Below are 72,089 nucleotides of genomic sequence, written 5' to 3' on the forward strand. Positions count from 1 at the left end.
TGAAAATATCTTACCAGTGCAGTGGTTGTCATATTTTTTTTCGAAACGCGTTTTACAAGTCTTTTCGTCCAAGGTAAGGTGTTCGGATGTATGAAATACCTGAATGCGATGAAGCATGAATAGTGCTATCGGCCTTATTTAGGGGTGTGTAGCGATGAGCAGAATAGAAATCGACAACTTATATGACGGTAGTCGGAGAGAAAAGGGAAATATTGCATATTTATAAATTCATGTCAGCTTTAAAAATTCACACATTTGAATTTTTTTTTCAAAGTGCGTTTAACCTGGGAGTAAGTTCATAAACTTGATTCTTTTTATAAAATGACAACTTTATATTATTTTTCTAAGCGCGTAAAAATGATCGATATCAATGCACTTTGAAAAAAAATGTACAGGGCACAGTCAAAGTTCTTGAGACCTTTTAACATGATTGTTTTTACTTAGATCGATGGGACATCAACAAGATAATTTTTGAAAAAATGTTAGCTATTCTGAATTGCAATTGCACAATGAACAACAAAGTTCGGGAGTTCATTCAGATTTGTTGTCAAAATATCACATCAATTGCGCAGAGTAACCATCATGTCTTTTTTTTTTGGTTCTTTTTTGTGTTTTATAATTATTTGTATATTTTATAATCAATATCTTTATTCAATACAGTTTTAATCTGATATATTTTTGAACATCAATGCAAAAAGTGCATTCTAAAATGCCTTTTATAATGTAGTTAATTTAACAGCTGTACATGTAACTACCTTACGTTTTACATCGAAATAATTCGTTTAGATTAAATGTGAAAAGTGGTTTTATGACTAGAAACTCATAAGAACATGGAAAAGGCTTTTGATTGCATTGATCAATTTATTTTTCTATGACTAAACTTTATTTATCGAAGTTCAAGAATATGATATGATGTTTGGGAAGAAAAGATGCGGTTGCATTCTTCAGGTACTCAATTTGATTATTTGATTAATATATTGGTAATTTGACTGTATCATTGGATGTCGTATCTATAGAGCAGATTTAACACGGTTATAAAAAAACTTATTCTGAATAAATGCAACATCAATAAATAGAAAATGAAAAAGATATGAATGTTTACACTCATTATTGTCTTTGAAATAATAAAATTATTATTATATTGAATGAATGTACATTTCAACAGTAAAAAATGAAATAACTGATATGATATTGATAAAATGTGTACATAAAATAATTAAAAATGCATTTCATTTTTATTTTAATGCTGAAACTATCACTTCAGGAATATAAAGTTTGACGAAAGAAGCCAAGTTTTAAACTATTTTTGTAAGTTATGATTATAAAAAAAATGTTGTATGTTCTGTACTTAGTCAAAAATGTTGACATTGTTTTATAAAAGCATGTTTATGTTACAGCAAAGCACATTCAAATAGTGAAAAATCGGTGTAACAAATTTGAATCCGATATGCCTAGCCTTTGTAATAATATAAAAGTGCAAAAGAAAAATAGGTTTTTAGGTGTAGTTCAAATTCAAGTTCAGTTTATTCACCATGGTCATACTAAAGATGGTATCTGAGGCTCAGAAAAAATATACAATGTTCAAATGACGTCAGAGGAAATTGTGTTACAATACAAAAAGAAAATACAAGTAAAGTGACATATATAAATTCTATAATGCTAACTGCATACAGATATACATATATTGTGTGTGAAGATTCTAAGGAGGGCAGACTAAATCATTGATTTTTGTAATAAAAATGCGAAGTGTTTTCCTGTGTGAAGAATTTGGAACGGCCTGTCTTGCCATCATTTTACAAATTACATGAAAAAAAGCATTATTAGAAATGTATGTTAAAGAAATTACGAATAATATACTGTGGTTTCATTAATATTCGTTAAATACAAATTTTCGTGGATTTCGTTGTGAAGCTGATCCACGAAATTAAATGTTCATTGAAATGCAATTTCTATTAACATTTGTATTGATAGGGTCATTGGCCACAAATTTACGTATTTTTGAAACTGTGATTTTCACTTTATCAACGAAATTTTATACCCTTGAATATTAATGACATCACAGTAATACACAAAAGATAAAAAAAGCAATAAGCAAGTTAATAAATATATGAACGAATGTCGGAAACCTTGATGTTACTGCCCAAACGATATTTCAATACAAATATAAAATACATGTATCATTAAATACAGTACATAAGGCTGCCAGAAATTGATTCTTTGCTTAATGAAATTTAAAAGGTATCCAAAATCATTTTGGTCATAATTGGCAATGATTTGAAATTGATCGATTGTTGCAGCAACACAGCTAGGTTGATAGAAAAATCAACATACTGCCAAATAACTGTTTTGACAAATAAAAACTATACAGGAAAGGGATAACAGTAAACAAACAAATGCATTTAAGCATTGAAAAAGTGCCTCTAAATGTTATAACGAAAGCAATATATCCAAGTGTAAAGACTAATTACGAAAACTATATCCGGACTTAGAAACAGAAAATAACACAAACTGTTCTAAGGACGACAATGCAAAATTTATTGAAAGAGAATGATATTCACGTTATGATTAAGGGCAGCTTAAATAATACTAGTCTTTGGATCCTTACCATGGATAAATTTACAACGAATATTTTATAAACAAACTTGAATTGTATTTTCTTAATTTTTAATGGGGTTTTTTTTTTTATGAAAAAAATTGTTTTTATCCTTTTTATCAAATGATATTGAACGAATGCTGCATACTTTCAAAAGACACGATGGCTTAAAATTGATCAAAGGACTAAATCCATGTTTAGCCAAAATCGGCCTAACGTCAAAAGCAATTCAAATTGTATTAATAATATTCTAAAACATTTTTTCATTCGTTATGTAACTTTTTTTTTGTGTTTAAGGATTCAGAAATTATATTTCTGATGTTTATTTGAAGACACTATAATAGCGAAAAACGCGTGCTTTTTATAGCGTCAAGCATGACGTTACGTCTTTAAAAGAGCCTTCAAGTAAATTACATATTAACTATATTGTTATCTATGAAATTGAATGTATTTGTCATTAGATTGAAGTTAAAGATAAGTTCATTATCAGAATTTAATCGAGAAAGAAACGGAATTGAATTTTTTTTACCCGAATGGCACACCTTAGTTTCCGTAAAGTCGGCCATTGTGACACGATTTCGCACGGTGACAAACAGGATTGTACAGCGACAAATGCAAAGGATTTTATCGACGCATTTGTAAAGTAAGTGTTATAAAACATCTCGATATTCTCTCTGTAACGTAAGGAAATATAAAATAAGAAATATTTGAATTGTTTTTATAAAAAGAGTTAGATCAACGATCGAGTCACATGTAATGTACAACACGCTGCATAGCCGCATGGTATGGTGTGTTGGCAGCGTTTCCATTTCATTGCGGGAAAAAGTTCACTTCACTATAGATTGGTTTATTATTGTTTAATTGCTATTTAAAGTATTATTTATTAACACATATCATGCATTTTTTCATCAGCTGATCTGAGACACTCACACATTTACCCAATTCCAAGAATGTACAAGGATATACATTAAATCCAACTTGAATGCAAAACAAAGAAGAGCTACATGTATTAAAAAAAAACAACGACAGCAATAACTATACTCTATTTGTAACATATTTTAAGCTCTAGTGACTACATAGCATATATGTAACTACCATTTTCAACCCAAACAATGACTCATATATTTCAAAAATATATAAAAGAATAATTACATGTAACATATTTAACACAGAAATTAAAATAGCAAATAATGGGTAACAAATATAGTAATCATAAAGTAAATGATTCTTTGTTATGGCACATTGTCAATTAGTTTAAAAATGAGATGACAAAATGATTCAATATTAAACGAACATGATAACAGAACACATCATGCAAAATGCACTGACATTAGTCTATACAGAGGAGATACCCCTATCTAGTGCAAACAATGTTTTCAAGTTATACAAACATATATATATATATATACCAGTAATCAGGGTACAATTTATCTGCAGTGAAGATTTTGTAATTGACAAGAAAGTTGCATAATAAAAACTAGGTAGTGTGCTTCCATCATGATTTAGATAGATTGTATATACTTATCGACAACAATAAACATCTTATTTAAATTAATACACAAAAATATCTTTTGACACTGTATTAGAATTTTCTACTAGTATATATGTAAAAAAAAATTATGATATAATTCTCGCTTAAGTCATAATATGTTACAATTGACAAATTGTTGATTACAAAACATTTGTGTGATAATAATGCAACCAGATCTGTATTGTGTTTAAATGAATCAGATAAATGAATATTTCATATTATAAATCAAAAATGTTCATATTTTCAGGATACCAACAGAGTCTGATTAATCAATAGAAGAAGAAAAATGAACTCAGTTACTCCTCTACCTCACTGTCATCACTGTCCTCAGATTCGTCAATGACAGCTGCATCAGTGACAAACTCGGACCAGTCTTGAATAGACGAAATAGCCTCCCTGTTGTGTCTCCCAACAGCGAGAAACCAGATAACGGCGGCGACATGGGAACATACTCCCACAACACGGGCACCCGCTCGACATCTGCAATACCATGCAGTGATATCAGACTCGGAAAACTGGATCCAGAGCAGATACTGTCGGGAAGAAACATGACGACTCTGTAGCTTGACCCTGATAAGCCCATGGAACTCACTGTGAACCAAGATATCCACATCCCCCTCCAAATACTCCTGAATATAACTTGGACACAACTTCAGTTGATAAACTCCACAGGTCAGATTTCGTATGTCATCTTCGCTGATGTTGGGGAATTCCAAAGAATCAGTAGCCACTTCCCACTTTACAGACTTCTTATGCAGACAGTTTTCTTCAACAAATGAGTTAACTTTTGTTGACAAATACCTCATTTTGCATGCAAGGGCCATGTCTTCATCTTCACTTCCTGTCGACAGAGGCTTGCAGTAACGGTTGGAGAGGGCACACACGATGCGCACATAGTCACCGATAAATGGCACTTGATTGGTTGGAAGAACATGAGCAAGGTACTTCCATCGCTTTATCCTTGCATTGGCTGCCTCAACAACCCAACGAATCTGAAAAGTTAAGAACAAGCACCACTCATAAAAAAGGTAAAAGTGCCTTATTTAAAATTAACAGTGGGTATATTTCTTTACTAAAAGAAAAAAAATTTAAATGATGAAAATCATAAAATCAATGATTTGGAACAGCATTTGTTTATATTTCAGATGAAGACAGATGTAGAATAATTGTATATTAATGTAATTGTATTGAAGTTTTTCTGACATCATGATTGATGATTGAATTTATGTTGTAGGTCTGGTAATCAAAATATGAAAACAACTAACCTTGGTGACCAGACGAGAGGCATTGGCATCTAAGGTTGTCATCTGCTTCTGCCCTCTGCTCATCAGGCGAGGCATTTCGGCCCTTATTCCCAGCTCCTCGAGCATATCGACTGAATCTCGGAAGCCTCTGTCTACAACAAAAACATCATCTTCATGGAACCAGCCCTTCAGATCTTCTACATTGGTATGAAGCATATGGTTGAGGATAGTGGCATCATTATTCCTAGCTAGGTAGGGTCCAAGGACTGTTAGAAAGTATCCGTCTGTGGATGTGACAACCATGGGTTTAACAAGGGGCCTGCCTTTATGTAAACTATATGATTTCCGTTGAAACTGGAAGTTGTTACTTTTCTGAATATATATATAAGTTCCATCCAAAACAGCAATAGCTTTCTTATTTGTAAAATCACCAAAAAGTTCCTGTGCCAGAGGTCTTGTATGATTTTCTATAATTTCTTCTCTTGTTGTATGTTGTAGTCCAAGATGATGTGGTACAAATGACTTCATGAGTGCTGTACGGACTGATTTTACTGCTCTACAGAGGGAAGACTTTGAAATTCCAAAAATCGTGGCCAGAAGTTGATTTGACATTCCTGATCTCAGTTTCAGAAGAAAGATTCCAAGTGACATCCTTGTGCCCCGGTTTTGTGTGTTTCGAATATCACTGGAAATAAAGGAATGGAGGTCTTCAAAGTTTTCTTTAGAGATACCAGTCAGTGCCATATAATCACTGTTGCTCATGGTAGACAGTTCAAAAGAAAATCTGCTTGTTGAGGTCTGGAGGGCATAATTTCGTATTTTTTGGATCAGTTCCAGCACTGTCGACTTGTTTACAAATGAAGACTCGAATGTCTGTATTTTGGTCAAAACACCAGGTCTAAACTCTCCTTCATCAATGTGGGATGGACAACATCTGCTTCCAGGTGGGATGATGATTTCATGGTGAAGAAAGGCTGAAAATCTAGCTGCTGAAGACACGACAACAAGTTTAGGACCCGGTCGCTTGCAGATTAAGCAGTAAGCATGTGAAGAAGGTGTTCTCTGGAGAGGCAAAGATATAGATGGTGGACTGCACATTCCTGGTTGTAGAGGCTGACACACAGGAAGGGAACTAGACTTCTGCTGGCATGTTTTCTGGTTTCCATGGTAGCGATGTCTGCACTTGTTGCACAAAATGTCATTTGAGTTTGCCTCACCAAGAAAGTTCTTTCTGAGGAAGCGACGGATTGCTGTTGACTCACATTTTTTTCTGTCATTTGGCCTTGTTCTTTTTTTGCAAAGGATGCATGGGAAAATCTTTTTACTCTCTGTTTTCATTTGATCTTCATTCATTTTTATGTTCTGAAAATACAACCAAAAATGTAGTGATACACAACTTTAATGTTCACTAAAAAATAAAGATATCATTTTATATGTATTGTGAATATTTATGTTTACAACTACTAAGCAAATACTTGCAATGTATCAAGTATAAATTAACTTTATAGAAAAACTCAAATTGACAAACTGTAGAATTACAGTACCCCCCCCCCCCCCCAATGTATTTAATGGAACTGTCAGTCTAATATTTTTTGGAGCTGCAGACCTTCAGTTGTGTTACAAGTGTTGTTTTTGACATGTGATCAATATATTATCATTTACACATATTTTTCTAGATTAACTTTAATTAATTGCTATAATATGATGATAAACTATAATTGCCAAATTATGATGAAAATGGGTTTTTTAGGGGGGGGGGGGTATAGAAAAAAAGTGTATATTGAAAAAAGGTGTACTCAATAATTTTTCTATCCAATATTTAAAGAAAAAAATAAAGCGCGCCGAGCGGTGATCGATCCCGGATCGTCGGATTTGCAGTCGAGAACGCTACCTTTACACCAATCAGACTACGGTAGATGTGGGAATGATATGCTGTACAGTACACTAAAAAAAACTTTAAAACAAAACACTTGGCCGTTTTTCCTTCTATTAAGAAAATAATTATGGTTTATACAGGTTGATTTATTTACTAAATATATATTTTCCATTAGCCTATATTGCGTCCTTTATTTTTTATTTCTAAATATAGACGACTAACGTTCACTCTTTGCCTACATGATATCTGCTATACTGGCTCGCCAGTATGCATTTTAGTATCGGCTATCGAATATTGATTGTTTTTAGACCAAATCTTCAGATTAATAATCATTCTTGTATGTTTTTAATTACATGCCTATATAAAAACAGTCTTTAAGGCTGAGTAACGTATACACGGATTGAACAATCTTCTCATCTGTCAAATAGTATCATGCAGACGAACGTTGCGAACAATATTATTTATTCAAGAAAAAATCAACAGAAATCTACGTATTCAATCAAATTCTTATACATACCTTCAGAGTTCTTCTTTCTTCATTTTCTATAGGTTTTGTTGATCTTTCGTTCGTGTATTTTCAAGATTAATCACGCAAAGTAAAAGTCGCTGTTTGTTTACGTATGCAAATAAGCATGTATGGAATGTCGTGCATGCGCAAAATTTGGTGTTAAAATTGAACACATATACGTTTCATTAACAACACACTGTACCTTTTTATTTTTCAGATTAGATGACAATTACACAATGTGTTTGATTCTTGTGGTTTTTATATTTTTAAAACAAAAAGGTGTGAAAAAACGTGCAATACTGTCAAAAAATAAGTAAATCCGGATTGCTCCTCTTCTTGTTTACATTTTAATTTTCATCAACAGCACACCCTCTGATCCAAAAACTTTCTCTTTGAATATCTTTTTTTATTGATACAATTTCATAATTTAAAAACAGTTTTTAGATCAGAGGGTGTGCTGTTGTTGAAAAACACCACCAAAGAACGAAAATGCTGTGATTTTACCCCAAAACCGATCCGGAACCGGTTTTGTCATTTACATATTTTTGCAAGCAGACGTTTTGGCGGGGAAATTCTGGCATGTCAAAATAGTATCAGGTCTAGACTAACACATAACACCAATTTTATTTCATTTTGACCTAGTTTAATTTTTGAACTATCACAGGGCCATTTATAGCTAAACATGGATTTTGTCCTTTGATAACAGTTTGAATACTTCTCACTTTTATTTTTTTGGATTCAGGTAAATTTGCTTGATGGAATAAGTTTACAATCACCATCACCATATTATGGTTCGGAGAAAATAGTTCTTCATTCGAATAAGATAAAAAAATATTTAACTAATATTTCAGGCAGGTACATGTAGTATCGGGGGGGGGGGGTGCATTTTTGCGCAGCAAAGATTTTTTTTCAAAGGCAAGAACAAGTATTATTCTATTTAGATATCCCAAGTTCCTCATACAGAGAGAAGTTTTCATATTGATTGTGCGAACACTCGGGAATAGGCATTGAGTGCTCCAACTCTTTGTTCCTTTCACTTTCACTTTTCAGGTTCTTTTTATGTTTGCGCATTGTCTTTCTTCGTTCTCTGAGAAATCTTAATAGAATTTCAAAATTACTTATAAACCTGCTTTGATATTAAAAAATCAGAAAAAAATCATAATGTATTCATATTTAAACGTACCAGACAACCAAATTGACATTTAGTAATCCACTTAAGATAAGCAATGCCGTATAGACATAGAGTGAGGTGGATAATTGGCTCTTAGATACAGGATGAATTAAACCTGACTCCAAGTTTAAAAAAAATATGATTAAAGCAAATTCTAATTTTTCAGATTTATTTTTTACGAAATACAAATCGTAAGTCTCGAAATTTTTTAAGTTAAAGCTATATTCATTTATTGTTACTTCTTTAAACAACATTACTATTCCAACATATTCGATTACTGTCCTTTACATGAAAGGGACATTACCTTCAAAACCCTGGTCACAGCGATCGCCATGGTAGCCAATCTCACATCCTCGTGGACATTGACCAGTCACGTGATGACATTGTTCTCCGTACAGATACAAACAGTTCCCACATTTAAGCAAGCATCCATCTCCATGTGTATTATTACTGCAAACTATACAACACGATCAAACATTTTTTTTGAATTTATTTTTTTTGGCTTTTTTTTCTATACAATTTGAATAATTTTTCTTATTACTGGATTAATTCAAGTTTATCTTCAGAATGGATTAACAACTGAAATATAAATACAAAACAAAACAAACAAACAATTTTTTTAATTAAATACTTAAATTTGTCCGACAGTTAACAACTCACAAATTTCTTTTCTATTCGTTCCTCGAAAACATCTATCATAGATTTTTAGGAGCTATAACATTACCATTACCCTGTGTACATTGACTTCCTTGATAACCAATATCACATCCATTGGGACATGTACCATTGATGTAATTACATTGTTCATTGTCAAGACAATGTCCACACGAATGGTTGCAATTTTGACCAAACTTTCCTTCATTACATTCTGGAAAATCCAGCAAAAAATAGAAATTCATCGTTTGAATAGAGCATAGCCAACACAAAATTTGCAATAAATTTTATAGATATATGAATTAATTTTTTTATTCATTGGTTAAGATTGTTTCATTGTACTTCTTTATTGTTAAATAGTTATGTTGATAAACGTAAACAAATGACTATGTACGTGTATCGCACGTGGCCCCCTCCCAACCCACTTGGCATCCTCCCTCACACTGCCCTGTCACCCTGTCACATCTGTATGGAACTCCACAGTTGATGTTACACTGTTCCTGGCAGTTGAAACCATATCGACCTTCAGGGCAGGCTGTAATTGCGATATAAGACATTTTTTTAGATAAAACTAATACAAATTGCTTATTCTATTTTAGAATTTTTATCTGTTTAGAATAAGACGATATCATGGTAAAAGGGGTAATACACGATCATATACTTAAAACAAATTTAACATGTACGTACTTAGGTCACATTTCGTGCCATAAAATCCACTGGCACAACCGTTTATACAACTTCCGTTCACGTGATGACACTGTTCATTGTTTATACAGTTTCCACAATTCTGCTGACATTCCTGACCGTACGATTTGCCGTTGCATTCTGTAATGTAAAAATTATATCATTCAGCAAAAAGATTCAAATTTTAGTCCGAATGAAAAAGAAGTTCAACGGTTGATAGAAATGTGGTCATGGTTGTTTAAGTAGAGTTTTATTGAAACATTTTTATGGTTGGCAGACAAAATGAAGTTTAGATGATTGTCAAAAGTTTGACCATTTGCAGGACAAACAGACATTTACAATAGTGCTTACATCATATAAATGAAACGCGACTAATTGAAAAAAATTCATGGAAGTGTTTGATAAATGAATTTTTTAAATTGGGATTTTTCGTGTTGTTTTTTTTAACATTTATCTATTTGTCCTTCAATACACAACTTAAAAAAAATAGTTGGTGCAACGCGGGTATGATAAGGCAACTCTCAGCGATCAAATTCCTCTGATCGATATGACGTCACAATAAGCAGCATGATGTCATATTTTACTCAGAAACATGTCGATTTTAACTTTATCTCTGGTTTAAATCATAAAAACTACAGGTATAAAATATCACTAGAAACTTTTCTAACTGAATATAGCTTTGATTTCTCTCTACTATGTATAATTATCATTGATGACGTCACAAGCATGTTTAAAAGAGAAGATCATGTCGGGAGACAAATCATCGGAATGCAGTGTAAACAATGCCGAAATAAGACTTATTTAATACAGATACCTAAGATTTAGATGAGTGTCGGTTAGGATATAATCAGGATAATATAGGCATGGATATTTTGTTTTATCAGCGAATGTTTTAAGGTAAGCAGATCGACATTTATATGGCTTGACCATCCTTTCCTCTGTCAGTGTGTACAAAGAAAGGCAAAAGTGTAACACTACCCCGGATATTATGAAAGATGACTTTAGTGAATATCAACGGTATATGACCCAAACTACTTGAAAAGTGCTGCTAGAATCCTGTGCTTCGTTGTTTTAAATGAAAAATACGTAGTATTTTCAATGAAATTATAGAAGTTGAGAGGGTTTACGATAAATATTTACAATATCTTTTTTATGCGATTAACAATAGGATTCTAGCAGCAATACCAATAAACATGAACTAATTGCCGATCGAATTATAGTAGCAAACATACAAATAAACTTCGGGGTAGTGTTACACTTTTTCATTTTTTGTTAAGGTAAAAAAGTGATCTATTTTTAACTGTCACGTGATACCATGGCTCGGTAGCTTCAAGGATCGAGTCGATTCCGAAGTAGAAAAATGATATCTTTGGGAACACATTCACTTGGTATTCATATTCAGCACTGTTTTCATAAAAATGAACAGTTTTTAAATTGATCATAGTTTTGACGGTCATTAAACTCGCAGTTGCCTTAACCTACCCGCGAAGGTACTTCTTCAAATATCAGTCAGTTTAGACAAAAAGAAATGTTAGACTTTCTTTTAGATAATATGTTGTTAAATTATATTTTTTGACATTTGTTAGACATGGGCCCGTCTAAGTATATATATTGATTGGCTTCAACACTGTAATTGATCATTTATAAAAATATTCAAATAAAACCAAAAAACAACATCATCTATATTTATTTTAAACCAGCCTGGATACACAATTTTAAAATTGCTCGATTAAAAACTACTACCATAATTATATATGTTGCATATACTCACGTTCATTACAAGTTGGACCTTTGTATCCATCAGTACACCCCAGGCAGCTTCCATCCACGATGTGACAGTGACCCTCCTGACAGTTCTGTGGACACTGCAAGGAACAGTCCTCTCCGTAATATCCTGGTGTGGGACAACCTTAAATTATATGATGATTTCTGTTTGTTTGAAATAATAATTTAATGATAAGACAGTGTATATAAAATTCAATCTAAGAGCAGCACGTAAGGTATTTTTCATTTTTATAGGATAGAATGTTCTTATTTTGTTGATAAAAAAGGGATAAAACAATTATTATGTGCTTTTGTTTAAACAAGGATATTTACAGCATGTAGAAAAATTTTATCAATGACAATTAAAACAATTTTTATGCTGAAATAGTCGCCGCTAGATCCTACCATAAACCTCAAATTCGCAGATTTCGTTGTATGCTCCATCTGTAGAATAACCAGAAGGAAACGGGGGCTGTGTCCGATTGTTATAGTAGATAGCGTAACGTCCATGAATAGGACAACTTATCGTTAAAGGATTCTATATTGTTGCTCTAGTAAAGTTCCTGTCTCTGAAGCACAGAATCCCGTCCTCTTTGTTCGTTGTGTTTGATATGTAGACAGAGAACCCTAAAAATCGCCCCGAATATTTACTTGGATTTCCTATTAAAAAGATAACCAAACATAATCCAATTTTGTTTGTTTAAACTGTATGAATTGTTCAACAAATCAACATTTATAAATATATTGCTTTTGAATTTATTCAATGGATTATTGTGAACACAAACAGTAATTCTGTAAGGAAGAACCCAGCATATTACATTTCGGGATTTGGGATTAAACGTAAAAATATCAAGACCAAGTATTTTATAGGGTTCAATTTGCTTCCTTCATTATCTGACAACAATGACAATGAGATGTTACATCTACCTGGGCTGCGTTTTACAAAAGAACTAACGACCTTTGACCAAATTAATGAATGGTAATTAATAACATATTAATCAATAGTTTATTCTAATAGGTGTAAAATATGATTATGGAAATCAAAGTTGTTGTAAATAAATGGTTTTCTTTAAATTTTGTTCATTAAAGATGAATCCATGAAACTGAAAATATTTACGACTTTGTCACAAGTTATTTTGTAAAACGCATTCCAGGTATGTATATTTAAAATGAAAATATAAAATTGAAGTACCCCAAGGTTCATTGTCAGTCCTGTAGTGTATCACAATGTGATGCATGCAAAGAACTTCCCCTAGATCCACCCTCCATTCCGCCACCGGGTGATTGTTCCCGGATATTGTACACTGGTCGTCATACCGAGAGAGATTTGACTTCCGTCCGTCCACAGCACGATCCGCTTCCCAAGAAGGTCGACCACTATACGGAAAACGCTGCCATGCTGGTTTCCCCAGAGCAATATTTTCTTAACATTATTAAAGTAGGATCAGAATTCGTTGCAATATCATTGAGGACCATCATTTCAAAGAAATCAAAATAATCAACAATTAATTTTTAAAGGTTATCTTTGGTTTTTTATGTTATAATTTCTGTATGCACGCCTGCTTTAATAAAAGCACTTTAAAAAAAAAACCTTGCTTTAATTAAGCATTGCTTATTGGTGAGTCAAAACCATTTTATACCCCCCCCCCCCCAATAAAAAAAAAACAAAAAAACCAAAAAAAAACAAAAACGAAAAACAGAAAAAAACCAAAACAAAACCAAATCCACATTTAATTCATTGAAACATTATTTATCCGCATCCTTGTTTTCCTAGCGTCAAAATTTGCTTTCATTTCGGATAATACTAGTCAATTTGTTTAATGTTTATATAAGGACTCTCATTATCAAAACAAATATCGAGGTTTTCTTTTTCATATCTATTAATTGTATTTTGACCAAAATAACAATTGGGCGTAAGAGGTATGTAGTGTTTACTTCCTGTCTGTGTTTTAAAGATATAATAGTGTAAAAAAAAAATGACAAAGCTTATTACGAGGGTTGTTCGTAAACAAATGAGACACTTTCTCTTACTTTTTCTTGGAAAAAAGATAAACCCTTGAAATTTCACCAAAAAGTAAATCAGGGTATAGTTGATAAATGTTAAACGTTTCTAGTCTATGGCATGAATAGATCATGCCTGGTGAGTGGATCAACGTGCTTTCGTTCAGTGACCCGGAGCAATTGCAATTAAAGGTTTTCTTTTAAGATTTCTAACAGTTTGATGGATATTCGCTGCGCCGCCTTGACGTCAAAACTAAACGTAAAGTCGTTGTCAGGTTTTCATTGCTTGGTAGATATATGTGTACCATGTTCGTATTTCAACGCCAACATTAGTGAATCTTGATAAAAAGTAAGCCTCAAAAAATAGCAAAATGAAAATATTGAATTTGATTCCTTTTATTATTAACTGTAAGTTTATGGACACTTAAAAAGTAGATGTTTAAGTTTTTTAATCTTTGAGTTCATGCCTGCTCCGGGTACCCCGACCATCGATTTGTTTATCTATTGTTGTAAACAAAATATTAAATATTCTTTAAATAATACTTTGTTTTATTATTTGTTATTATCATATGTCAACTTTCATAAAATTTATCAATTATAAAGGGAAATAATCGTGTTGTCGTAATAAATTCCGAACAACTCTCGTATTTGGCACGTATTTAATGAGGATTTAAGATGTATAGTGTTGAAAATGCGTTTGAGATTTATGAGTTTGTTACTGTAGAATTGTGGAAATATTGACTCCAACTGCCAGGAGTAAAATGATTCTAATGGAATTATGTCCTTATAAATCTCAAAACAAAACATAAACTGAACACATTTTTAATTCAAACTATCTCTAGCTAGAAAAAAAAAGAAACCAAAAAAAGGAAAGATAAAAAGTTAATATCTTACCGTATGCGTTGATTAAGATGAATAAATTAATACATAAATGCAACCAGAGCAAATGCATGTCTAAAATGGAAGGAAGTAATGACAATATTAACGTGTTTTCTTTTTTTCTAAAATTACACGTGATTTATTTAAACATGTTCCGGGAACAAGTGTTGTTAACATTTTTTACTTTAATGATCATGAGACTTATCTAGGCTATATTGTTTGATTTGGTTTGCACAGTTAAGTATCTGCGGTATGCAATTGTACATCAAAAATGTACAATAACGTAAAGAAATTCTAAGAAAATGAATTCACCGACAAGCACAAAAAACTATTGCCCCTGGTTGTAGTGTTATACATGTAGTTTATTTTGAAATATGTTATAATTAAAAGCGTTATGAACCAATTTCCAAGTTAATACATTTTTTTAATCACTCAGAGGAACACACCATATACTAATGCAAGAGCAGATTTTCCTGACTGTTAAAACGTTGAAATCGATTGATAATCGTTTGAGCACAAAATGCAACAACAATGAAAAAAGATGCTAATTATGATATAATCAAGTATAGCAATTATGCAGAAATGAAATAATTTCACTGTTTCAGCTTTGCGCGGCTGAAGCAACCATGCAACAGCCATTTTGTCGCTTGATCTTTGGTTCTTGATTTAACGATCAGTGTTTTATTGATAGGAACTGCAATTGAATAAATAGTATGCTGTTCCGAGATGTCTTCACTCTGGTATATTTCATTTATTGATAGCAAAAACGAAAAAGCAAGTGGTTTGTTTCCTATACATAGATGAAATACATGTGCATTTTTTAAAACATGCTAAAAAAACAAAAAAATGAAACAAAAACACACACAAGAAAGAAAACCAGATGAACTATTGCTACATGAGACAAAAGGACCTGTGTATATCAGGTGAAAGTAGTTTTTAAAGTTCACCTGAGGTTAAACGCACAGCGATTTGACCAATGGTTAATCAATTAACACTCCCAATTCAAAAAGACCCGTTTAGGTATTAGTGATATTCAATGGGCAAAAAAGTTATATTTTGCGGTCATTAGAGTGGAAATATTGTTAATGCGTTAGTGTGAAGTAGATGTTTATTGTTATTTAATGTCATGTACTTCTTTAAAAAAAACACAGTCAGTTCAATTTTTCACCTTTGACACCTTTGACCCTTCCAAATCAAAAATATTCGTATACTCATGAACAATATACTGAGGGGTTTTAAGTAAAATGAAAAGGGATAGTTACAAATGCAATAGCGTTTTTAAAACTTGTTCTTAAACCATAAGTCAGCAAAGTATTAATGAACTATAAGATGAATATCGAACTTAGAGATTGGAAATTGAGATTCCAATACTATATAGATGTACATGTATATATATAAAGGATCTTAAGCTGTTTGATGGCATTTTTGCTTTTTATAATGAATGTACTTAGCAAGGAAGTTATTTAAAAATGTACCACGAACAAAATACACATAGAACTACTTTTTTGTTACCTGTCGTGGTTGTTCACAGTTTTACAATTCTAAAAGGCACTGCCAAAAGAATTTAAAATGCATTAGAATTAGAAATTGTTTTCAATAATACTGGTAAAATAAAATCTAATTTAACACTGTTGTTGCCTGTTATTGCGAATTTCGCAGGTTATGTAACGAACGATGTGTATGTCTGTAATAACATGGCAAAGATCTTAAATACGATACCACTAGTTTGGAAAACTGGGCTTGACAACCACAGGATGAAGCTCTACCACACAGTCAACTGAAAGGTGGCTGAATGGCATAGCTATACCATTCAGTCACATCCACAGACCATTCAGTTAACATTTAGTCAACTGAGTGAACCCTGTAAACCAATTACATCAAATGCATCGATAATATCAATGATGATGATAATGTATATATTTGCTTATATTAGCTTGCAAACTACCATAATCTTTGAAGGATATCTCCTAATTACCGATAGCCGGTATTGTTGTCCGCCACTTCATATTCAGTATTTGTAAATATAAATAGTTAGGTATGATTTCTGTGTCCAAGGTTTAGTGTTCTGTTTGTTCATCCAGAGTTTGAACATTATGAAACACATTTCAAAATGCATAAATAGTGTGTCACTTGTCTAATTATACATGTATCAAGAGTCAGACAAATAAAATAAAGTATCTGACAAGTATTATCTCCCCCTAAATATTTTTTCCCTATTTGTTATAAAAGTTGTATCCCAGTCTTTAATATCCGTTTCATGTCTATATTGTATAAAAATAATGACAATGCACTCAAAACGGCGTCTTAATCAATATACTATTGTTAAATAGCACGAAAGTTTACCGTTTGTGCCCATGAAACATTTTGACGGAGAATAAATTATATATTAAAATATTAATAATTATGTCTGTTAGATGTTAATCGTATACATGTATAATGATCGATAAGAATCGTGGTTTAAAAAGACAATTCTTCCCTTAGCGTATTTTGAAATCGAATTCAAAACTCATTTATATTCCATACACTTTTATTTCTTTTTTCCAAGTGGTTTTCAAGAAGTAGAATAAAATATGAAAAGAACAAAACCACATTCATTTAAGAAAGATCGCTACAACAGTGCATATGCGAGCTAGAGTTAAGTTCATCTAGGTGATCGCACATTTGTTCAAACAAGGCAGCTCTCAAAGTATGATTTTGTTGAACTTAATTTATCATATACACAGTTTAAAATTACTTAATTAGCTAAACGAGGAAGATATCTTTTTCTACGTGACAATTATTTTGATCGCGGAAAGAGATATTCAATTTATAAGATAACAAGTGTTGTTGTTTTATACTCTGACACTCAAACTTATTTTGCTCTCTATAATACCATCTTCTCATGTTGCACTATCATATGATCTTACAATGCATCATCTTTTTGTATGATTAAGAAAAAAATAATTCAATCAAATTCTATGCAATAAAAGGTATCAGTATTTACGAAAGCATATTTTAAATTCAAAACTGAATATTCATTTATTTTTCATAATTACAAATGCTATGTTTAATCCGGAAATTTTTGCATAAATATTTCCTAATCCATAATATAAAAAGATAATTGCGCTACCCGAGTCTAACTGATCGTAATTACTTACTTGCACTTAACACCCCCCCCCCCGGTCAAGAAACAGAATCATGGACTGCTCTAAGCACCCGCGTTTCCAACTTTAATTCAATTTAGATTTAAATTTAAATACATTTAATATATCTTAATTAACTATATATATATATTATAAATTATCCACTCAGATAAGCCAACATTGCGTTTAGTTTTTACCGAATTTCTTTCAAACAATATTATGCTTTCTGAGGTGAGTAATCCCTGTTTGAAGGTAGTAAAAAAAGACATCAATGAACAATGCAAACATTTTTTATTAAAGCTATATCAACTAGAGTTGATTTATCATAATCAAGTTAATGCATTGGAAATTACTCTTTAGAGGTTCAGGAATGCGTATATTGATACGAACACAAGTTGAATAAACTGGATCATGTAATTTTAAAAATAAGTTTTGTTTTGTTTCTGAATGAATTTCAATCGATAATCTTATTAACAGCAGACAAAATACTAAGCTGCACTGCATGGAATATTCAAAAATAATTTCAAACCTAATGATATAACTGCTGATTTCTAAAATAAATGTTCTGGCCTCCCTGTTTGCTTTAAGCATGTTTTATAAGGATTTATCCTATTCATTTCCTAAACAAACTTTGCGCCTTAATAGAAGCCCTTTTATCCCAAAGGGTTAATATTTGAGCAACTTAAAATTGCTCAAATAGGTAGGCTTATGTAATTAGTATGCATGTTTATTGAATATGATTCTAAAAAAATAATATATTTTGTACGACATCCCTGTTTTATCTTTTGTGTACTCTCATGAAAAGGCCAAAAAGACAATATGAATAACAACTGACACACCGAATTTCATCAAAAAGCTAATTTAAACGTTTCTCATATGTGTGTTAAAAAGAAAAAAAACCCAGCAAACTATACAAAATCTTACATATAATGAAAAAGAATACACACGAATATATACTAAAAACGAAAATGTTGTTCCGTAAAAGAAAAGAAACAATCATGTTTAGAAACAAATAAAAATAGCGTTTATACTCCAGAAATATATGCTATACATGTATATGTATTATCTTTAAACGCAATTGTAACATTTGTATGTACAGTACCATTCTTAATTTAATGACACTTGATCTGCATAAATATACTCAGGTCAATATTACATTAATACAATGTATACTAAATAATATGCTTTCTATATGACTATAAAATACATTTCATACTAGACGATTACAAGAAGCCCATTGGCCACATCACTCACCTGAGCAACAATTGCCATAATGTAATCAGACTTATGTGGTCATATACGAAATATCTGGAAGATGAAGTTGATAAGATCGTGTATAAAAATATTTCAAACTGGTTTCCATATATCCTTATGTTGAACATTGAGCTCCTTTTTTAAAAGGATTTTTTTCTTAGTCATATAACAAACTGAGTATTGCAGTTCTCAAGAAGAACTTAAAGTATTGTTCAGATATCTATAAACCTACACCATAGGACCCAACATTATCCAGGGACCACAATCTAAGCAATCAAGAATCAACAATATGTCAAGATGAAGGTAATACGTATGTATTACAGCATTTGAATGTTGGAGCATATTATGAATTCTTTTCCTGTGTAAAACTTGAACCCCTCTAACGTGGTCCCATCCTACCCACGAATATTGCGATAAACTTAAATATACACAATGTGGATACTTTCACAAATAACAGCTCTTCTATGCGATTAGTTTTTATAAAAAAAAATTTAAAAGATTAGTTTTTTAAAATATTTTTTCTAAAAATTCGATGCAACCCTCCCTACACATTGTGTCCCAAACCTACCCCTGGGGATTAAAACAAACCTGACCCTGAAAGTCTCACCCTGCCCACATTTTTGCGAATCTACCATACCTAAGGGAACACCCTTAGAATATTTTTCTTTTTTGGCCAGTAATTTGATAAGAAGCATTTTTTTTTTTACATTTTTTTTTGTAAAAAGTAAAACTCAATTTTGGTTCCACCCTACCACCGGGGATAAATATTTGAACAAACGTGAATCTACCCTACCTCAGGATGCTTCCCTACAAGTTACGAGTATCATCACTAGAACAAATTTAAACCTACACTCCCTAAGGATGCTTCTGAAAGAGTTTCATATTTTTTGGGCAAACACTTTTTTAGAAGTAGATTTTTGAAAAATGCCTACAGATTTTGATTATTCTTTATTATCTCCCCTTGAAAGAGAGCGTGGTCCTTGATTTCACAAACTTGAATCCCCTTTACCTAATAATATTTTGTGCCTAGTTTGGTTAATAATTGGCCTAATGGTTCTCGTCGAAAACGTAACAAAATATACGGCCGGATGGACAGACAAATAGACAGACAGTCAGACGGACGGACTGACTGACGCCGGACAAAAATTCGTCAGAAAAGCATTCAAGCTTTCAGTTAAGGTGAGCTATAAATGAAGTTAAGCAATAAACTTTGACATTCGATCGTAAAAATACATTTAAATCATCCGTATTAGATACAACACAAATTAATATCAAACATCCGAGTAAAAAAAAAAGTAAAATATGATTTTACATTTACAATTACATGTAACTGAATGTTAAAACAGTTTTTACCCACAGGTCTGCAACAGTTCTCTTTTTATTCCAAAAATTAGAAGTTTAATCAGAATTTGTTTCGTTTCTCTGTTAATAAAAAAAAGAAACAAAATATTGCAAATTCCGTTTAATTAAAAAAATAATCTGAACGTTTTGAGTACCACCATATTATCAATTTATCATATATATAAATATTTTTGCAAGATTCTGAACTGGAATGTTGACGTTAAAGGCTTACTTTTTCACAAGATACACTTTGTGGACAATCTGTAGACATTGTTTTTTCTAACATTAATGATTCAGATTCCTTCGCTTTGGTATGCCAAAATCTTTTCATCATACTCTTTTTCTAAAACAAAAAAGAAAAAAAATAGTTAACTATATCTTGTAATAACAGTATTACTGGTCTTCTAAATAATCGAAGATTGAAAAAAAGATCGATTTTTTTTTTTAGATTTGCAAAGCTCACTTTTAATTTTTTTTAGCATGTAACCGTCGATTTGAAATTTAAAAAATGAAGTAGAAATTCTTTAAAATGTTGCTTTTTTAAATATAACAACCAAAGGAAATAACAAAAGAATATCAATATTTCATAGAAGGTTTAATAAAGAATGATATAACATTCTCCCCTCACCTTGGGTTTCATTGATGGTGCATTCGATTTAGATGTGGAAGGACTTTGCGAACCTAGAGAAGTTTCCTTTGTCCCTCGCTCAGCGAAACTGAATATTGTACTGAAACTCGGGTATTTATTCCTTATGCCCTGTCTCACCTGACAAGACATTGCAATTGTGATATCGACTGTTTTCTTTTTTTTTCGCTAAAGGAATCTCTATTAATGTGTTAATTGTTAATAACTTTAATAGGGTTATATTTAAATCAAAATTAAGAAAATTTATTAGAATAATAATGTATTTATATACATGTATAGGTACATGATATAATTTATTATCGATTTTAAAAGCTGACCTTTTTGTCGAACAGAACGTGTGAAACAAAAATTAAAACCCCCTGAAAAATAACGATTTATTATGAATATGGCGATATGTAAGTTAAACAACAGAAACAAAAAAACAAACCCCAAACAAACATGTGTATCTAACCTGCAGTGAATTTACAATGACAAACAAATACTGAAACACAACTGCGTTATCGTTAACTGCCAGGATTCCGAACAGCCAAGTCACTCCTAGAACTGGCAGAAGTGTTCCGAGTGACCGCAGACCGGATCTAGTAATAATTGAAAATATTTGTTTTATCAGAACGTTTTACAGACATTCCATGTTCGATTTAATGATACATGTCTGTTAGTGGAAAACATGTACAAGTATTTTGTATGTCTTGTGGATACATGTGACATGTATTTGAAAACTAGTGACTATTATTTTATTATGTTAAACTTTTTGTTTGATATTAGATTGTCGGATTCGGTTGAGACATATGTACGAATAAGAGAAGTTTTTGGGAGTTGATTTTAATCAACTCTCCTATGCAGTTACTCAGACAAACCGAAAGTGAAACAGTGTTTGGACCTCGGCACAAATCATTGCTGCTGACAAGACTTAGTTCTTGAACAAATTTGATGAATTCGATGTAATGTATGCTAAAGCATTGTTTTTCAAGGAAACTTATTTATAAATACCTTGAAAATAGTGAGATTTTAAATGGTAAAAACATTTTAGATATTTTTTGTAGTCGTATGTATTCCTACGCCAGAGGTCAATATAGTCTCGTTCAACTCGACGCTTGGCTGTCTCCGGAAATCCTTGTCGGAGATGAACGGTGTCAGCTGAGCATTTGGTTGAACGAGACTAGAGTTCAATATTGCTTGGATCCATACAATTTTCGAGAAATATTTCTATTACTGATACATAGTTTGATTGAATTGATTTTAACTTTAAATATTATTTAACATATTTCATATGGAGGTTTCTCGACATTCTTGTTGAAAAAGCCCAAAAATTCATATGATAAGAATGTGCGTAACTCAAATGAAAAACTACATGTACTTGTGTCTTGTCATGCAAAATAACATATCATTGGTAAATTTTTTAAATCAACTCCCGTCAGTTCTTCAGTACTTTGATTTTCTATACTGCTCGTAAACCAAATTATATGAATATCAAGGCTCTTTTTGGTTTGACTCACGACGCTTTCCTCTGCAGTGAAGACCTTGCCACTATGCTTGAAGCAAACAACACCCTCAAAAGTGAAACAATTATAAGAATGTTGATCTGGAAGAAACAAAATGAATTATTTTAGAGAGAAAACATTAAATTTCAACTCTATGACAAACATTTAAATTCGGTGCACTCGAAAAATCACCAATTTTCTTTACGCTTTTGAAGAATCTGATGTGGAAGGAAAAACTGAATAGTAGAATTTGTTGCACAAGCACTTACCAAACTAATCAGACAGACAGGAATGATAAACAAATAAAGAGAGCCACTTTCTATGGACAACCAGCAGCTAAAAAGTTCCAAAAAGAATTATTCCTTCAACGTCTGTAGTCAGTGGTAAACAAGTGTATGGGAATAAATACTTTATTTAAGTGTATATGTAAAAGTAGATCCATTCTTTAGTTATTGCAAAAACAATACTATGTAAAATACACATACTACAACTTTAGGTGGTATTCTTTACCCCAAAACGCTCCAAGATTTGTTGCAGTAATAATGACCGGAATACCTGCAAAATAACCACAATGAGGGTAAAAAAACCTCCCTTATCTTTTCATACTTACATCTCATTCCATATTTGTATTTCAGGCAACAGAACAACGCTATTTGAGCCAATGCATAAAGTGTAAAAGGGCAATTTGCATCAGTTATACCCCAAAACTCCTTAAAATTACAGAGAGAACGTCATATCCACTTTGAACAATTTCAATGATTTTATCTGTAAGGTAAAGGAAAATCATTTCTCCAAGGTGCATTAAAATACATTAACAAAATTCAATGGATAATGAATCCATAGAAATTGGATTCAAATTATTAAACTGTTTATGCAATTTTGGTTTTGGGAATTGGATCCAAGGAATACGATGACTAGTTCGAATACCTAGATTAACAGATATTAGCGAATAGAAAAAATGGACTCTTTGTACCCTGGAAGAAATAATTCAGATACATTTTTGTTTTTATGATGATTTTTAAACATACCCATCCCTGAAAAATAATGACATACCAATGCATTATAATGCATTTATTATTAGGGAAAATATGTACATGTCACTTAAACAAATGCTTGTAAAGATTACATGATTTTTTTCTAATCTCGATTACTTGACTAAAACAAAAGCAAATATCAAACGACAAAAAATTATTTCAAAGGTAAAAGTCAACTTGTGAAAATTCCATTCAAATACTTACCCCAGATTCCGCCCAAAAACAAATGAAGCCTTGATTTCGACTTGAAGTTGTTAGCAATATGTAGGGCATAGTAAGTCACTGTAATACTCATGAAGTAATATACACCTAATCCAAGCATACTGAAGAAGGTCACTAAGAAAAGGTAGTGGATAATGGCCGTTATCGCGACGCAAGCAACCTGAAATATAAAATAATTAAATGCCGGTAAATATGTTAATACGTTGTGACGTTATGCCGTTGATTGATCAAATATGAATCTAGGGATTTTGAGTCATTTTTAGTCACAATGTTTCATCATTGTTTTTATGCTTTCCGTTTTATGAAATGTTTTTGATTTTTTTTAATAAGATCCTAATATACATCTTAGATATAAAATTTTTACGCAAAAACCAATAGTCCAACCACCACTTTGCCAAAGTTGTGCTCCTTTTCAAGGTCAACCTAAAGGTCAAAAGGGACAAACCCAAGTTTACTCCCTCTTTTTGCAGCCAAATATTTGGGCGTCATGTGATGAAATCTCTGAGAATTTAATTAATTTCGTTAATCTGTGGGTTGCCCAATCCATAGTCATAATACTCAACGAAAAGGGTTTTTTAGTTACAAATCTTTGAAAAAACAAAGGCTTCTTTGAGATATATGGGTTTTTCCCCAAGATGGCAGTTAAGAGACATGAATGTGGTTAAGTTTTAAATGGGCTATTAGTTATCAGAAAAGAAACCTCATTCGCTGTCTGTTCCACCGATGATAAAAACATTGCATATGACAGTACTAAAGATCCACAAATATTCAACATCATGAAGTTTTTGTCACTTTTGATAAATCTGAAATTAACATACAATGAAATGAATTTGAATTTTTGTAATATATTAGCTGTAATTATATTTTTACATGAATGATGAAAATCAGTTTTACATACTTCCATGTCAGGATGTAAATTAACGAAGTGAGAAACGTAAAAGCTATGGAGAGAGCTACTCCAACAAGAGACATCGTTTCTAAGAATGAGCTATCTTCTGTTACCTAAAATGTAGTCAAATAGTTTGAAACTATCAACAGCAGATTTTTTCATTGATTTGTTTGACCTGTTTTTGCATAACAAGGAAGTTTACCGGAATGTATGGTCTCATTAAAATAGCAAAGTTTGTGAGATGGTTGCAATGGCAAACAGTTCTTCGACGATCTGTTTTGTTCACAGTGCATCTTTCGTCTGACCATTTTCTATGTGTATTTAAAAAATATTGAATAAAAAAACATTCTGTTGATGTGACGTTTAAATTTTGAAATAGCTTTTAATATATAGACTATAGACTATAGAAAAAAAAATGTTTAAAATCACTTACTTTAGATTGAAATCCCAGGAGACACATACAGCGTATGCTTCTGTTGACTCATTCTGACATTAACAAATACAAATGAAAAAACAAAAGGGATTAAATCAGTTAAATTGCAATTTTATACACGTCAGGAATAATAGGAAACTTAATTGTACATAATAGCTTTATGTCAATTGTAAACCAAAAACATACATATCTGAATTCTTACTTTCACAGTGTGTCCAAACATAAGATTGAGAGGTGGATCCAACACTCCTAGGTCTCTCTGTGTCGTGAGGGACAATATAGGGGAATTGACAAAGGATCTTTGCTTAAATTTGTCCACTTGTTCACCTTTCAACTCTCTTCTGATTGTTTTTATTATTTTCCCAAAAGATGTGAATAAGATATACCAAGTTGGGTATCAAAACAATTAATAAATAATAATTATGTAATATATCAAATCAGACGTTTGAGTATTTGCCATATTTTACATGTGTATGTGTGTTAATTTAAAAAAAAAAATAACGCAAATATAAAGAAATATTTAAACAAAAACTGAAAACTTGTAATAAACACTTTACCTTTTAGGATCAGATCCCAATATGGCTGACATTGTTTTATACAGAATGGCAATATAGCCGATTTCTTGAAGCAAATAAAAAATCAGATACGTTAGTATACTTGTGTTTATCATCAATAGTCGTCTTTACCTTAAGTTAGAATCAAGTTTGTGTTTAATTTATCAGTTACAAAATATACCTCTAACAATTAAAATGTGTATACCTTTTGTAGCAGTAAAGGCTTGCTTTGGCAACTGTAGAAAGGTAAGGATGTCTTCTGAGTTTTGAGAAACGTTGTTCAATTCTTCGTCCGGAAAACGTATTCCCGTTTTATCGATTTTTGTACGGTTGATAACCAGCTCTTCAAAAAAACCCCCAAAACATATCAAGTGTTTATAGAATACATTAAAAATATCTTAGCAATTTTAAGCGATAAGGATATACTTGTTTACCAAGATTGGATCCGACAAATTCAGTTGCTGTTATGTTGTCGTTTTGGAGTGTTATCTCGCTGAAACGGTCCATGTTGTTTAAAAGAAAACTCGGGTCTTTTTCTGTCTAAAATATAATAAATGCAATTTGGAAACCTCCTTCGACACTAGGAGCAAATAAATAGTACGGTAACGTTATACCTTTTCTTTAGATACATGCAGTGGTCAGATCTGATGTTTTTCAACCCTTTCCTAAATGATTCATAGAGCTTTTATTACACTGTGTTGGAAAAAACGATGGTTTCGACAAATTGAACACCCGTCATCTTTTCTAAACTGAATTATGTGATTGTTTAGTTTTAAATCTGCAAAAAGAATAATTTTTTTTACTTGAAAATAGAATTCTAACGCACTCTTGTAAATTATGTACTTGTATACCTTTTAAAAAGGCTGTGCATTTAAAATTGATATTGTTTTAACTTAAAAACAGATTAGAAATGAAGATTTATTGACTCTGTAACAAATGAACAGTGCCAGTTACATGTCACGAAATATATTAAATACAATAATTGTGGTTTTTTTTTCGTTCAAATGAAAGAGCGTACGAGCGAATACACCTGAAAGAAAAAGATATGGTGCTGGATAGAGGATGTACGATTTACAAAACAGATACAATATAGAATAAAGCCATATATATCCTATACTTCATATCCTGCATTCATCAACCAATCAAAATCAACATTGAGTTTAATAAAATTCTAGAATTCCTTTTTTACATAGCAAAATTTAAATGATAAACGTGTTTTGAAATGTCAATAACAATTCTATTACAAACTTTTGTAAATATGTGTTTTTTTTAAACAAGGCTGAAATAAATTACTGTACTCAAAAATTCCTCATACAAAATTACAAATAGATTTTGCAAAACTGTTTTTAAATGTCTTGTAAATTTCAGTCCTAAGTTATGATTTGAAAATGTAGACTAGATAGAATGGGTAGATATGATTATGATTATAGAATACACGATATAGGTGGCTGAATACAGGATGGGATAGAGTGTGCGTTGTGAATTCTTTGATAGTGGCAATGCAGTGTCATTGCTAAGAAAAAATGCTGTATTTAGATCATAGAAATAAAACTCAATGGATATTTTATAAAGATATATTGTGTTTACCGAAAAAAAAAATTCATAACCAAAATTGATCAAATTTTACCTTTTCGGTAACAGCTGTCCAAGAGTTTATATTGTTGGGTGACAAAATATTATCAATAACAGCGTAAAACACCTGAAATTAATATATTAATTAATATATACTTTAACCAATTTCTGTAAAATTTGTTATGATAGCAAGATTAAGATATGCGTTGATGAAAAGAAAATATGCATCAATTTTGAGGTAATCAACGGAAAGTTAGTATAAATCGCCGTTTACATGAAATAGCCTTTCTATTAAACTCAAAGCACTGAAATGAGAGAGGCATATCCATATATTCGTCATAACTAGTCCGGGTTTGTTTTCGACATGTGTCATTTTTTTCTTTTAGGGAAACAATAGTTGGTGAAACACTTTACGAGCAAACGCCGGTCATGAAACATTTTACATGTAATCAGTTTAGTAATGCATTAATTCACACACATGTATTGTCTGGAGTATATTCTATTAAATAAATCAAAATCAGTACACACAATTTATCGAAACTTACCAGTTCTTATTCTAATCATTCAAATATTTCTCAGAGTAATAAATAATAATGGTAAAATGACGGTGTAATGTGAATCACTGCTTCTAGGAAACAATTTGATCACAAACGAACTTTACTGAGAACGTATGAGTGCGAGTGACACATGTTATTCTACTGTCTGCATGCTTAGAAAACAGATAAACGTACATTGTACAATCATTAACTCTTTCACAGAGAGCAATTGCACTAAATCGTTTAAACATAGCTGATAACGCGGAAATCCTTTTTGCTGGCTTTTTAAAAATATTTTTTCAGTCTAACACTTATTAATAATGTTTGAAGGTTTGAAGGGAAGGTAGGGATATAATTAGGATAATTATAATAATTGACCTCTTTTTCGATAACTGATCCCGTAGCGTTTGTTACTGTAACAATCTTCTCCAAAACGTCCAGAGAGGAGCTCAGATCCCCAGCACTGATTCCACTGGTCGTTGATGTAAGAGTTTTCATCAGTTGTAGAGTATTGTTAACTGTCTCTTGGATTCTGAATTTATCCTGTGTTTCATTTGCGATGATAGCATCCAACTATTTAAATGCATGAAAATATACTTTAGTTGAAAGATTATTCCAGTCAATAAGGTGACATACTCCGAAAAACAGTATTCCAGTCAATAAGGTGACATACTCCGAAACGATTATCCCAGTCCTCAGTCAATAAGGTGACATATACTCATTATTTACTAGTAATTAACAATTGTTTAGACATTGTGTAAGGTAACTTACAAGTAATGATGCGTTCGCCAGAGCTTCGTTGGTGCAGTTGATAAAGTTAGGAAGTTCCCATTCTCCATTTTCATCACATAATCTTGTGGCCACTCCTGAAGTGTATGTATATATTTTCAAATGAATTCTAACATATATACCTCTTATGTAAGAAGAAACTACACAAACATATCTCTCATCATTGTTAACTACATTCCATGGACTTTTCCCAACAATAACCTCCATTATCTCTCAAATACTTTTACCCTCGCCAATAACCCAAAGTTTTAAAATATTCATTTCAAATTGTCCCACCCTTGGATAAATGCACAGTTGTTTGATTTTAATGCAAATACATGTATCATCATTCCTTACTTTTAACTAGTACGTCAGGCAATAATGCTTGGACAAGATTTGATCGATAAAATCAGTAAACAATAAATTACTTGTCTGTTATTTATCTTTTTGTTCTTTGATGATATCTCAGTTGAATTATTTTTCTCTTTTGCTACATATATTTGGATTTTTAATATATTTTTGTACGCTAAATATGCGTTGTTGACATTTGCCTTTTTTCTGGCGATATCCCATTTTCATTTAGAGGTTTGACCATATATAACTTACAAATAGCACAGAACTTGCATGCGTATTACCCCATTAGCTAAGCCAAAAATATAAAACTGAAACTATCAGCGAAAGAGGCGTGGCTAATAAATAAAGAGTTCTTTACTACACGTAACAAGCAGTACGAATGTTTGGTCCAATTAGCTCTAAATTTATCGCGGGAAATATAGCACGAGATCACTGTGACATCATACTTAAAGCTGACATGAATCCATAAAAGCATTTGGTCGCCATATCAGTTTCGATCGCTCCTCTACTGCCACTGGAGGTATCTATACCGGTCGAGAAAGTTTCGGTAAGTTGCTTTCCGATCGAGGCATTCTGGTTGTACGGACTTCTAAATGCATAAACTACACATTGCAGTAAAATATTTGTGATAAAGAATAAATGAAACAGCAAATGCGACAGCTTGTTTGTTGATCAATGTAAAAAGAAGTATATTATCTTATATGCATACTTATATACCATTCGTGTTTGCTGGGATTTGCGAATGTACGTAGGAAAAGTCAATGGCAATTACAGAGAGGCATGGCAGCAAGTTTGTCTGCAATCTTAATTTTAAAAGAGTTGTAAAAAATTATTCTAATGCCTTCAGAGCACTCCTCAGGAATTAATAGCAATTTACATTTTTTATAAATATTTTTTTTCTGAATATGTTAATCCACTACCAGAATGGCGACCGCGCTTTCATGTCGACGCTTTGCTTACTGACAGGATACGTTTGTGACATCCCGTGATAATTCAAAAAATAGGTCAATGACATAATTTTTGAGTTAATGGCCATTGAATATTTTTTGAAAATTTAAGGAAAAACTTAAAAATTTACAATGTGATTGAGATTTTCTTAATTGTGAAATAACTATATGAAAGTTCTTTTAATAACTGTTTTTTATGTAAACGAATGAATCGTTATTTTACCCATTTTCTGTTTTTCCCCGCATGTTACCTCATGTAGTGTGTAACCCTTGGTGAGCCCCTATGCATTCGATGTTTCTCTGATTTCTGATTGGTTGATAGTATTTAGGTATCTTATTACATTGTTAGCGTCCCGCATGTAAACACTGCAAAAATTCGGCGTAGTTTTTAAATACTCGATCTTATACTCTTTGCTTATAGTCTAAGGATACTCGATACCCGTGCAGAAATCGTTTTCGGGCATGGATTGATCCGGGAAGGTAATGATTTGGCATGCAATTAATAGATAACTGTCTGAGTAAAATATTCTTAGGGGATAGACGCCATGGACTAGGCTACTCTTCGTTTTTCTATTCAACTAACGTTATTTGATTACATACATGAGGAATTGATGTTGGAAGGAAGACGCGACTATGTGATAATACTGTTTGTAACATTCGATACATAATAACTGTTTATTCTGCTTATGTTCTAAGTTTCACCAGCCTTATTTTATAATCAACATTCGAGGTGCAGCTAGTGTGCGCGGGACCCCCTGCGAGGAGATGGAAAAACGCGGCAAGGTTCTTGTTATAGGACATAGTTTTATTTCACGACTGAAGAGGCTCCTGGGATAAAGTGAATTATTTCCAGCGGATTTTAACCTTGCCCAGTGCGAAATCCGATGTTACGGAATAAGCGGAGGACGAGCAGATAGTTTGCTTCGAGATCAAGACCTACAGAATTACATAACTTCTTTAAAACCGGTAGTGATTTTACTACAGTTAGGAGGAAATGACATTTGTTATTCATCTGCAAGACCAGAAAAAGTAGCATGTAGCATTGCAGAGCTCATGGAAATGCTTGGAAAGATTAAAAGTGTACAGGTCGGTGTGGTCTGTGAACTTTTTAAAAGACTTAGGCCTAGAAATATTCCACCACAGTTGTATGAGGAAAGGCGGAAGATAATCAACAACATGCTGCCCGTGTTACTTGGAGATTTAACCCATAAGAAAATGTTGTTTTGGCGACATCTCCGCCTAATGAACAGCCCTTACATGTGTTGGGTAGCGATGGGGTACATCTATCTGCAGTCGGTCATAAGAAATTTTACAGAAGCATCAGACTGGCTATCATGCATGCTCTAGATTTCATAGTTTGAATTGCATGTCATTAGGTTAGTGATGAAGTAACATTACAAGTTAATCGAGAGAGTTAACATTATTGTTGACTAATATCTCATGAGTAATCTTTTTCTGCTTTATTAAAGTTAATCGAGGGAGTTTCTTAATATTGATATGGAGAAATGATGTGTCACATGATAAGACTCTGTAACCATTATGAACAAATTTCTATTTTTTCGCATACAATATACAGGTAATTGAATAATAACAAGCTGGTTGTTTTTTCTAGGGTTTTATACTCCAGTTCATTTTGTGTGCATACATGACCTCATTTACCTGACAAAGGAATTGTTGCATGTTGCCATATCAACATCAAGGTAATATATTTTTGTAGAGTTCATTTGTGAATCGTTCAGGACTGTTTTATAATAGAATACCAAAGAATGTGTCATGCATGAGACTGATTGTGACACTCGGTAATTAAATTTCTAAATCAGTCGTGTTCGATTCCTGTCTCAACCTATTTTGTCAGGTCATGTATCTGACCACTTAGTTTTCTCATTAAATTATCAGTCAAGTATTTGATTGTTAACAACATATAACTTGATCGATGAAAGTTTTTCTTCATCTTCTCTAGTCATGTATGTTTTTTCTACCCCAGTCATCAGGCATGTATTTGCCGGTTTTTATATTTGACTGTGATCCTATTATTTCTTAAACAACAATCATGTATTTGATTGCTTTGATTTCAGTCATATATTTGACTGTATTGACATTTATATACAGTATAAAGTTACTAGTCATGTATTTGACTCGATCAATGTCACACTAGTCATGTATTTGACTACTTGGATTTTAATTCATGTATTTGACTGAATTGACATCTTATACACAATATCTAGCTAATACTCATGTATTTGACTCAACAGTCATGTATTTGGCTGCTGTAATTTTACTGACAGAAACGAATTTGTTTCTTCATACTCCTGTGTATCCATTTTCAGTCATGTATTTGACTGCATTGAATATGGATCAGTCATGTATTTGACTATTTTTTCATTCATTTGATCCTAATATAAGTCATGTATTTGACTGTTTTCAATTGATCATGATATAAGTTATGTATTTGACTTTAATTTAAAAAAAAATGTGATTTATACAGCAAGAGTTATTATTATAGATGTCCACTAGACGGCCATCTAAACGGAAAAGGCTGGCATTAACGAGCTAGACTGAGACCATTCAGCCTCCTACTATATCAGTACAAGCGGAGACATTTCAACCAGAGGCAATGGACCAATCAAAGACCAATGAAACTGTTCAGTCAATCTCTGCAGCAGTGACCGCTCTGGTATCAGAAAACTTGAAGGCGTCAGGTCTGTTACCAAAACCAACAGATGCGAGCAACAAAGCGGCCACAGCATCCGCAGCAGTTGGTCCAACCTCCCAAAATGAGGGTATGCATGATCAAAATAACGACTCAAGTTCAATTCCTTACAAGGCCACGGTTAATTTGTATGTTTGTATTATGGAGATTGTGTATTTGTTACCTGTGAATGGTTTTTTTGCATGTTTTTAGTAATAGTTCATTATGTAATCATGCATTAGTATTTTGTTTACATGTATGTTTTACATTTTTGTTACCTTTGTCATTATGTAATCATACATTAGTATTTTTATTTACATGTATGTTTTACATGTTTTTTACCTTTAAAAATTTTTACCAAGTTTTGAGTAAAAAAATTTCGCACTATAAATTGGTTTTTTGTTTTCATTTACCATTTATGACTTGGGTAAATATCTAGATGCAGGTTAAATTTCTGTTATGTTTTATGATGAAAGAGGAAGGCATAAAAAATGACTTAATCCTTTTATAATGAAATACAGTTTTTTTTAATAGCAGTGGCACTAAATAAATACAAAGCATAAATTTTCATTGTCAATTTTAATAAATATTCTAGTCCGAATTTCCTCTATCTGTTTACAAATCTTTACTCATTTTTTATTCAATTCAAATCAAATAACCCAAATAGATAAAAAAAAATGAGTTTTGTGTATCTAAACAATCAAAGTTCATTACATTCTATATGAATGAGAATTTTCATTATAAAACCTAACATATCCCGTAGTATAACGATAAACACAACAGTTAATGTGAGTAGAATATTAATTAAACTTTTATGAAAATTACATAATCACAGCTGTTTTCGATGTGTTTGCTTACCTTTTTGATTTCCAGGGCACGGTTCTTCTAACGTTTGTCCCGAAATGGTAGTACTCCAAAATATTCCATCCATTTGTTCATATTTGCAGCTCGTTTTATCTTCAAAATCTAGAAATCACATGAATCAATTTTAATACAATGTATCAAGTTAAATTATCAAGTGAAAAAAGAAACCTTTTAACAAACTAGCGTGTGTGAATTTCAACAAAATTATATGTTATAGGTGTAGATTCATGAAATTTTGACACATTCAAACGGATCATATATCCAAATGATTCTATCAGTTTATTAAAATTTGACTTTTTTGTTTTCACATAAAGGTCAGGTCAAGGTCACTACCTTTTTCCTCAACGTAAATGATGACGAAAATAAGTGTACATGAAGCTCTTTGTAGTTCTGTAGACATTTGTTTAAAATTTGAAGATTCTATTCTTCATTGATATGATAGAATATCAGAATGTTTATCAGCTTATACTACTAAATTAGAATAAATATTAATACTAAAATTGATATTGCTTAGCCCGCATTTCCTCTAATTTTCTGAAATTTTGAAGAAATTTTGATTTTTTTTTATGCTTCCAATAATAAAATATTTCTGATTTTTATGTATTATGAAGACTTTATTTACAGATAGAAATTGACAAAAAAAAGCGAATATATTGACCATTAGATAAGAGAGGAAAACTGATTTTAGTGATTTTTTCACCAAAATCATTGTATTGAATGTACACTTTAAAAAGCTTATAAAAATGTAATTTGATAGGCAAATCGTATTTTAAAAACATACTTTGAAACCAATGTATCATATCATTAGTTTACATTAGTAAAAAAAAAAATTAATGTTATTGTTTTTAAAATGCTAAAACAGACTCATTAATCTGCAGCAATTTTGAGTTGCAAAACATGTGATATTTTCCTACGCCAATATTACGCCAAATATATAGTCCTCGTTTGATTCTAAACATTGATTACTTTTTCTATGCCAAGTTGTATGATAGTAAAGAAGAAAGAAAAATAAAACAAAAGAATAAAGTGTTAACGCTAATAAAGTATCTATTAATATTTCATTTTAAAAATGTATTTATTTCATTAAAAAGGAACTACCGAAACATCCCTGACATGTGCCCGTCTCGACATGACTTTTACGGCAATCGGCGTCATAACAAGAAATGTTGCAATCAGCACCGTTATAACCAGGTACAGGACACCCTGTATAAATTAAAAACAAAAACAAAAAAAGAAAAAAAAAACAAACAAAAAAAACAAATAGAAAAAAAAACAACAAAAAACACCCACCAAAAAAAACAACAAAAAAACGTATCCTGATTAAAAATTCCTTGTAGATTGTTGATAATATTTTTGGAAAATAATTATTGTAGGAGTATGAAAAACTATTAGTCAAGTCCATGGGCAGTAAAGGCACTAACTTTAAAAAAAAATGGCAGCCCTTGCCAATTAAAATTAGCACGGAGACCGGTTAAAAAAGTTAAATTCGGTTTGATCGGGTTTGAGTTTAGACAAATTCAAATAATAATTCACATTGAGGTAATTATCATCAATGATAAGTTAAACATCGTTAAAACTAACATATGCATCTATGAATTAATGTACTTTAAAAAAAACATACGCACTTGAATCTTTTTATCAACATTTTCTTTTGTCAAAATTAAGACCAAATCAACACAAAAAGTTCAAAGTGCATTAGATTGTTGACCAAGTAAAAACATTTTTTTTTAAATTGCGTTATGAAGGGTCATAAACAATTTATTTATCACGAGATACTTAACACACATCAAACAAAATAGGCATAAATCACAAATTCCGGTTTTCGATTTTTAATTACTTAATAGTAACGGGGAGGGTGACATCCAGTTCACTTAATTAAAAGAACATTCATTACTGGAGAAAGGTCGCCACCCTCAATATCCTGCCCAGGCATACATTTAGCCAGCTAGAGGAACCGTATGAAAGATCGAAAAGCTGAATAGGTTAACTGTTAAAAAAGTACATAATAGTACTTATCCATTGTTTTACTAATTTATAATACAACACTTTAGTTTTGCTCGGCTAATATATTGTAGAACATTACAATTTGATAAAGGAATGACGTGGATTAACTTTTTCTGTATTCATTCTGTTACATGTTTACTGTCATACACATGCACTATTTACCATACACCTCAACCTCGCAAAGACTGTTGGTTACTATAAAATAATAGTCATCAGGGTAGGTAACGTTGGATAGTCTCTCGTTGTGATAAATGACGTATTGTCCAGACGAATCGCACGGGGTATCAAGGACTTCTGGAAAGGTGACCACAGTAAAATTGCTGTCCTTGTAGCATAATACACCATCTGACTTGTTGGGTGTGTTTGAGACGTATATAGAAAATCCCAAGTAGCTTCCTATAGTGCTATTTAATTCTCCTGTAACTGTTTTAAATAAATTGTTCACTATCACAGGAAAATACAAAGAAAACGATCAAAATTATTAGTCACAATTTCTAGTTTTCTACACAAAAAATACTTCCTTGCAACTTAGCTCGTTCATTTTAGTATTATTTTAACTCATTTCTAAAGGAGAATTTTTAAAAATGTAAATCGTAATTTTTTAACAAAAATGTATATATCATGAACTATATTTTCCTTACAAGTAGCTGTAAAGGTTAATAAAACAAAAATAAACACAGAAAACCTGCCATCAAATCTTACTATGAATAAATATCCGAATTGGAAAATACTTTTATTACCTTAAAAACTATTTTAATATGCCAATATATACTGCAATATGCTATTTTTATTTATTGATTTTTTTGGTGTGGGACGGGGTGTTTTTAATATTATCCTTGGACTAAACAAAGAATTTAACATTTTTTTTTCATTTCAAAATTTGGTGACTTTCTACAAAAGTTTTGATTATATATTTAAAAGAAAAAGAAATCCTTCTTGCATAAAATACCAACTTTATGGAGGAAATGTGAAAATAACATATGAACAGTAACACAAAACGCTTTACGGTTCACACGAACGTTGATCATGATCAGTAACACGAAACGCTTAACGGTTTACACAAACAAGGATCATGAACAGTTTATATGAAACGTTTCTCGCACGCATTGTATGCTTTTTTGGTGTATTGCATGTAGTAAGATTCATGCGTTTTAAAATAAAGATTCAAAAAATGTATGACCTCACCCGGCATTTAAGCTAGACCCTCGCTAAACCATGATAAAGAAGACCGGTCGCATAGTAGTAATGTTTCAAAAAGTGATTTTCCAACAATATATACATAAACATACCATTTGCCATATATACCCGGATATTATTGATGCTGTAAACAGTGGTTAAATTCACCCACCAGGTGGCACTTCTTTTGGACCTTGATAGTGAGCATTCTCCACCATTATAGACTAGATTAGACTTTAGTCCATCCACAGCATTGCTTGTTTTAATGCTGGTAGCGGTACGTGGATTTAGCTCAAATGTTGGTTTTTTAAGCGCTAAATTAACTAATAAAAAAAAAACAAATAAATAGACAACTTGTTTTTGGTTAATGTAAGTCTTTAAATAGTCTGGTTATTATAGTATGATATATTATTCTCAATTCTCTCATCTTAACATGATGCTTAAGTTATCGTGGAAAAGGGTACAAAAACTTCTCTGTTTGTGTGTTTGTTTGTTCTTCTGTTTTTGTTTTGTTTTGTTTTTGTTTTTGTTTTTTTTATTTTTATTTTGTTATTTCATCGTTACTTTGATGTGAACAAATACAAGATTTGAGCTTTGTCAACTTCTCCAAAATTGAAATTGGGATTAAAAGTAGAGAAATAATATCTGTTTACAATTTAATTAAATATGTCTTCATCTCACTTAAAACGACGAATAGTTAATGAAATATGTATCTGTGAACAATTTACTGCTAGATCGACGCAAAACTAAACTGCACGCCAAAATATACAGTAAAAAATATAGAAAAGAAACTGTTAATTTTTTCAGTAAATAAAATTTTTACATCCGTTCAACCGTGTTTATTACAGAAACTACACATGTAATGATTTAAACAAAAAGCCAATAGGCCTTAATGGTCACCTGAGTACCATACCCCATACACAAACTTGTCGAGGAGTCTCGTATATGCATTTAATCAATTTTCATTCTGGAAATGAAATATTGTAATATTGAAATGATAACCTCCTTCCTGCCTGAAATCTTCGAAAAAGACTATGAAACCCATAGTGTTAGTAAAAAACTTAAAGATCATAATAGAGCGCTTGACTTATTATAGAAAAAGTGCTAGACTCTAATAGAAAATATTTTCCCCATATGTACGAAAGCCGAGAAGGATCATTCGAGATACGAGATTCAAAATACGAGATTCGAAATACGAGATTCAAGATTCGAAATTCGAGATTCAATATCTTATTAACAATCAAATCAAGGATCTGAAAACACGTATCCTAGCGACATTAAACTGATCTAAATAAAGATCATTAGTCCAATCTCTTATATACAAATAAATGCTATGTTCACTTCTCCCTAGCTAACTAAATATTTGTTTGTATTTATTTTTACACAGAATATTCAAGTAGACTAGTAATAATGCAGTGTGTTTTGCAGATCTAAGTGATTTTGTTTGCCCTGGTGCATTTCCACCTGATGCGTTTGAACCCTGGGGTATTTCATCACCAATAGTTTAAACCCCGGCTTTATTCACCCTTTTTGTGTAAAAATGCGGTTATAGGAGAGAGCTTCATAAGCGCGGCCAATTTTTTCGGTAGGGGGGTCCTAGGCCAATTTTCAATAATTTTACTATGTAAATTACATGTAAATAAGCTTCAATTTTCCCGAGAAAAGTCCAGACCCCCTGACCCCCTCCTTTATAGACCCCCTCCGCGCATGAAGATTATAGTAAATAAAATATGTTTTAATCTAAATATAAATAATCAGTCCAGGTTTCACCAATAAATATAAGCATTACTTATCGTTTTTTATGTATACAGGCATACACTAGTACTATGATTATAAACTAATCATTGAAATATTATCACATCATAGGGAATTATTAATTAATACAATTGTTCCCCCTTTTCTTGAGTAAACAACTTATTATGAGTCTTACTTTTGGTATTAGAAGGATACATATTATGTACAATTAAAGGTAGGGTTAATAGGTGCCAATTTGTTCACATTGCCGATATCTTGTGCAGAGAACAGTAAAATTTTAAAAATTTGATTGTGCATGAATTTTTCAAAATCTATTGTTGTAGTTTGCTATAATTCATTCATTGATATATCAACAAGAAAGAATAGAAGGTATAGTCAGGCATATGTATCACACCCAAGTTGAGTTTCTCTGTAGTTTCCTATCCCCCCCCCCGCACCAAAATTGACAATAATTGCATATAAATCATACAAAAGTTTACTTTGTATGTAAGTAACTCTCTAAAGATGTAAATAAGCACTGCAAAGATGTGTGTACTTTTAAATATACTACTACATTACACTTAGCCAGATAAAATGTAATAAGGGTGAAGCTAAAAGGGGAGAGATTTGTCGCCATACACACAGAACACCAAATAAAGAAACTGTGTGTGGTGTGGGGAATGCATTGAAGATGGCGGCAAATTATCTCAAATAACCAGTGCGGAAACCAACAAATAGGCTGTTATTTGTTACCAATCCTGCAAATACATTGATAAAAAATGCTATCCTCACATAACATAGCCGAATACGTTAATGTTTACATATAGTCAACGTACATGTAATTCTAATATTAAATGTACATGGAGGCGGACGTATCAGGCGGGGACAGGTGGCACTTCTTTTGGACCTTGATAGTGAGCATTCTCCACCATTATAGACTAGATTAGACTTTAGTCCATCCACAGCATTGCTTGTTTTAATGCTGGTAGCGGTACGTGGATTTAGCTCAAATGTTGGTTTTTTAAGCGCTAAATTAACTAATAAAAAAAAACAAATAAATAGACAACTTGTTTTTGGTTAATGTAAGTCTTTAAATAGTCTGGTTATTATAGTATGATATATTATTCTCAATTCTCTCATCTTAACATGATGCTTAAGTTATCGTGGAAAAGGGTACAAAAACTTCTCTGTTTGTGTGTTTGTTTGTTCTTCTGTTTTTGTTTTGTTTTGTTTTTGTTTTTGTTTTTTTTTATTTTTATTTTGTTATTTCATCGTTACTTTGATGCGAACAAATACAAGATTTGAGCTTTGTCAACTTCTCCAAAATTGAAATTGGGATTAAAAGTAGAGAAATAATATCTGTTTACAATTTAATTAAATATGTCTTCATCTCACTTAAAACGACGAATAGTTAATGAAATATGTATCTGTGAACAATTTACTGCTAGATCGACGCAAAACTAAACTGCACGCCAAAATATACAGTAAAAAATATAGAAAAGAAACTGTTAATTTTTTCAGTAAATAAAATTTTTACATCCGTTCAACCGTGTTTATTACAGAAACTACACATGTAATGATTTAAACAAAAAGCCAATAGGCCTTAATGGTCACCTGAGTACCATACCCCATACACAAACTTGTCGAGGAGTCTCGTATATGCATTTAATCAATTTTCATTCTGGAAATGAAATATTGTAATATTGAAATGATAACCTCCTTCCTGCCTGAAATCTTCGAAAAAGACTATGAAACCCATAGTGTTAGTAAAAAACTTAAAGATCATAATAGAGCGCTTGACTTATTATAGAAAAAGTGCTAGACTCTAATAGAAAATATTTTCCCCATATGTACGAAAGCCGAGAAGGATCATTCGAGATACGAGATTCAAAATACGAGATTCGAAATACGAGATTCAAGATTCGAAATTCGAGATTCAATATCTTATTAACAATCAAATCAAGGATCTGAAAACACGTATCCTAGCGACATTAAACTGATCTAAATAAAGATCATTAGTCCAATCTCTTATATACAAATAAATGCTATGTTCACTTCTCCCTAGCTAACTAAATATTTGTTTGTATTTATTTTTACACAGAATATTCAAGTAGACTAGTAATAATGCAGTGTGTTTCGCAGATCTAAGTGATTTTGTTTGCCCTGGTGCATTTCCACCTGATGCGTTTGAACCCTGGGGTATTTCATCACCAATAGTTTAAACCCCGGCTTTATTTACCCTTTTTGTGTAAAAATGCGGTTATAGGAGAGAGCTTCATAAGCGCGGCCAATTTTTTCGGTAGGGGGGTCCTAGGCCAATTTTCAATAATTTTACTATGTAAATTACATGTAAATAAGCTTCAATTTTCCCGAGAAAAGTCCAGACCCCCTGACCCCCTCCTTTATAGACCCCCTCCGCGCATGAAGATTATAGTAAATAAAATATGTTTTAATCTAAATATAAATAATCAGTCCAGGTTTCACCAATAAATATAAGCATTACTTATCGTTTTTTATGTATACAGGCATACACTAGTACTATGATTATAAACTAATCATTGAAATATTATCACATCATAGGGAATTATTAATTAATACAATTTTTCCCCCTTTTCTTGAGTAAACAACTTATTATGAGTCTTACTTTTGGTATTAGAAGGATACATATTATGTACAATTAAAGGTAGGGTTAATAGGTGCCAATTTGTTCACATTGCCGATATCTTGTGCAGAGAACAGTAAAATTTTAAAAATTTGATTGTGCATGAATTTTTCAAAATCTATTGTTGTAGTTTGCTATAATTCATTCATTGATATATCAACAAGAAAGAATAAAAGGTATAGTCAGGCATATGTATCACACCCAAGTTGAGTTTCTCTGTAGTTTCCTACCCCCCCCCCCCCCCGCACCAAAATTGACAATAATTGCATATAAATCATACAAAAGTTTACTTTGTATGTAAGTAACTCTCTAAAGATGTAAATAAGCACTGCAAAGATGTGTGTACTTTTAAATATACTACTACATTACACTTAGCCAGATAAAATGTAATAAGGGTGAAGCTAAAAGGGGAGAGATTTGTCGCCATACACACAGAACACCAAATAAAGAAACTGTGTGTGGTGTGGGGAATGCATTGAAGATGGCGGCAAATTATCTCAAATAACCAGTGCGGAAACCAACAAATAGGCTGTTATTTGTTACCAATCCTGCAAATACATTGATAAAAAATGCTATCCTCACATAACATAGCCGAATACGTTAATGTTTACATATAGTCAACGTACATGTAATTCTAATATTAAATGTACATGGAGGCGGACGTATCAGGCGGGGATCCAGAAATATTATTTCCAAAAATGATCGGTTTAATTACATTAAATGCTTTGAAAACTGTTTTAAACTATCGCGCGGGTCAAAATGCATGATAGAAGCTATGTACAGTGTAATTGGAAACTTTCATTTTATATCAATATGTAGTATTACCTAATATAACAAATGAGAGTATAGCCCAACTGCCACAAACAATACATGTCTTTTACCGGCACCACCCCCTCCCCATAAAAAATGAAACAATAGTCGTTTTATTTGCTAAACGTGTGTGGTTCAAGATTTTTCTAAAGGACAAACCCGATAAGAAATGAAAAATGAGTCGTTTAAAAAAAAAATTGTCAATTTTTTTAGATTCATTCGGGTATATTTCGGTCCATTTGGGTAAATAGATGCACCAACGCAGCTCTAATCTATATATAATCAGGCCACAAATTCTGAATATTTTCAAAAATTAATAGCTTTAAAACCAGTGGATAAAAAAAATTTAAAGTCGAACTCGATGAGTGCTAATACCTGTGTTGAATGAATGGTACAGTAGGTTATGCGCAAAAAAGTCCCGTCTACTCTTTCCTACCCTATATTTATTGGAACATTAAATCCGATTATAAGAGTCAAATTTAATCAAGTACGGATATATATATATATACCTGTTTATCAAAAGTAAAACTACTCATAATTTATCTATAGTGCATCGTTATGGAGCTACACAGAAAGTTTGAAATTAATTTGCCGATCAAAAAAAGCCTGGAAACGAAGAGAGAACGAAGTGTGGACAGAATAACTGACAAATTAAATTAGGACTATATATCCCCCCCCCCCCCCCCGAAATTTATATACTGAAAACAGATTATTGAGTACAACATCCGCACACAATTTAAAGAAAAGTTCATGGTTTTTTTGTTTTTTTTTTATCATTTTCGCTAGCTAATGTAAGACATCACAATTACCCCAAACCTCTCCACGGAAAAGGAAATGCTAGGTGATGAGAGAGAGAGAAAGAGAGAGAGAAAGAGAGAGAGAGAGTGTCGATGTATACCGCACGTGCGCTAACACCGTTCAAATTAAAGCTTGCTAGTTGATCTGCCCTACCCTAGCTATCTCTTTTCTCCTTTGAGAGGCTTAATTGTCTATATATGCTTGTATCAAATCAAATCAATTTCAAATTCTAAATCAAAATTGAATATGACACTACAAAACTCTCTCTCTCTCTCTCTAAAACTCTCTCTCTCTCTCTCTCTCATATCGACAATGACGTTGATACCCTACAATACACTGTTCCTATCTGGATTGTTGTCGTTGAGGTTGTAAATCATTATATCTTCTATAGTTTAAAACTTTATCATAACCTATATTTTGACATGTCGATTATTTCATTGAATTTCGTTTCATAGCTAAAACCACACTTAGTTTTAATTATTTAGATTAAATAGATCTTTTTTCGCGAGCCGATTTTTACACAGTTGGGGCGAATACACTACGGGTTAAAATATTTCGGAGGGAAAATACATACAGGACAAACAAAATCACGAAGATTCGCAAAGCCAACAGTGTTATCACTAATTTAATTGTTTATATTGTGTGGGGTTAATTCATCAATGTTAATTTAAACCATTGTATAACCATTACACAAGACCTATTAAGACAGAGCATGTACGAATGATCTTTATTTAGAAAAGTTTGATGTTGCTAGGATACAGGTTTCAGATCCATGATTTGATTGGTTAATTTAGATATTGAATCTCGAATTTCGAATCTTGAATCTCGTATTTCGAATCTCGTATTTTGAATCTCGAATCTCGAAAGATCCTTCTCGGCTTTCGTACATATGTGCTTTATTTCAAGACAGGTTTTATGTGTAAATGTTTTCATTGATAAACTAAAAGAAGGTGGCTACTATACATGTTTTATGTAAAAACAACCTTTCATCCCCCATCCCAAGAAGCAGACAGAAATTCTTCCTGTGAGCATTTAAACACAAACAAAACAGCTTTAAAACCTACAAAATGTTTCTCACTTCTTCCGTTTCAGCTTTTGAATATTCAATCTTTATGAACATTTGATCACCATTTGGCATTTATACAAAAATCATTTTACATGTACTGCTTACGTGAATCATTAATTTTGGTTAGCTCACTTTAACTTTACTATTAAAAAGTATATTTGTTTACTTAGAAAATTCAAAAACTATAAGTATTTGTTTGAAAAAGCAAGAGAAGATAACTCAAGTAACTGTCTGAACTCTTTCCCAATGCTTTCATGATATCTTAAATTTGACTTTTTTGTCTTTCTGAAGTAACTTTCTCTTTTCTAAATTTATCTTTTATTGAAATTCCTGAGCAAATTTGATAATACGACAAATATATACCCCCTCTTCACAGTCATAGCCCCTGCATTAAAGTGACATGGAATATTATTAAAGATGGCAGCTTAATATGTTTTTATAATTTTTAAGTAAGTGGTTTTTAAACATTATATACATTAACACTAAATGACATTTTGACCACACTCGCATAAAGAACCCCTATCCAATACATTATACGAGTGTTTTGGGCAGGGCCCTACATCAAATCCCTACATTTTTGGAGACATGACATTTAAAATGTTGATATCAGCAATATTAAAAGAAAACTATTTTTAAACATAAAATGAATTTACACAATAGTGTATATGACTGGTTTGAAGCCGCCTTAGAGTCAGAACCCTTACTTCGGGGACGTGAAATTAATAGTTCTGGTAGAGGGCTTCTTAGTTTACAAAATCATGAATTTAGTTTTTCTTTCAGGTGTGTGAGAGTACAGAAGAAACATTAAACATTATATTCATTTATACTATACATTCATTTTGCCCAGCCCTAGAGTCAAACACCGTTATCCAGGAGAGTATTTACAATTTCAGTAGAAGACTTCCTGGTTTACATAATTATATGGTCAGTTTTTCTTACAGTTGTGCGAGAGTAAAAAAAGAGGATTTGTAAACATTATATGCATTATCACTATATAGCCATATTGCCCACCCCCTACAGCCTGAACCTATGACCCAGGGGCCATGAATGTAGATAGAGGAGTTCGTGGAGATCATAACGATATATTCAGTTTTTTCCACGTGTATTGGAGTAAAGACAAAGATTTTCTAAGATTAAACACATTTTCACTATATGGCTATATTGGCCCCTTCCTAGGGCCTAAACCCCTGTCCCAGGGGTCACGAATTTCACAATCTAGGAGGGAGAATTCATGGACACCAAATGCGTAACCAATATATGGGAGTAAAGAAGAGGATTTATTAAGATCTATTGATTTTTACTATATAGTCATATTGGCCCCACCCTAGAGCCTATATCCCTCACCCAGGGGCAATGGATTTCACAATTTTGCTAGAGGATTCAATGCTTATTACATTCATGCCAACAGTTTGACAGCTTCATGCCCAGGAGTAAGGAAGAAGATTTTTAAGATTAATTTTTATGATTTTAGCACCATCCCTCATACCTTAGGGGGATATGGGCCATGAATTTCACAATTTTTAGTCTCATCCAACCATAGATGCCGAAATTGGTTAAAAATTGTTCAGAGGTTCCATAGTAAAAGCTTAAAATGTTGACGCACGGACGAAGCACAACGCATGACGCACGACGACGGACGAGACCAGATAGAGTTAATTCAGGTGACCTAAAAATCTGACTTATATTTACTTATATATATTTAGTTATATTTTTGCATAGTCTACGTTGTTCTTTTCTAAAAGCGGTAAAATTCAATCCATAAATTTGATGTTGAATTTGAATTTAAAAAATTGATTTTAAACGTTTCGTTGTAGCTGGTGTGTAAATCGTTATCGTATTTTAAAAACTTGTAAAAAAATAAAGCATTTAAAATTCTGCTTAAGATAATGATACATTTCTCCAAAGGGTCTTACTAGGGGAGCTCAAGAAAAAAAAAATAATAAAAATCCTGCGGACTCATTGAATTGAAGAGGCTACACTACATGTACTGTTTCTCACTATATGTAGAATGTACTTAATTTATTATGTCATTTTATTGTCAAACAAAGTCTTGTTAATTTCATATCACCCAGTACCCTGTCAAAAATGTATGCCGAAGATGTGTAACTAGTATTTAGTAGACGGCTTTAAATGGCATACTCCTTGACAGCTGTATATATCTGGTACATAGAAACACACGCCACGAAACACATCAAAAGATAAAACACACACATGTGCATGTTTTTCTATTTTCAAGTTAATGCATCAGAATTAAGTATGCGACACCCTAAACCCCACTTCAACCGACAACCCCCCCCCCCCAATAAGATTTTTCATCATGACTATCAGAAATTCAGGAACGTAAAATTCAAATGTATTACAATAACTGTAAACGTAATATATTAAGCGTGTACGATATTTAGCGGAATATGATTTTTGGGAGTTGATTTTAATCAACTCTCCTATGCAGTCACTCTGGCAAACCGAAAGTGAAACAGTGTTTGGACCTAAGCACAAATCATCACCGCTGACAAGACGTATATCTTGTAAATAATATATAAATTCGGTGTACTGTATGTTGTGCTATTGTTTTTCAAAAGAAAAGTATATATAAATACCTTGATAATAGTTAGAATTTATATAGTACGAACAATTCAATTGTTTTTTTTTTTGTAGTTGCATGTATTCCTACGCTAGAGTTCAATATAGTCTCGTTCAGCCAGACGCTCGGCTGTCTCCGTAAATCTCCGACAAGCAGAGAGTCTCTCTTGGTAGTTGGAGATTAACGGAGACAGCCGAGCATCTGGTTGAAGGAGACTAGAGTTCAATATTGCTTGGATCTAGACGTGTACAATTTTTAGAAACATTTCTAAACAGCTTGATGGAAATATTTCTATCTTTAAATATTACACAACATGATTCATATGGGGTTTTCTCGAAATTCTTGTCGGAAAAGTTCGAGAATTCATATTATAAAAATTTAAATAACATATCGTTGAATTTAAAATTGATAATAATCAATAAAATCAACTCCCGACAGTACTTAAGTACTTTGATTTAACAAGTTAGCATGGATTTGATTTAGCGCATTTCTGATTGTACCTTTATATCTACTTATATATTTTACATTTGGCGGTGCACTTGATTTAGCGGACGGCGTTTTCTGCCAAAAACGCTAAATAGAATACACAGCCAAATGTAATACGTTTACAGTATTTCTTCCTAAACATTCATACAAGGGGTTTAACAAGAACAAATGTTACAAATCAAATCCGCTAAATTTTACCATGGTGCCTACTTCCTTTTTTGAGATTATAACCAAGAGTGATTATATGATATGTGAGGCACACATTTAGTTGGATCGAAAGAAATGTTACTTTTCATTACTCAGATCATGAAGTGTTACAAACTTCCGAGTACAAATTTCCTGTATTCGTGCAGTTTTACCTAAATGATGTTAACGTTAAATAAATGCATTGTGATAACCTTACACACAAATAGAAAGTTTGCTGAATTTTTTATCGCATCGATGCATCCTATTAGAATTTATTTTTGTTTATATGAATTTCTAGATTATTAAAATTCTTTTCTCTTCAAAACTGTTTAATGTGTTTAAGAGTTATAATGTTTTTTTATTATTAATCTTCTAAAGCACGATATTTTTACGCTGTGAGTAAGCTTTTCTAAAACAAGCAAGAATTCAAATTTTTTAATAATATTACCATAGACTATTTAGTTGATGATCGCAATACTATCTAATGAAAATATTATGCAATTAAACGTATAATCTCACCGTATGCGTTTACACAAATCAATGTGCTAAGTAGTAATATCCAAATCATCTTTAGTTGTAGTGTGCTTTGCTGATACATGTACAATGTAGGCATAGTTTGTTTAATCAGCCTGTTAACAGTATTAATATCCGCCTTTATTTCCGCGGTTTTACCGTTTTTGCTGCTATGTGATTTTGTCAATACACTAACATCTTTGTTACATGTTTTTGATTGAATGAAAAATAAAGTTACTGTTATTACTGATTGATGCTTGAGATCTATTTATTTTAAGATTTACATCATTTGGTTTTAAAATATCTCTGTCAGAGTGGTGCTTGTATAGACGGTGCCCAGCATCAAAATTATTAACCTCTAGTTTATTACTAAATTTAAATTTCTGTACTTGTTATACTTAGTTTCATATGCGTTTAAATGCAGTCATTAGTGGGTCTTTAGAAAAAAAAAACTTCACATTTTTTTAATAGGCACAGAAAAATATCACCTCCCCCATTAATTTCTTCCCATTTTTCTTACAAAAGTAATGTTCCTGTCTTGCTTAACCGTTTCATGACAATATGGTCATTAAAGCGGGCCAATGTAGACCAATGGAGTGACGACGGCAATGCCCTGCAGACTACGGTTGAATCTTGGTATGATATTGATCCGTAGCATAAGAGTTTGTCATTTGTACTCGTTATGCATTCTTAATCAACCTTCAGGCAATAGTGACGTCATCATCTTGGGATTTTCTTATCGGAAGAGTCTGGTCTGGAAGGTCAGGAGAAGATATTGAATTCCTTTGGTGAAATGCTTTTGTCTTTGAAAATTATTGCATTTCCTTCACGTTTGAACTGATCAGAAATACTTTACATTATTAAAGTGGCTTGATACCTATATATGTTGCCAAATTTCACGTGCTTATATATTTATTTTCGCTATATGAACTTTCTGAGGTTATCTCAATAGCTAGAAAATTTTGTACAACGATAGCTTCAAGAATTTCAGAAGAAAGTTAGGACAGGTGTTACAAGTCTGATTTTCTCAAAACTGGAGTAACTGTGTGGCTGATATTACACTCTCCAATAACAATACCAAGATAACTAGAAAGAGGATGTATTTTTTGTGAACTTTTCCCATGGTGCATAGGTTTTCTAAATGAAACCTTTTTATACTAGTGAGAATCAAAGTATTGAAGAACTGACGGGAGTTGATTTTGTCGATGTTTATTTATTTTAATTCAATGATATGTTATTTTGCATGACAAGTACATGTAGTTTCTAATTTGAATTACGCACATTTTTATAGTATGAATTTTTGGACTTTTTCGACAGGAATGTCGAGAAACCCCAATATGAATCATGTTAAATAATCTTTAAAGATAAAATTAATTTAAGCAAACTATGTATCAGTAATAGAAATATTTCTCGAACATTGTATGGATCCAAGCAATATTGAACTCTAGTCTCGTTCAACCAAACGCTCGGCTGACACCGTAAATCTCCGACAATGATATACGGAGACAGCCGACCGTCGAGTTGAACTAGACTATATTGAACTCTGGCGTAGGATTACATACGACTACAAAAAGTATTGAAATTATTTGTACCATATAAAATCTGACTATTTTCAAGGTATTTAGAAATAAGTTTACTTGAAAAAAAGTGCTTTAGCATACATTACATCGAATTAATCAATTATTTTCAAGAACTAAGTCTTGTCAGCCGCAATGATTTGTGCTGAGGTCCAAACACTGTTTCACTTTCGTTTTGTCTGAGTAACTGCATAGGAGAGTTGATTGAAATCAATTCCCAATAAAAACATTGTTATATTCAGAAGTATACTCTCACTATATAACTCTATATAGACGATTAGTCAATAATTGTAATATTAGCTCGTGCGAAAAATATTGACCGGTCAATATTATTTTGATATTGACCGGCTCAGAATAATATTTAGAGAATATTCCCTTTATTTCAATTAAATGCTTCTGATTTGTTGATTCGTAAACGATGACGTAAATAATTATTTGCAATACCAAAAGAAGGTGACGTCATTATAGACAGTCAGTCAAGGCAAGTAAACAACGGACGCGCAATGCAACGGTTTGCAATCATAACGGATATGAGGATTTGTGAATTACTGTGAAGTAAAATCAGGTAGAACATCAGTTTGTTTATTCTTACGGTCGGCGGAATATCACCAGTGATCGTTTGATGCCAAGGATATTTTGAAAATGAACTTTGCACAATATTGAATTCCTGAATTCCTTGTTGAGCTGAAAAAATTACGGTGATCTGTTTTCAATTACTTTTTTGAATTTTGGTGTGTTTCTTCATATAACAAAAAAAAATGTTGACTATGTTTTCGGGCAACATTGATTATATTAGCCCCCCTTGGGACGAAAATATTGCCCTCCGCTTCGCGTCGGGCCATATTTCGTCCCTCGGGGGCTAATATAATCAATATTGCCCTCAACCCCAGTGAATATTTGTATAAAATTACCTATGAATTTTTAAAACGTTGGATATGAACAACAGTAATATGCAGCTGGTAATTGACTGATTAGAACATCTTTATTGATGTCTATTTTTAAGCCGCCAATCTGTTGACTTTGATAAAATCGAGGAATATTATACTTTTATATTTGGTTTGAAATGATTGACTTACTGAAATATTTCTTTCGAATGCAATCATTATTCAAATAAACTTCTGCATGTTTGATTGTGATCTCTTTATTTAAAGACACTTACCCCTTACCGTATTAATATTGTAAGAGTAATTTGTTTTCTGTCTTCGTTTTGATTATTTATCGATGATTGTTTTTTTCATAATAAGTATACAAAATTCAATCATTTGCCAATATTCAAGCTTCAGTAAATAATCTATTTAAACGTGCAGTTAGCTTATGGTTTGTGATTTCATTTTTAAGCTATTTGGTCAAATGATCAAATTTATCACCATGTAAAATTTAACCCATTAATAAATCAAAATGACGGTGATTATTGAAAAGGAGGAACACATATCGTATCTAATCATTTTTTTTTAATTTTACATTTTTATATCATGGATATGAATAGAATGATATTTAACGTTTTATATCGGACCATGTGCATGTACCTATTGGCCTTTTGTTGACTTAAATAAATGCATTGTCAATTTTAGGCATTTGATTAATCTTTTAAGCAACTGATTTAAATAATTTGATGGGTTCTTTGAATTATCAAAACCTTTCAGGTTTCTGTCTTTAAATGAATTTAAAGTTGTATCAACATAGCTTCTCCTCTAAAATGGAATATTAGTCAGTTTAGAAAAATTATGAAAATGATTATAAAAGTCATTGACACGAGTTGTTTCATTAATTTTACCTTAATGGTGAGAAAGACTTTTTGAGTTAGTGCATGAGAGGCTGTGTGACGGAATAGGTACCGCACAACTTGTCTCATAAAGGGGCGTAGGGTCGTTTCATGATCATTAAGGGGCGACGTCATTTCGGGTTAAAATAGGTAGAATACACACAAGGCGAGCAAAAGTCACATAGTTTTGCCATGCACACGGTATTATCATTGCTTAATTATTTATTGTGTGTGGAAAAAAATATAAAAGTTAATTTGACTATTATATATAGTGATTATATAAGAGCTAAATGGCGTTTGTTTTAAGTCAGATATTGAAGGGTGATCTTTATCTAAAAACGGTTTGGTTTCGCTAGGATATATGATTTATATGTATGATTTGAATAATCAATTAAGTTATTGAATTTCGGAAATCTAATTTCAAATCTCGATTTTTCATTTTCGAATCTCGAATGAGCCTTCCGGACCTTCGTATAATTGTGATTGACTTTACAGCATTTTTTTTTACTGTTATGAACGATGAGTTTTCTTTTTTCTGTCTTTATTGCCTCATTTCTTCATAAACATGATTTAAACATGTTCACTGACTTAAACAGATTTTTTTACACCACAGCATCATAAAGACTAAATTAAATTAGGAACTCTTGCAGTGTTCACTAGAGCATTTTCAAATGTCCGTTATTTTACTTATATACGAATGTGTTCTCCATGAGAATGACGATCGTTGTTGAGGCACTTGTAAAGGGTGAAAGAATAAAAAACATAGCAAACATATCAATTTTTTACCTTAAACTTAAATACATTGCAGGTGCTAGCGGCACGAAAAATGTGAGGAAGGTGAATATAATCTTATTTTTGTTATTTCGAAGTATTTTTCCTACATTTTTTATTAATAGAAATATATTTTGGATATAAATATTGACGCTGATTAAGATTAAATCGTTCACGATTTGATAAAGAAATAAATATCGAAAGGAGCTGTTTTTAAGAAACGTAAAGTTTGAAATATTATTTTTAAGGGAAAAGCCTGCATTAAAAATAAATCTCGATCAGTTATGAACAACGAGCTTGCCTGGCTTTAAATGTTATTAGAACAAAACCTGACGCTTTTTTTAATTATTTAAATGTATTTTAATTACTAATTTGATTTCGAGTTATGTTTGGGTATTCTTCTATCAAGAAAATTTAATCCTCAAAATTGTATTACGGTCAAAATTATTTACATATATTTCATCTAAACACGTTTATCATACATGTTGTTTATAAAACGTTTGGATCTTGTGATATCAACAACAAAAAATTATATAAAATCAAAGGCCAAATATGACGTTGCTAAATTGTTTGCCATATAAAATTATTTAAATATTTATGCCAATAGCTGTGTTACAATATTTCAGTATCTTTGTTGTAATCACTGAAATGATAAAGAATAAATAAGCGACCCACAAACACTTAACAAATTGAAATAATATTGATAACAACAATAATTTTTTTTTTAGACTTTCCTGTCTTACGGAACAAAAATCATTTAACGGTGTTAAAAAACCTACACATAAATTGGACTGATAATGCTAAATTAGACGATCAGGTAAAAATGATAAATTCCTCATTAGAAATAGATGTTTCTTATCAATGGATTCCATTTGTTTGTTCTTTTCTTTGTGATTTCCTAGTTTGTTTTTTTTTACATCCTACGGTAAGACAGTTGTCATGGTCTGTTAAATGTTCTTTGATTTGAAGAAAACACATCATTTTAACCATTTTTTATTAACCTAAAGAATATGTTCAATGAAATGAGTTTAATGTTGGCAGTACTTGTATGTTTTTCGAAAACAATTGTTAACTTGTTGAATGAAAAATATAAAAAGAATATTTAAGAAACTAACATTTGAAAAGGTATATTTTCAAAATGATTAAAAAATATAATCAACGTTCCTTTATTTTATGAGGTACTGTGTATTATATAGCATTATGTAGGACTACAATGTTGAGTTTGAGCGAAATCCTTAATAAGGTAATTTCTATTCACAGTGTTTTCATTTCCATAAGTAAATATTTACTCCTATATACTCTTAATGTCATGCAATAATGAATGTTTCAAATATCGGTGTATATGCATATATATTTTTAAAACTAAAAAAAGATTATTGGTTTGTATGGAAAATTATTTGATACTGTTATAACGAAAAAAAAATCGGACCATGTAGCTCTAAAGTAATGAACATCATATAATACTATATGTTATTCAACAAACAAAAGGTAACTATAAGTTTATTCTTGACTTGAAGTTCGTTGATTTACAATTTATTCATGTAATTGAATTGAAAATAATTAATGCTGCGAAATGTTGGTTTTTAATGCTGCTTAATCAAACATGTATATTTCTCTATATTAAGTTAATTTAATGATTATCTTTAAATTAACTTTAAACTGCATTTTATCTACATCTTTAAACACCCCGTGATACGTTTCTATATGTTTATCATCGTGATTTATGTAAAGAAATACATGTACCACTAAATTAAAATAGTTTTAGAAATTATTTCAAAAGGAAATTTACAATTATGTATGAAAAAATTCAACTGAGGTTTAAAATGAGAGGACAAGCACCCACAACGAAGTTTTATATTATATACAATATATTAGTTTTTTCTTCTTTTTATTGAAATTCACAAAGTCACACACTTGAATAAATAGATAGCGCATAAACATAGATATATACAGTTGAAATATATACATATACATTTATAATATTTGTTCGAATGATACATAATACATATACATATTAGTTCTTAGAAGAGTGACAATGTAATTTGAAGAAGTGGCGGTACATTATTTATATATGTGAAAATGGTTTATGTTTTAGAAAAAAAGGTACCAAAAAAAAAAAAATAAGAGACAGGGACAATGAAGAGATATTATAGATGATGATTAATGTTCCAAACGTTAAAATGTATGATGTTTTTCAATAATAATTAAACAGATGGTAATTACAGTTTTTCGGAAGCAAACGTTTTTTCTATAAACAGTCTTCTGATATTGATTAAATTGAGATTTCAATTTGGCAGTAAGCTAATTAACATGATAAACAAGTCTGTACATGTAATGTATCATTTAATCATGAATATAAGCAACAATGATCATATGATTGTAATGGCTACTCTAGCTTCAGTGCACAAGGATGTCTATCTAGTTTGTAATGCACTGCACTATTACAGGTACATATATATATTTTTAAAACCAGCAATATTTATCCCCAAAGATAGCATAAATTTATTTTAAATGTTAGATTTATTGATAAAACACACTGTTTAACTGCTCAATAATTTATATGATATTTTTATGCCTTGCAGACAATTTATACATTAGTCAAATATTCAAGGGCGCCTTGAACATGCAGCTAGTCTTTTGCATTTCAAAGTATTCAAAGTATACGATATCGAAAAACGATGATGTAATGATCGCTAATTTCGCATTTACTTTAGTATGCAAAGTGATATCTTACAATAATACTTTTTGCAAAATTAACAAAACATTAATAACATTAACAATTATATTAATTAACATTAATATAAGCTTTTATTGATACAATGGCTGCTTATACAAAACACCATTCACAGAAAATGTATAATTTCGCAACAATTTGCACAGCCATTGTCACTCGAAATGATTCTGGCTTCGATAAATCCTAACTTTATGTAGAACTCGTACTAGCTATAGTATTCACCATTTTTATATGTTGTACAAAACAATATTATGGCAGTCTTGCTGATATACTTCATTTGAATATAAAGCGAGCAATTGCTAGAGTTTATTTAATGCTCAGCTACAAAGAATGTTTAATGTTTTACATTATAATACATCACAGTTTCCTATAAGTAACCAGTATACTATACACTATATTTAATCGAAAACGCATTCTGGTCAACTAAATGTTGTTTTACAATTATACTTATTAAGGAAGGAGTCTTTTCTGATTCTCGACTTGTCAAACGTTAATTTGTTTAATTACTCATTAAATCAAGATGAAAGGAAATTATTTTTCACTATCATACAACTTGGCATAGAAATAGTAATCAATGTTAAGAATTTTAATAAGGACTATATTTTTGGCGAAATATTGGCGTAGGAAAATAAAACATGTTTCGCAATTCAGAATTGCTGTAGATTAATGAGTCTGTCTTAGCATTTTTAAAACAATAACATTAATGTAGGATTTGTAACTAATGTGAACTAATGATATGATACTTGGGTTTCAGAATATGTTTTTCAAATATGATTTACCTATCAAATTACATTTTATAAGCTTTTTAAAGCGCCAATTCAATACAGTGATTTGTGTGAAAAAATAACTAAAATCACTAAATGGTCAATATTAGCTTTTCTGTTAATTTATTTCTTTATAAAGTCTTCATAATACGTAAAAATTAGAAATATCTTAAAATTGGAAGCATAAAAAATAATCAAAATATCTTTAAAATTTAAAGACATTAGAGGACACACGGGCTAAGCAATCTCAATTTTAGTTTCAATATTCATTCCAATTTAGTTGTATAAACTGATAGACATTCTGATAGTCTATCATTTCACTGAAGAATAGAATCTTCATATCTAAACGGATGTCCACAAAACTGCAAAGAACTTTATTTGTTTTAATAATCCTTCAAGTTAAGGAAAAAGGTAGTTACATTGAACTGACCTTTATACAAAAACAAAGAGGTCAAATTTGATTTAAGTGATAGAATCATTTAGTTATTTAACTGCTTGACTGTGTCAAAATTTCCTGATTTTTTTATTAAAAGATGGATGTATGATAACGAGAAGACTCCTTCCTGAAGAGTTCACGCAAAATAATCTAACACCAAACAATTCCGTCAAGAAAGTTTATCATACTGGGATTCTTTTGATAATTCTCCAAGCTCTTGATACGCAGCGTTGTGATATTCTTGGTCATACACTGGGTTTGTCTTTTCTGAATTGATGATGCTTTCGTCAAAATGTTTATCGACGTTCTCTTTGGTCTTTTGTTGCAAACATGTACACATGCTCTTTCTCAGTTGTCTAAGAAAATGATAAATGATTCGACTTTAATTAAATTAAAACACAGCCTGTTATAACTGAGTCAACCAATAGATACATATTTGAATTATGTGCCTACCTGATAACCAAAACCACATTTAATAATACGCTAAGCACTATAATGGTCACAAAAACATAGAGTGTAGTAGATGATTGGAATGTCGATGCATGGTCACCTGAAGCTGATTTGAACTCTAACAAAGAATACATTCAGGTTTCAGATTAAAAGGTATTTGTTAAAACACGTTTTAAGATAATATTTGAACATGAGAAAGATCGTCTAATTCTAGACAACTCTTGTTTGCCTTTTGTTTCTAACAAATTAAAAGTCAAATTAGATAAATAAGAGATAATAATAAGAGACCACCTGTCTTCAGCAGTCAGTTTAATTTTTCATTGTCCTACAAGTGGCCTTTAAAACACGTGCGACTGTATATCAGAGTTTCTTTGCATGTAACTAGCTCACTTAAAATACCTTGTGTACAATCACTTCCTTGATAGCCGTCATCACATCCGTGGAAACAGGTACCATTGATGTAGTGACATTGTTCCTTGTCATGACAGTGGCCACAGAGTGAGCTGCAATTCTGTCCAAACTTACCATCGCCACATTCTATTTAATATATACCATTGGACATTGCATAAAGCGATGAAACATGATTTTAAAAAAACATGAAACGTTCAATATGATATCAATGTAACTAAACAAAACTTTTGTTAAGAGATAGGGTAACATTTGGAATATATTTGAATGTAGTTCATGACTTTAAGACTATGGCGAATTTAACAATTTTGATTGATCTATACTACATCAAATACGTAATTTAAAGCTATAATGAGGCTGACATACACCAAACTCTGGTGTATGTATGCAGTCAATTAAATGAACTTATTGCATTGAAATCTTCTTTAAAGATTTTATATGTATGGTAAACTATGAATTATTTTAGCATGTTCGAAGAAAGGGAAAGCTATTGCAACGTCTTGCCAAGAGAAATTTTAGAATATTAAAAAAATGTGCTTAAAAATGTTTTTTCCCATAAACTTCAATGTTATCTTCAATATATAATAAATTTATTAATATTATTTTTTTAAAGATTTCTAAAGGGAATCTTTATCATTTAATTCTTAACTTCTTAAAATCACAATAAAAGTTAAGCAATCAAACTTGCAAACTATTAGATCTGAAAAACGATATTTATGGATTGACTACCTTAGTCAAATTGTATAGTTTGCAAACTTGAATTCCAAACATAATTATACACCGGTCTTTATTGTAAAGCATGGTACATGAATACTGAATACATATTAACATAACTTGCTTGGATTCCAAAAACAAGAGGCCAAAAGGCCTGAACGGTCACCTGAGTCCCATAGTTCATACACATACCTTTTGAAGATTCTCATATACATGTATGCATGCATTAAGCTTTATTCTTGGGTAAAATAATTCTTAAAAATGATAATGACCATCACCTTCCTACTTTAAATCGTACAACAATGACATTGATAGAAATAATGTCCCAGCAGTTACCCTGAATAAAAATACTTGTGCAATCCATGGTCATATTTACCCAGATACTTGACTCAGGTAACCTGAACAAGTAAATTCCATGTCTTTATAAAAACATGGTATAATAAAAAACATGTAAGTGATGAATGAGCTCAATACGTGAATCGCATTTGATCCCTTTCCATCCCACTTGGCATCCTCCCTCACACTGCCCAGTCACTCTGTCACATCTGTATGGAACTCCACAGTTGATGCTACATTCGCCTCGACAGCTGGAACCATACCATCCTTCAGGGCAAACTTTGGTAAAAAAAAATCAAAGTACTGATAGTACTGAAAAGCGCTAACCCAGCTTCTGTTTGTAAAAGATATATGTATATAACATTTTAGTTTCTGTATACGCTATATATTCCTCATCACTGCGTGGCAGCCCCTGCAATGATGTATGTAAGCCCTGTACATCAAATTCACAGTAGCCCGTACTAGCCCGTGCAGCTCCTGAAACTGGTTCCCTAACCAGTTTAAATGATGTAAACTTCTGCTCATAGGGGGCGGTTATTCCTTGCACCGGAAGTAGAAGTCTAACGACAATAAAGCGCTGAGCTATGCTTGGCGCTTTAAAAAGGCACCACAAATGTCTTAGCAGTTCAATTTCAGGTTCTTTTTTATAAATAAGAAATCACTCAGGTGACCTATTGCCATCGGCTGCCGTCCGTCGTTATGAAGTGTCCGTCATGCCGTCAACAATTTTACTTTTTTTAAACTTCTTGTAAACTACAAAGCCAATTGTGTTTGGCTTGAAGCATTTCTATGATATGTGACAAATGACAAATACATTATTTATGAATAAAAACCGTTTAAAAAATGTGTAACATTCATAGCCCCTGAGTCAGGGGTTAAAACCATTAGGCTTTTTTTTTTAAGTGTGGGTTGAGTGTGGGGGGGGGGGGGGACAAATATCTTTAACTTACGTTTTTTTACGGTCAGTTTAATCACCAGGGGAACTTTTTTGCGTTCATCGTTTGTAAACAATTTTACATTCTTTAATTTATTTTGAAACACAAGGTAAATTGTTACTTGGTTATAATAAATCAAACTTGTATTCTGTTCAGGAAATTATTCTTGTTGCATATGCGTTGTAGAAATAAACTGTATGCATTTTACATGTATGTGCATTATAATTTAAACTGTATATCATATCGGATTTACCATTTAAGTCCTGCAAATCATTTTTACAATTACTGAAAATATACTTTTAGGCAATTACATTTTTTTTGGGAAAGAAGAAGGCACAGTTTCTTTCAATGTTTGTCCTAAAATTTAAAAGTTGTGTAAATTTCATAAAAGCACACATATACCATCCTGAACATGTGTGTATATAAAGTACCAGGTTAAAAACTTCTATCTTGTTTCAAGAAATAATGATGACTTAGACATTTTGGCATATTTCTAAGATATAGTCAAAAATGATGAAAAATGGCATATTTTCTCATAGTTTTTTGAAGAGGAAAATGTGTCCGCAGCCGTCGCCTACAACAAAATTGATATTTTTTATGTGATATTACATAATAAAGTTATAATATGAGTTTCATCGTGGGCCACAGCTGCGGTCATTTTTTCTATTAAAAAAAACAAAAGTCTTCTGTTCAGTTTTATGAAAATAATGGGAAAATGTGCTGTTTATGACGTCACTTTTAAGCTAGTGAGTGTCTAATCACGTATCTATTTATAGATTCTTTATTTATGGGTATTTTTGTGTAAATAAACGTTACATTTCAATTGTTTGTGATATTTTTAAAATTCATCCTAAAACAGGGCAAAATATGTCTGAAATTGTACTTATTTCTTTACAAAACAAAACAGTAGCAAAGGAAATAAAGGCATATTTTTAAATTACCCAAATTGCACTTTTCGCCGTACCATCCTCTGTCACAGCCGTTTAGACAACTTCCGTTCACGGGATTACAAGGTTCTTCATTATTACAGTTTCCACACATTTGCTGACACTCAGTACCGTACGTTTGATTAAGACATTCTGGGGCAAAAAAAGTCATTGGTTTTGTTGATATGATCCAAATATACTTTGATAAATAGTCAATTGAGTTTATTCATCAAAAGTAACTGCTGAATATATAAAATAACCAATATCATAGACAGAAAAACTCACGTTCATTACATGTTGTTCCCCTGTATCCATCAACACAACCAAGACATGTTCCATTCACGATGTGACAGTGACCTTTCTGACAATTCTGTGGGCACGGTAAAGAACAGTCCTCTCCGTAATATCCTGGTGTAGGACATCCTTATTAAATAAAACATAAAAAATAATAGTTTTTACAGACATAACATTAATTTGTAGCGCTGCCATTTATGGTGCATTCTTTAGTGTCTTAATTAAGAGGATAACATGCTAGATATATAAGGAGTATACAACTATATAACACTGTTTTTTTTTCGAACTCGTAGACGCATCGTTTCTGGGGTATTTTTTTTTTGTTAAGATTTTTATTCTATTTATTAGTATTATTATTTTATTTACTCATACAAAATTAATTTATCAGTACAAAAAAATGGACATTGATATATAAACTGCTAATTAGTCTAACCATGTATCATTTTTATTACTTTATGCAAATTGTTCACAAAAATTATTTAATGGCATCTGTGACATTGCTTTTAGATAAATTCTCGTATATGGAAGTTTCATTTGAATAAACGTACCATATACTTCTACTTCGCAGAGATCATTGTTGGCAGAAATGGAATAAAGATCAGGATATGGAGGATTTGTCCTGTTGTTATAGTAGATGACGTATCTTCCTTGGGTGATACACGTGATGTTTGTAGGATTTGGCATTATGAATCTGTTATAATTGGTATCCTCAAAGCACAAGACTCCATTATCTTTGTTTGTTGAGTTTGATACATAGACAGAATATCCCAAGAAGTCCCCACTAAATGGATTGGTTGCATCTAAAATAATGACAACATTTATGCAGTTTTGTTACATTCTTTAAAGTGATACATGTATAATGTGATTTGTCTTCAAAAAATAATGTTCGGATATGTTGTATCCCCCTCTTTATGGGAGATTACGCTGTACATTTATTGGTGGAAAAATTAAATCTTTAATCAATGAAGTAAAATTCTGTATGGAGATCTGTGTATATGCAATTAAGAGCCTCTCCCTGTTAGAAAGCATTTACCTAGAATCAACTTCATGTACATTCGGATCACGCTTGCCCTTTTCCGTAACCGATAAAAAGAGTCGTATAACGATAGAGCGTAGTGATTGCATCAAATCGATGCAATTATTCGCTGGAAGCGCGCATTTGCCAGGGTTGAAGCAACTAAAGTTGAATCTGTTAAAATGCATTGAATTAATTATTTAATGCATCAAATGAATGAAAAGCTGTTTTTAATGTAATATATAGTACAATTTTAAGTACTCTTAAGTGTGTATGCGGTCGTAAAAAAATAATTCAAATATATTTGTTTACATACAGAGAAATTTCGAGTTACTGCTTACTTACGCACAGAAACAGTGTCACGACAGAGAACATGACATCTTTTGAAGATTGTGTTGTATTTGCTTCCCAATCGTTGGGCTTGGACTTTTTTTGAAAGACAAGCAACTTGAAACACTTCGTGCATTAAATAATGGACATGATTGTGTCTCAGTTATACCAACTTGATATGGCAAAACTGTTATTTTCTAGTGTCTTCCATGGCTGTTTCAGTGCAAACGAGGTCTACAATACCCATTAATTACCCTTGTTGTGAGACCTTTGACGTCATTAATGCAAGACCAGGTGATTTCTCTACGTGAAAAAGAAATTAACGCCTGTTTTTTGAATTGTGAAGGTATGTGATATTAATTGACATTTGTACAGGGTATAAACATTTATTCTGCTAAAAAACAATGTACAGTTGAAAAAGTGTTGATTTGTATTTCCTTTCTATGCAATACAAAGTTAAAACCAGCCAACCCACTGTAGGCTTTCGTATCTTAATAAGCAAATGTTGTACCCAAATTGCCCATGGAAGCACTTACAAATTGAGAGGCGAAGAAGAAAACGAGGATTCAGATGATGACCAAGAAAAGACGAATGTCCATGTTCCATGTTCTACACCCCTAATAGATTTGCAGAGAGGAGAGTACAACATAATCTACGCTCACCCCCGAAACTCTGCTTAACAACAGGAAGATCTCATCAAAGCTGAGATCCAAATTATACAAGCTGAGAGTCTGTGCTGTTGTGATTGATGAAATTCATATGGTGTCAGAATGGTGTGCTTTTACTCATTTAAAAATATAACCTAGAATTAAGTGCTTGTCTATTGAAATTAATTAAAAAAATTTAGACTATATATAAATATTTAAATTAATTGTCCATTACATCCTCGCCGGATAAAGAGAAAGTAGATTACATATGTGACATTAATAAATAATAATCTCTGTGTAAGTCTAAAAACAACGTTATCTTTGTCTATGTATCATGCTTGGAATTTAACTTGAATCCATTCAATGGAGAGAGACGACGTTTCATATCCCCACACGATACGCACTGATGTGAGGACGCCATTTTGTTTACACTTGACTACTGAAAGTAGTTCGAACATGGCGTCGATACACATACGAGGTTATTTGCGGTGACTGAAATGTTCGAGTAGTTACGATTGCTTCATGTATTGTGGTAGTGTTCAGTGTAAACTATTTCACTTTGGTCAACAAAAAATTCCAAACATTTTCTTTACAGAAATTGCGTAAAAACTAATCACAAAAGTTCTAGACACCAGAAACCTGTTGCATACAATATTGACATTCCTTCGAAAATATGCATGTACTCACTTTCAACTGCAAAATCGTCTAATTACGTTCTATGGAGCAGAGAATGTTATCTCTACCTTCAACTTTTGCTATTTTTTTTAGGTCAAAACAACTCCGCAAAACATGCCTGTCAGTATATTTCAGACGTTATATGCAGAGATTTAGACTCTGCCAACGCCTTAAAGGTTACAGATATTCTCTTTGCTCTCCAAATTGGTAAAAATAACATTCAACAAACAATGGGCTTCCACAAAGGTATCTTTGATGGAACTTAAACTTCAAATTAAAATAAAATATCTGTATAACATATACAAATAGTACTATAATGTACAGGAATACTTCTGTTTGAATTATCAGGCCTAACTTTTCCACAGTAAATTGTTAGAAAGGCAAGAAATCAGGACTGTAATCTTGAAAAGAACCAATAAGTGTTTTATTCTCACCAGGTGCGAACTATAGAAACTAGTTATACTCTCTAAAAGTCAATGCATGTAAAACAGTAAAACAAATTAACCGAAACCAAACCAAAGAACATTCAGCTCAACACACTCACAATGTGATTAAGAATGTCTTAGTCAATGCTATTTGTAAACATGAGACATGTTACATGTACTGTCCTTTTAGTACTTTAATTAATAATGTTAATTGGTGGGTTTTTTCTCTCATACAATTAGCATATGTGTTCTTTTCTTCATTTTACGAGCTCTTTTTATCAAAGAAAATAATACAACTATTTTATTTGAACAATGTCAAAGTGAGTCAATATGTTATGCAAACAGCAAACATTTTGCATGTGCTATGTTTCCTACTTACAATAATATTAATTGTTGAGCTTCATTCCCCTCTCATGCAATCAACTTATATGTACGTTTTTCTAATATTATAAATTAAAGTAGAAAATATATGAACCTTATACAATCAGCTTTGCAAACAATGAAAAATCTAAGTTAAGTTTTTGTGAATGTTAAAGGACCGTCTTGTTTGTTTAAAAAAAAAAGAAGAAAAAATGTCACATTCAAATTATGGGGAACACTCGACATATTATTGAGCCAAACAATATTTCACTGAACTATAGAGTTGCGTCAACACATTTCAGATTCTTTTTTTTATCAATACCATTAAATCACAAAAAAAAAAAAATAAAAAAATTGGAAAATGGAAATTTAAACATAAGCTGAAGTGGAATAAATTTTATTATTTTTTCTTAAATCGTATATATTTCATCATTAATGAAAGAAAAATAATCAATCTCACATACCCCCACAGATACACATTTGAAACATGAATGAATAATTAAAGGGGCATACCTACAAAATGCAAAGTGCTGAAGAATTGAAAACCGGGCTCTTTTGGTGTGTAATCCTTAATGCATATTGTTTAGTGAAAGGGACTTGAACACGATTTAAGCTCAGAATTTTTTAATTTTACTTTTATGTTTTTAATGTTTAGAATGGTTAATATGGGTATTTTTAGTGCTTTATCAAAATTTGAAAGTCGGTTTATAAATTACTAGCAAGATACAGAGTATGGAATTCAAAGCTCGGGCCTTGATAATGTTTAGTACATATGTGTTTTATTGCTATGATTATTCAAACAAATGCTGTTTTTTCTATTGATAATATATTTTATAAACAAGTTGATCAAGTTTGCCTTGTTTCTTTCCTGTTATTTTGTAAATTAAAAATGGTAATTCCATACATTACATTATTTGTAAACTAATATAAGACTTGAGCTTTGTTTACATAACAATTAATTCTTACCTCTGTATCTCTCATATCACATAAATTATAACATTCGAATTCTGGTCAATCATTCAAAATGTGCAAGTAAACCGTTTTATATATAAAAAAATAAGAAATATAATTTCGATCTAAAATCGTGGCCAAGTCCCTTTAAGAAGACTGAAAATCTCTCTCTCTCTCTCTCTCTCTCTCTCTCTCTCTCTCTCTCTCTCTCTCTCTCTCTCTCTCTCTCTCTCTCTCTCTCTCTCATCTAATTCGATATTAACTAGCCTGAATTATTCTTAAATAAGTTAGAATGAAAACATCAATGACCATTTGGAATAAACAAACTGACTTCGATTTTCCGAGTAGTTGCCGGAAGCTCATTAAAATAACTGTTGAACAGGGAAAGGGTATACTGGTATATAAGGGGGCATTGCTACGATTTTGGTTAAAATGTTTCCCAATCTTAATGTTTACAATGCTTCATTAAGGCATTTCTTATAGTCATTTAAATATATGAGTGCTATTTGTTGAGTTATAAGCGAGTTACAGAGCTTGCATTTCTTTGCTTTGTAAACGAAGCTTTTGTTTACACTTTGAATGTTGAATTAAAAGTTTCAGTTTTAGTCCTAAAATTAATGTTAAACGTTAGAAACTGTTTATTGGTGCTTAAAATGGATACGTAGACAGACAAATTATCTTAAAAAAATATCTTTACTAGTATTGAACCTTTGTAAACAAAAACAGGGCATGATCCTTGTTTACATGACAAGGAATTGTGGGCCCCTGTATCTTGCTGATAACTCTACGACCGGCTCTCAAAGGACTAAGTGCGGTTTTATGCAATTTTTGCCCCCCAAAATCAAAGTCTTAGAAAGAGCTTTAAAATAAGGTGAAAGTTAGTTAAAATCATATTGAAAATAAAGGTGTAAAAGGTTATCACCACAGTGACGTCATAATGTAGAAATGACGTCATGAATATTGCATTATTTTGATAAATTGATATTTTGTAGCAAAAAATGGGAAACATCGAGCGCAGGCTTGCTCAAGTACCATTTTTTAGTATAATATGTGTAACTATCTGAAGTAAAACATATGTTAAAATCGCACTTGAGCTGACCTGCGTTCTATACTTCCGAATGCAAAATATAGAGCAAAAATGAGACTATCTTCTTTTGTTTGCAAATTTGCGGGAATTAGGTCATTTAAGTGACGTCATAGATAAACAGCGAGTGAGCAATGATGACTAAAATCAAGATTAAAGTTATAGGCATCCTCTTTACAATGATTTGTGAAGATTTCATTTTCATACGATACTATTTAAAAATTGGTTGAAATCAGGGGCAGATATTTGACCATACCGCACATAATCCTTTTACTTGATTATTAGAACTGCATTCCTAAAGCATTATGAATAATAAAAACAAATGAAATTTCCTTTAACATTGATAGTTGATTTTCACCTAACAGTCTTTTTACTGTGAGAGTGGACGCTATAATTTTATGAATAATCAGACTTGTTGAAATACGGATATTTAACAGGAAGAAAAGTAGAATAAACAAAACAATACATGTATTGATATTTTCATTCTGTTGATACTTGATTTTGTGATCTTTTGATTCAGGAGGTACATGTAGGACCCGATTTCATATCCCAACCCCTTCAAAACAAAGTTATACTTTGTACTAATGCAAAAAAACTACATTTATTAGTTAGTTGTTTTAGGTGTCTTGCATGTATTGTTAAATATTTTTTCTTTCTTTAAATTTACTTTTTATTTCAATGAATAATGTATATATTGTCGATTCACATTTTGATCAATTACTCGATATTCATAAATACCTCAAACTTTAAACGATGTTCATTTAAAAGTCCATTCTTTTAAAAGATTTCTCATTTGAAACGCCCTTTTAGCTTATCAGGTTTCAATAAAGGGTTTAAAAATGTAATGTATTCGCGGATTTTGTATTGAAAAAGACCCGGAAGTAAACTATGAAAAATGTGCGAAGTGACTTTCGAATGGAAGAAAAGATGTCAACTTACCACAATAAAGCTTATTTTAAAAAAAAGATTGGTGAGCTAGCGCTGAAGCCATCATAAAACACAAAAGGAGATTTCTAAAACATTGGTTTAATTTTCTTAATCGATATATTATCAATAGGAAGGCACAGAGGTGCACTGGATTTGTATTGTAGTGGGGTGGAAGTCTAATTTTGTAGAATTGTGAATCTTGAGTGAGCTTCATATCGGAAATTGCGTAGCTCATTAAATGTGCTTTAATTATTCTGAATTTACTCTCGAGGTAAACATTTTTAGGATCAGTATTGAAAACAATTCGAATTGAAAAATCAATTTTACAAAAATCGTGACCAAGCTTTTTAACTGAAGTGAGTTGGCAAATCGTAAAGCGAGTGAATGAAAAAAGTAAGTAGATTCTTTGGGAAAATGTAAACAAAGAAGATAAATTAAGATACGTTTGCAAAGACACAAGTATTTTACATTTATGAGGGTGATTCCTATATTAAATCATTTTTGGAACAAAATGCAGGTAAACATTTTGAGATACATAAATCTTTAATAAAGATTGATTACAAAATCTTAAAATTCGATGTATACCTAGTTTACATAAAAGATATGCTAGAAGATGAATATGTCTATCTTTTTAATTAAATTACTTAAAGGTTTTGCGCATTGTGTGTGAATTTTCTATACGTGATCAATAGTTTAGGTTTATTAATTTTTTTTATATGTTTAGATAAAATTAAATATATTGCTGTTTGGTGGTTTTTCAATTGTCAGCTTTCTTTACAAAATTGCATCTAATAAACGCTCATTTAAATATAAACAAAAGAGAAAGGGCACAGAATATTGCAATATAGCAATGCAGATATATATTTTGATATTCATTTGTGATAAAATATTTTTTAGCGTAAATTGAAAGCATCAAGCGCATTAATTGACTTTTTAAATAATTCTTACCCCAGACAATATTTTCAGTTCTGTACTGTATAAAGATGTGGTGTATACTGAGTACTTCTCCCAGATCCACTCTCCATTCTGCTGTCTGATCATTATTGCTAGATATAACACACTGTCCTCCAGCAGCAGACAGGTCTGTATACCGTCCGTCCACAGCACGATCCGCTCCCCAAAGTCTACCAGAGTAAGGATACTGCTGCCAAGCAGGTTTGTTTAAGGCTACGTTCTCTGAGGAATTAAGAAAAACATATGAAGCTCACTTAAATGATATTCTGGATGGCTGACATAAATTCAAATATGACACAGTAAAGCCTTCTCAGCTTATTAATTCAATTACATGTATTCCACCATTAGCTTTAGAACCATTGCTTTAATTGTATTTAATTATGTCTTTTTCAACAATATTGATTGAAACGTTTTTTTTAATACATTTTCTGATGTTTCTAATACAACTCTTTTTTTCAGGTATAAATAGAATTCATGCAAATGAAAAACGTTTCTTCTTAATTATCTTCTTGTTATACATTTTATTTTTTTATTCAAAAAGTGTTGCTATTTTCTTTTAATAGCACAACATACAACGATCATTTTCGCATCTTTGCGATTTCAAGTTTCAGTGATTTAGTAACCTCGTATAAGATTCAAATACTTTTTCTTTTCTCGTTAATACTAGCTCAAACAAATAGTTTTAATTATAAATGGTCTGGAAATGCTTTGTTTAAGAAATTGAGGTACATATTTAGATGTTTACCGGATGGAATAATCATATCAAATTATGATGCAAATTTTCAAATATAATTTAAGCATAATCATATACACATGTATATTGCATTGTATTAGATATTAAATATTTGTAACATACTAAAAGTAAAAAGAAAAAAAAAACCCTCATTGAAATCTTTACCATACGTTTTTCCAAGACCAATCAATGCATAGAATAAACAACACAAGTAAACTGACTCCATGATACTATTCGTTGAACTTCTTCCTAAGATAAACGATGCAGGAAATGAATCTACGCATTTAACTAAAATACTACAGATATTAACTTCCGCATTAAATGATATTATAAGATATACGTTGTTTTACTTGAATAGTAAACACACCCTTTTTCCGCCAGGATGGTTAGCAATGAGCCATCTTCTCTTGTCTTTAATCGATCGTTTATTCTTCAAAGGACTTTTCATTTCTTATGAAATTACTTCCTCGATCGTTATTTCAATGCTATTTTTCATTTTCATTTTTTGTTATTTGGAAAACAATAATTGTAACGGAAATGCTTTTTTGTTTAAAAAAAAAATCATCGTATTTGATCAACTTCCACACACACGATTAGAAAAACCCGACACGATACAAGTGCTTCATCGGAAATTGTTTAGCAAACATTGATCAAGCACCCGACGAGACTTTTCAATTTTCAATTTGTTTTCAATTTCACTAGTCAGTTTTGCAAAATAAACAACATAATTTAGCCTCAGATGAATCAGGAAATACCCCCACATCAAACAAAGAAAATAAGCACTTATCTGTTGCATGTATCGTTTAACTTGCATGTGTGACACATACTTCGGTTTTCAAATATCTGTGTCAGCGTTTTGCTTGCATAGGCGGTATCTAGTATCAAATCAAGATTATAAAGCCCTATTTTGTTAAAATTAAGCTTTCAGTACTATTTATGTTAAGTTTCAGGGGGTTTAAATGCGGTCATTTATGGATTCTTAGTAAAAAAAAAAACCTTTAATATTTCATTTGATAGGTACGGAAAAGTATAGGCGCCCCAATAACATTTTTTTTTTTACAAAAGAAGTGTCTTTGTCTTGCTTATTCGTTTTTTGTTAATATTGTCTTTTAACGGGGTGCTTGAAGGGCGTTGGACAGTGCAGACGGCGGTGTAGACTTGTAAAATATTGTTTAATGGCATTAGAGTTTTACATTTGTATTCATTAAACATTCTAAATCTATTTTTCAGGCATTTATAACTTCTTTAGATTAGGGTATTTGTATGGTAAAGTTTTTTTGATTCAATCATCTAGTGCAACTTTATCTTTTAAAATTATTGCATTTCTCTTACGTTTTAACCGATCAGACATGTTTTTTAAAGAATTTGTTTTGTGACTTAATACCTGATGCCGGATTCCATGCGTTCAGTTCCCTTCTGTTGATTCAGATCCATTTTTTATTACTAAAATGACAAAGTTAAATGATAGGAATTTCAGATAAAAAAAGTAAGGACATGTAGAACCAGGGTGATTTGATCAAAATTAGATCCGTTAATAACTGTGTGATAGATATTTACATCCATGATTTACAATACTGTGATAATTGGGTCAGATATACTATTTTTATAAACTAAGCATTTTCCATAGTACATGGTGCCAGTCGCCTATTTTTGATTTTGATAGATACGACTCCATATGTATATTTAAAATTTCATATATGGCTTAAATGATATTAAACTTACTTTTCTTCTTAATGCAGTCAATAGTCGAAAAATAAATTCTGCAATTTTGCTTGTGACATCATTATATTAAGACAGATAACACCATTTTTTAATGCTCTCAACATTATGTATATGTATGACCCTTTGAGTAGTAAATCTGTGTGTGTGTGTGTGTGTGTGTGTGTGTGTGTGTGTGTGTGTGTGTGTGTGTGTGTGTGTGTGTGTGTGTGTGTGTGTGTGTACAGGTGGTTTGGGTGAAGAAGAACATTTGGAAACGAAAATACATGTAACGTCAAAAGCAACAACATTCATTAAAAAAGTCAATAGGGCATTACACAGGTGCGCTAGAAATATCTTTCTGTTTGGTCACAGGAAATAAATAGGAGGAAGTTTTATTTGAATATACTAATCATTTAAAATGCGGAAAAAACCCTATCCAAAATATGTTTAACTCTTGCCTGGTATATTTTAAAACAGCATGTGTGAAAGGTAGGTACTCTATCATACAAACATTGTATAGAATAAGTTTTCAAATGGGTTCCCTTGGTTCCGGACAGCAATGTTTTTAATATGTCGTACATAACCGAGCGATGAACAGTCGAAGATGGTATTATTCAGCAATTTAATTCTGTAAGGGTTTTCTGACCTGAACGTATTTTCATGAATGACTCCCTTGCTGATGTTCAAATGCTAGATAACGAATTTCCAAAAAAATTTCTATTTATAGTCTCATTTGATTCCACGCATTAGCAGTATATATTTTCAGAGATAGAATATTCTATCAATATCTCAATAAATTGATACAACATAGTAATACTCATTTGCACTTTTCCAATGAGTAAACTCAAAGCATAACAATCATTCCCTCTCAAAAATTTCAATCAGTTTGATAGTTTATCCTTTTTATGTACTCATTTTTTTTCCTTTCGAGAGACTGTAAATATAACAGCTTTGAAAGGTATGATCGACATGTAATATATCATTGGCATGTATTTTTATGCAATGCGAAAGTATTACAGTACATGCTATAGGTTTGATTAATAGGATAATTCCCTTCCGTTTTGTCAATTTTCGAGGTAGGAAGGCATAAATAAACATTACATCTAGTCGACGAATTGTACTTCCGGTTAATATTCTTACGCATGTAAGGAAAAAACATGATTTTTATCACCCTTAGATGTTTACTATCAAGGCAAACACTTTAGAGTACAGTTTTGTTTGTATTTACATATAATTAAAGATTTACACGAAGCTGCCATTGCACAGTATACAAAATTATGCAAGGCACAATACGTTTGTAAAATAATTAAATGTCCCGAATGCCTCATATGGAGACAACTGTGATCTGCCGAAGCCATTACAAAAATATCTTAAAGTTTGTTATATAGGTAAACGTCATATACAACTGATTTAAAAAGTAGTTTTGTAATTCAAACTTTTAAATGGACACTGTTATGTAATAAAAAAAAATCATTGTAATAGAAACTTGATCCAAAAACCTTGATTACGTCTCGCTGCCATGCGCGGATCATCACATCAAACCCAATGCTCCGTTTGACTTGATAATCTGCGCCTGGCAACGGGACGTGGTCCGACACTTTGGATCAAGGTACTGTTATAATAGCGTATATATTGATACGTTACCATGATAAATCTGCCTGATAACACTGAAGGAGCAGATATTTGATGTGAAATCGGTTCGTTTTGTTTTGTTTTTTCTTTTTTTTTCAATTTGCTAGCGCTCTTGACCGCAACATTCCAGTGCCCTACAGTGCTTTCCTATTAATAATAAATAGATTAAGAAAATTTAACCAATGTTTTAGAAATATCATTTGTGTTTAATGATGGCTACAGTGCTAGTTTCCCAACCAATTTAAAAGATAAGCTTGTTAAATTAAAGATGGTTAGGGGTTTGTGGCTATTTTTAGACTTAACAATTCTCCTTATGAAGAAAAAGTCTGTTTGAAGAATAAAGGAATCATTTCAATTTTAAACTTAACATATTTTTTTTTTTATTTGAGAAAAGTTTTTTTTTCAACAATTAAGAATAGATCTGATATCGATGGTGTCGATTTATTAAAAATCCTTATCGTAGAAAAATTGAAGCTACATTGGTGGATAAATTGTCTTCAAATAAGTTAATGATATTTAATTTTTTGCGAACATTTTTTTTTTATGGCAAATAAATTTGTAGACATACAAGCTGATTAGGATATCTGATTTTATATTTACTAGGTAGTTTTTGGTAAAATTAAACATTTTATCAACGGATATTTACCAATCTATGAAGCAAAATGATTGTAATTATCTTAGGAGAGGAACACATATCGTAAATACTACATGTATCAAGTTTGTTATAAGTCTATTCTTGATTTACACTTTCAATTTACGGATGTATGCACAATGAAATGAAACGTTTGAGGTCATGCCATGTAGAAAAGAATACAAGCATTAACTAAAATTTCTATACTGATGTGAATGACTATTTCTTGGCATATTTCATAACTTAAATAAGTTCTTTGTCAATTTTAAGTATTTTAATAACATTTCACT

At 31.6% G+C, this 72,089-nt stretch overlaps 3 protein-coding genes, 1 long non-coding RNA gene and 1 pseudogene across 4 annotated transcripts; 1 reads left to right on the forward strand and 4 right to left on the reverse strand.

Moving 5' to 3' along the window:
- Positions 1-4,874: 4,874 nt before the first annotated feature.
- LOC128174533 (uncharacterized) lies at positions 4,875-8,124 on the reverse strand. The gene is made up of 4 exons (XM_052840066.1): positions 7,762-8,124; positions 5,390-6,730; positions 4,926-5,116; positions 4,875-4,890 (listed from the first exon to the last, which is right to left on the reverse strand). The coding sequence occupies exons 2-4, from the start codon at positions 6,719-6,721 to the stop codon at positions 4,875-4,877; spliced, it is 1,539 nt and encodes a 512-aa protein (XP_052696026.1). The 5' UTR covers positions 6,722-6,730; positions 7,762-8,124.
- Positions 8,125-8,685: 561 nt separating this feature from the next.
- LOC128171577 (multiple epidermal growth factor-like domains protein 10) lies at positions 8,686-16,444 on the reverse strand (annotated as a pseudogene).
- A 3,397-nt stretch (positions 16,445-19,841) lies between these two features.
- On the reverse strand, positions 19,842-47,727 carry LOC128171609 (adhesion G protein-coupled receptor L3-like). Its single transcript, XM_052837401.1, has 25 exons — positions 47,634-47,727; positions 36,905-37,114; positions 35,778-36,038; positions 34,710-34,814; positions 33,606-33,713; positions 28,761-28,855; positions 28,368-28,562; positions 27,509-27,580; positions 26,316-26,421; positions 26,087-26,224; positions 25,885-25,948; positions 25,530-25,668; positions 25,328-25,380; positions 25,097-25,205; positions 24,904-25,007; positions 24,706-24,808; positions 23,988-24,165; positions 23,235-23,304; positions 23,019-23,085; positions 22,765-22,850; positions 21,720-21,846; positions 21,586-21,627; positions 21,251-21,388; positions 20,855-20,965; positions 19,842-20,703 (listed from the first exon to the last, which is right to left on the reverse strand). The coding sequence occupies exons 1-25, from the start codon at positions 47,725-47,727 to the stop codon at positions 20,680-20,682; spliced, it is 2,799 nt and encodes a 932-aa protein (XP_052693361.1). The 3' UTR covers positions 19,842-20,679.
- Positions 30,615-33,126, forward strand: LOC128171625 (uncharacterized). Its single transcript, XR_008242110.1, has 3 exons — positions 30,615-31,434; positions 31,671-31,758; positions 32,562-33,126. It is a non-coding gene; the product is annotated as an uncharacterized LOC128171625 (long non-coding RNA).
- A 7,275-nt stretch (positions 47,728-55,002) lies between the features above and the next one.
- On the reverse strand, positions 55,003-68,076 carry LOC128171621 (platelet endothelial aggregation receptor 1-like). Its single transcript, XM_052837409.1, has 9 exons — positions 68,001-68,076; positions 67,097-67,324; positions 60,283-60,534; positions 59,726-59,863; positions 59,456-59,593; positions 57,718-57,858; positions 56,521-56,658; positions 56,125-56,239; positions 55,003-56,027 (listed from the first exon to the last, which is right to left on the reverse strand). Exons 1-9 carry the CDS (start codon positions 68,059-68,061, stop codon positions 55,841-55,843), a joined length of 1,398 nt encoding a protein of 465 aa, XP_052693369.1. The 5' UTR covers positions 68,062-68,076; the 3' UTR covers positions 55,003-55,840.
- Between the last annotated feature and the right edge of the window lie 4,013 nt (positions 68,077-72,089).

Source organism: Crassostrea angulata, chromosome 2, assembly GCF_025612915.1.
Source record: "Crassostrea angulata isolate pt1a10 chromosome 2, ASM2561291v2, whole genome shotgun sequence".
Classification (NCBI taxonomy): domain Eukaryota; kingdom Metazoa; phylum Mollusca; class Bivalvia; order Ostreida; family Ostreidae; genus Magallana; species Magallana angulata.

Bases quoted from the DNA above. Each gene is read 5' to 3' on its own strand.
- LOC128171609 (XM_052837401.1), bottom strand. From the start codon at position 47,727: ATGCCTACATTGTACATGTATCAGCAAAGCACACTACAACTAAAGATG. The intron at 24,809-24,903 runs GTATGTAAAACT...TGTTAATTTCAG, and splicing joins ATTTACATCCTGACATGGAA to ATTTATCAAAAGTGACAAAA. The intron at 20,966-21,250 runs GTGAGGGGAGAA...TTTTTGTTTTAG, and splicing joins CACCATCAATGAAACCCAAG to AAAAAGAGTATGATGAAAAG.
- LOC128174533 (XM_052840066.1), bottom strand. From the start codon at position 6,721: ATGAATGAAGATCAAATGAAAACAGAGAGTAAAAAGATTTTCCCATGC. The intron at 5,117-5,389 runs GTTAGTTGTTTT...TTAACTTTTCAG, and splicing joins CCTCTCGTCTGGTCACCAAG to ATTCGTTGGGTTGTTGAGGC.
- LOC128171621 (XM_052837409.1), bottom strand. From the start codon at position 68,061: ATGGAGTCAGTTTACTTGTGTTGTTTATTCTATGCATTGATTGGTCTT. The intron at 59,864-60,282 runs GTACGTTTATTC...TTATTTAATAAG, and splicing joins CTGCGAAGTAGAAGTATATG to GATGTCCTACACCAGGATAT. The intron at 56,028-56,124 runs GTAGGCACATAA...TCATTTTCTTAG, and splicing joins AATGTGGTTTTGGTTATCAG to ACAACTGAGAAAGAGCATGT.